The sequence below is a fragment of the Aptenodytes patagonicus genome, chromosome 2 (assembly GCF_965638725.1).
Source record: "Aptenodytes patagonicus chromosome 2, bAptPat1.pri.cur, whole genome shotgun sequence".
Classification (NCBI taxonomy): Eukaryota; Metazoa; Chordata; class Aves; order Sphenisciformes; family Spheniscidae; genus Aptenodytes; species Aptenodytes patagonicus.
Window position 1 is genome coordinate 20,003,585 of NC_134950.1, and position 72,089 is coordinate 20,075,673.

General features: G+C 42.3%; 1 protein-coding gene across 1 annotated transcript; it reads right to left on the reverse strand.

Moving 5' to 3' along the window:
* Positions 1-3,871: 3,871 nt before the first annotated feature.
* Positions 3,872-18,711, reverse strand: TRHR (thyrotropin releasing hormone receptor). Its single transcript, XM_076332152.1, has 2 exons — positions 17,917-18,711; positions 3,872-4,279 (listed from the first exon to the last, which is right to left on the reverse strand). The coding sequence occupies exons 1-2, from the start codon at positions 18,709-18,711 to the stop codon at positions 3,872-3,874; spliced, it is 1,203 nt and encodes a 400-aa protein (XP_076188267.1).
* Between the last annotated feature and the right edge of the window lie 53,378 nt (positions 18,712-72,089).

Below are 72,089 nucleotides of genomic sequence, written 5' to 3' on the forward strand. Positions count from 1 at the left end.
GAATACTTATCTCAGTTCTTAGCTCAGCCAGTTGTGCTCACAACAGTATAACCAGGTTTCTGTGGCATGCATTCTCATTGCCTCCCACTTGTCCTGGAGGTCTGCTCGCTTTTTATGTAAGAAAAAGACTTAGTTCTGGCACCTCTTTAGAAAGTCTGGGAGGTACGGGCTGGTCTGCAAGCACTCGATAGATGCCTAACTGATAACAGTATTTGTAGAGTGAAAGGATTTCCATGTGCCGGCCCCACCGGCAGCCGCCTCCGCACCCTCTCCCTCCGGTATCAACCCGGGGATCCGCTTTGATCAGCTGCGAGTGGTGCTGGCTGACTGCACATGAAGGCTTTGCTCAGTCAGGTACAGGAACTTGCTTTTATTCTGAATGTGTCTCTTGGCTAAGTACATATAAATGCCTGTGTAAGATTTCCCAGATAATTTCATTTTACTGTGACAGTTGCTTTGGAGGAAATGTTATAGAGGTTGTGGTACCTCTCCTTGACTTCTCCTTATGGTGGCAAGCTGTAGCTTTAAGCAAGTGTGAGCAGTAAAATGCCATAGAACTGTAATTTCACATCAAGCCCTACAAAGAAAAGGTTTGTTCAAAGTGTATGTGACTGCTATAGTATTGTATTTATGAGATACAATTGCTAGGTACTCCCTCCAGAGTAACATTAGTAGTATTCTCTTTTGACTCTTGAACCTTGGTCAGCTTTGCCCGCTTGGCTGCCATGCGACTTTGTCATTTTATTTTTTTCCTTATTATTTTAAAAGCAACAAACATCCCCCTTCCAGTTGTGTGGGCCCCAGCGCAGAGGATTTAGAAAACATTGCAAGACAGCCCGCACGGGTTCAGCTGCCGGCTCTGCTCCAGCCAAGGCTCTGCCAGCGCCTGCGGAGGAGAGGCTCCAGCATACAGCCTGCGTCTGGTATGGTGTTCTGCCTGGTTTTAAAACTGACTCCCCATAATGTGAGGTAAGAGTCTCAAGAAGCAGGATACCCCCATGGTCTCACTCCCTCTGCTTGCCAAAATGAAAAGGCAAGGGCTGATGGAAATAAAAGATAGAAAGGACTTTCTGGAGTAAGTTTGTCATGTCTGTACTGCTGGTTAAAAACCTCCTGCTGCTGGTCCCTTCCATGCCCTGCCATCACTCTGCCGAGCTAGAAAGTACCTGTGGAGCTCTGCAAGGTTAAAACAGACGTTAAAGCAAGGATGCAGACTGAGCAGGATAGAGGTGTTCCCTTCCTCCTTGCTATTCAGAGAACATCAAATGGAGCCTTTTGGATGCAGCAGACATGAGTTTGTATTGAAATTGAAATCTAAGAGCTATCGGGGTCTTTTCAGTTCTCTTTAAGTTTGCAGATATGGCTGAATGTAAGTGAAGTGGTTTGAATTGGGGAAGTGGCTGTATGTGCAAAGAAAAACTGGATAGGAAAGCCTTACAGTGTTAGTGAGGATACCTCTTTTATCCCACACTGGATAGGATTTTTACTAGAACAATTAGTTTTTTCACAGCTTTTTAAATGTCATGTACAAAAGCTGTGCAAAACTTTCATAACAAACAAGAACATGCAGGCACCTTCCTGAGTTTCTGTTACTGCTGCGCAGGAATGGGAAAATATAATTCTAGCAAGAACATGAGTTGGTCTACAGCAAAGCCAAAGTGATACACTGAGTTCAGACTGCAGCTGGGGATCGGGGAGATTGTGGCCCCAGGCTGCTTGTCACCGGCTGTGCAGGAAGAGCATGCAAGCAACTATGCTGGCAAATGGGAAGCCATGGTGACTTCTCGCAGGGAACAGGGATGAGCCTTGGAGATCGGTAATCTCAGCTGCAGCCAGAGCGGGCAGGGTGAGTACAGCCTAGAAACTGATCTTTTGTAACATAAATTTTTGTGTTTGGCTTCAGATTATCAAAACGAATGCTAAAGGTCATCATGTAAGGGGAACATTACAATGAACTAGAAAAATTAAGAAAATGTAGCAATGCTTTCACAGTATTTTCTCTTTCCAGCCAAATATACAGCCAATCAATCTTTCAAAACAGTTTTTTATGATGTCCTGAAGTATTCTAATGGATAACCTTTGAGACAAAAAATGAAAAAAAGTGGCATTTTTCACTAAATTTTCCTCTTTTCCCTAGATATTATCTATATTGAAGCTATAAACCCCTGTAGCGGTCTGAGACACAATTACTGTTAAACCAAGGCAAAATTAACTACTAAAAGCCTGTCCAGTACTCTTCAATACCTGTCAAGTGCAGACGGGATTCAGTATTAGCTGAGACTTACCTTTAAAGTGGTACATCTATAAACTAGCTTGCTGAAAAAAATAAGATTTTTTTTAAAGCTTCCTACTGACTTTTTAATTTGTTTATTCGCTGCTGTGAGTTCATTGAATGGTCTTCCTATTTCATGTTGTTCCAGGTAAAAAAAAAAAAAAGAAAAAAAAAAAGATTTCATGCTCTTTGCCATCAGATATCTGCTTGTTAAAGCGTGTTATGATGCCTGCAATTAGATTTGCACTGCTGTGGAATGAGGGAGTCAGTGGTGGATAATTACTGTAATTGGCAGCGGTTCTGGCTGCTGTTGGACGGGCCCTGCTGGTACTGCCCAGTGCAGTGTGAGCACTCCTGGGACACGCAGCAGCCATGCAGGAGGGCAGCTCCTCTCCTCACCTCTCACCTGCACTGGGAGCATCATCCGCTGCCCCGCTCTGTGTCCGTGGAGATGTCCTGGGCAGCCTTGCTCTTTCAGAGAGCACAGACCACTCTTTGGCCAATACATGAGATGAAGGATTTAGGTATTCCACTGAAGCCAACTCACCTGTTTAAAGTTATGTTGTGTTAAGTGCTTTGTTCAGTTAGACTCAGTAGTATATTCTTTTCACTCCCAAGAGGCTGCTTTTTCTTGTAGGATGCAGACAGGTGTGTAGAGATATATGGTAACTCCTGCAATTCTGTGAGCAGAAATGCCTTTACATTTCATACAGGTTGGTGGGAACAGAGCATCCAAATGTTTTATATGACTACATACTCAGAACGTGGGCTTCAGGCCTGAAAGTTAGGAGAGAAGAAGCAAACTGAGAAAGAAATATTTTTCATTTTCATATCATCTGCAAAAGGAAATGAAAAACTAAGTCTCTCTGTGGATCATCTATATTGTAAGAGCTAAGGTATACAGGATTATGACCAGCATTTAGGTAGTATTATGTAAAAAAGCATTGTGAAAACAGTAATATGCATCATCATGTAGAAGACAGCTGGGTTAGAAAGTTGTGCTACATACGGGGATGATGCAGGTAGCATGGAAATGGATGTGGCTTTCAGCACTCTCAGTACCAGAGTGCTGGTGTGTGGGAGTTCTGTGTCTTTTCGGTCCAGCTGTGTGGTGGCACTGGCCTAGCTAACCCCAAGTTGGAACCGGGGGTGAGGTACAAGAAAATGCCCCATTGCCCTCTCACAGGCAGCCAGAGCATAGTCCAGGAGGAATCACTGAGCTCAGACACCAGTGCCCACCCTCCTGCCAGACGCTTATGTGAGGCACCGTGCCCGAGCACCACTCTCTGATACTCCACCATTGCCCTCTACTCCTCAGGGAGTAAGGCTTAACCTACATGTTTCTCAGCATCATTCTACCATACTGCAGATCCTCCCGGTCACATCATGCTGGGCACAAGGCACTCTGAGAGCATCACTTTGCAGAGCTGGGCAGTTCTCCCTCCCCGCCATGCAGTGAACTTGCCCTTTTTGGTGGTGCATCATCTGTCACCACCAGCCTTCCCTGGTCCTTTGCTGCACCACCCCAGACGAAAACTATCCCATCACAGCCCCGTGCACGTGAACATGCTCTGCTTCATGAGGACTATACACCAAACATTAAAATGTATTAACTGTTACCTCAGATGACAAACATGGATCACCAAGGGACAATTTTACAGAGGACAGATAGCTATTGGTGACGGTAGTATCTTCTAGTTCAGTGCTGAAGTGATCCGACTCTTTGATGACGTTATAATTTAGGGCCATGCTGTAGTTGGCCGGTTTCTTGTCCTGTTTCTGCTGGCAGTTGCAGAGTTTCCTGAAGGCTGCTCTGAATTTCTGGGACATGAGATTGTAAATTACAGGATTGATGGCACTATTTAAATAAATACAGATTCTGCAAAATAGCAGGAACCAGTTTTCTTGGAAGGGACTGGAGAGAAAGGAATTGACCACCACCAGCGTGCGGTAGGGCATCCATAGAAATGCAAATAGGACTACCACCACGGCCAACATCTTGGTAACCTGGGGGAACACAGAGGTAGACAGAAGAGGGGTAGAAGGTTAGGACTCATCTTGGAAGGAACATGTGCATTCCTACGTCTCTAGGGCCAAAGCAAAACTACGGACAGATTCTTCAGCTGGGAATTTCTGATCAATATTTGATTCAGAAATGTTTTCTACAGTAAGAAGAACAAAAAAACCTGGCTCCAGATTCCTCCTAGTTTTTGTTAAATGACTCTTTCTAGGTGACATCCCAGTAAGCTAATTGTTACAGACCTGAGAATTTGCAGCTTCTCAAGCTGGAAGGAGGTGTTGATTCAAATGGAAAAGAAGGGGTCTAAAGCCATTTTTTCCAACCACATTAGATCTACTCCTTTAGACTAGTATAGTCTGTAGAGTAATTGAACGTGAAGCCTATTTAGATTATCTGCTTCAATAGGCACCCTAAAAGAATTTCCAAAAGCCAAAAGTAATGCAAAAAAAAAAAAAAAAAAAAAGAGATTTATTCCTATTCCTCAAATCCTCAATATTTAATTAGATCTTCATTATTTGAAGTTTACTCTGAAATGCCAATTAAAGTTTACAGAGCCGGGAAAAAAAGGATTATCAATAAAACTTCATTATTATAAGAACTTTCATCTATTGTGTAAATTTGTTTCAAGTAAAGAAAAAAAACAACCTTTGGGGATACTCAGAATAGCTGACATGAAATGAACAAAAAATAATTAAAAAATTAGGAAAAAAACCCACTGTAAAAGGAGTCTTTGTCTTGTAAATAATTTAATTCTAGTATATATAGTATGCCCTAGTCTCTACATTAAAAGAAGTTTGAAAGATGTTGATAAACAAGGTAGCAAGTACAGTGAGATGTGACAGTGGGATAGTATGGTGGCACGGCCTCACGTAGGTCAGGAGATGACTTGGTTAACTGGGTGTGCATGAACTGGAAAGCATTGGCACTGATTTTGGTGAGCTACAACTGCTTCTTTTGATTGTGGTTTTTTTTTACTATTTGCCTTTCTTCTTGACATAAAACTGTTGTTGCCTATTGACAGGTTAGTTTAAAGAACTTCTTTTTACCTTTGCTTTATTCCTTCTTTCTGGGTACCTGAAGTTATACTTCAATGAAACAGCAACTCCTGTAACCACAGGATACATTGTGGCTGTATGGGTTATAATTTCATTCTTTGCAGAAAGGATAGATGAAGATCGATGAGAGTTTCAATTGATTCCAGGGGGACAGACATATAAGTCCACTAAAATCACTCATTTATACATGCTAGTTTTAGGTGTGTTTTTTAGTTTGAAGTTATAAGAGAGTATATAATTCTCGTCTTCTGATCAGATAGCTCATTATATAGAAAGCCTGCAATCTCATTGCCTAAGGGATGTATTTTCTTCTAGCTATCTAGAAAGACACATACACATATAACCCAGTTTGTTGTTTTTGTTATAGATATTATGAAAAAGAATGGAATGAAGAGCAAAGTTACTCTACAAATGGATATATCTTTATTTATCTATCTATCTTTAAATGTACATATTCAAAGGCTACAATTTTATCTTATAATCCTCCTCCCTTCACCCTCACTTTTGTTTTCCCTACAGGTGTGTTCAGTAGAAGTAAAAAATGAGACTGAGAAATATTATCTCCTCTTTTGTCACTTGACTGATACATTTTCTTATGACTTCTAGACTGCTTTTCTTGTTTGCTGTGCACAAACAATCATCGTAATAGAGCAAAATGCAAATGTGAATGTCTCAGGTAGCTGAAAGGATGATTTTTCCTTATCTCTGAATCACTTCTAGAAGGACCAGTCCTGTGAACATGGCTGCAGGGAGTGAGGTGACCCAGTGCTGACCTGCTCTGGCTGAGGAAGACTCAGGACTCCTCACTTGCTGTGGCCTCCCTCCAGCTCAGCTCCAGCCTGCGCCTCCAAACTGAGCAAATCCATTCAACTGAGAATTATCATTCATCACGGAAAATAATTCACATTTAAAGGAAGAAAGTAACCGTTTGTGGAGCTTGGATTAAGAATGGGACTGGGCCCAACTAACAGATGTGTTGCATCAGCTCAAGTAATAGTCTACACAGGCATCAAAGTACTTTGCTACCAGAAGCTCAGTGGGGGACTCTGTTATCATACCTACTGATCATTGGCAATTTACATTTCTTCTGAGTATGTCTTTAAAGAACAATTGCTCAGAGAATCACTTACAATGGTGCAGCTGTCAGTCTGATTCCTGGATTGAACTAGAAATAAATTGATCTTACTGTCAGGAAGGGGATATTTTAGAGTCACACAACTAATACTTTACACCAATGAAAAAAAGGCTGTTACTCTTCAAGTGACTGGGTCCTATATGCCTCAAAGACATATATGTATGTAGTGTGCAAACTATTAGCTGAATTTATGTGTACTGGCAGCTTGATGTGCATTTTCCTTCTATCTAATACCACTAGCTTGTACTGCTGCCATGTTCAGCTTACTGAGGCTGTGATTTGACAATATATTAGAACTGGCTCTTAGCACCAGATAAAAATATCATGGTCACAGCACAAAGTGCCCTGAGCTGAGATCAATACAGTCTGCAGGTTTGAATGTGTTTAAAAATGCCAAGAGGTTAGCTTCGCACTGTCAGGCTTTATGCCAGGTAAGGCATTGTCTTGTCAGCAGCACTCAGACTCCCTCATTTTCTGGTCTTGACATAAACTGAAGCCCAAGTAACCTGTGATTGCAGCTAAAAAAGCAATCCTGTTTTCACTTCCCTCCTTGTGCTGGCCCCAGCAATGAGGGCATGGGTCAGGTCAGACTGCTGGTCCAACTGAAAACTAAGCACTTCTCTGTAGAGCTGGTTTTCGGTTTGCTCAGGGTAATGATCCAACTCATGTACCCATACACCACCACGGAGTCTACAATCAGTGCAAGAGAAGAGGCAGAAGCATGTGGCCATGGATGGCACCACTTTGGTGGCACCTTTTGGTGGTTCAGTCAGTGCAGGCTAATAAGAAGAAGTCACCATAATTTTAAACTGGCTGCAGTGCATGTCCTTCCAAAGCTGCCAAAAATCAGAAATCTGGCACAAGCTCTGTATTGCCAGGCAGAAATTCAGCTGCCTGATCCATCTGACTGGTAGTGGTTGTGTCTCTGAGACCAACTGCAAGGCCCTGAGTTCAGATAACTATTTGATCTTTGGTAAAACCTCCCTAAGCTGGCTCTGGAGGCAGTGAGTTTTCATGCCCATCCACTTCAGAGCATGACCTTTGTGCAAATGGCAGCAGCTCCTAGAAGGTGCTCTGGCACCTCTCACTTTGTTCCCAGTGTGGCCGTAGGGCTTGTCACCCCACTGCAGGCGGAGGCACCCCTCAGGGCTTCTGACCCAAAGGCGCTGCAAGCACGCCCTGGACTTTTTTCACACCTGAATTTGCCTTTACAGATGAACCCAGCTTCTAAACACATGATTTAGACCAAAGCTGCTTTCTTATCCACACCAAAAATCTTCAGTGGGATTGATGGGGCTGCACAGAAATAGCTTAGAGGAAAGTTTGGTCCACTTTGCTTAAGTAAACTGCCACATTCTTTTCAAATCACTTCATATGAAACATAACCAAACATCATTTGGGGGGGGCTAATTATTTGATGTCAGTGGAGTGCTAAGAGGACAAACTTTTTTAAAAAACTGCTTTTTATTACCTGTTACTGTACACCAAAGCTCCCTGAAAGCAGAGGCACTAGCATCCTCATTCATTACTCAGGTGAAGGCAAGCATACATTGATTGCTCTTTTCTTGTGGATGTGCACTGCGTATCCTATACTCAGAGTACAAATTATTGTTAGTTAAGGAGACTGAAAACATGATTAAAAGGCTTTGAGCAAATCCATTTTAGTCCAAATTTCAAGTGTACTTTGAGTGATAGCAAAGTGCTTGAGATTGAATATGTTCCTGGCTGCATGCAACCACTTTTCAAGCCCTATCTTTTGGTTTATGAGAATGTTCTGAAAAATATTTAAAATGTTTTCTACTAAATAGATTCCCAATATTTTAATTCTGAATTGGTATTCTCTTCCTTCCTGCTCCAAAACCTTGTCATTCTAAGAAAGTGCTTTTACGAGACACTTTCATTACCGTGGTACTAACAGCTTGGTAGTTGCTTCCTTCTCCTTTGAATATTAATCTTTCTTACATTGATAGGTAAAAGTCATAGCCATATTTACTAAGTTACTGTGCCATAGAGTCACTCTGGTGTTTTAAAGGCATGTAATAGTATCTCTCTTTCTTGTGCTTGGTGTTCATTGCAATGCACAGAGATTGTATATGCCAGTCGGTGATTTTATAATCCAAAAGAAGTTGTACAATGAGGAGGAGGATTAAATAAATAAAAGGATTAATGTCTTGATATAATAACACTGCAAGTGAAGCTAAGCAATATGATTGAGGATTTCACGTAAGCCATGCAAAACTTATCTTGCATTGCAAACTGGAATCTGTGCTTGCTCTGCTGTGAGAGAACAGAGGGATTTCTCTAGTGGGGGCAGGTGATCACATACTGCATCAATGTCTAAGAGAGGACTTTCTCTAGAGGGTAACCTACCTTTTTTAATTGACCATGGAGGGACCTTAGATGATTTGATTGGACTAAGCAACTAACTTTGTGAGATATGCATAATGTTAAGTGAGTTGGATCCCATCCCAAGTATAAACAAAACATGTTTGCTATCTAAGGATGTATTTATTTTTCACAGTCCCCTTGATAGCCAAGGAAACTAGGAATTCCTTTGGGGAAAGTATGAAATCTACCTGCAGATATGTAATTCAGTGTTCATATTAGGGATGGACAAGAAAAAAATCTGGGATCTGTTGGCTGAGCTAGGTGGGATAAAATGGAAGTGTGAGTGAGATCAGCACAGCCAGAACCAGGATGTGGGGGACCAGACAAATGAGGAAAAGGCATATGAGAAAGAGAAAAGGAAGCACACAGCTCAGGTTGTGATTCCATGAGCACATCAGCCAGCCAATGTGTGGGCTCTTAGCTGCTATAAAAGGGGACCAGGTTGCTTCCTTGTATTCCTATCTGCTTCCCCGGGGCCTCTTGCTCTCTTTTAAAAGGTAATAAGCTGCTTGCCAAGGTAGCTCACAGAACAAGTACTCTTAGAAAAGGATTTAATTTTCCCCACATTTTCAAAGTTTTCCTGTAAAGGCAAATCCCTTTTCTGTCCTTCAGTTTTAAGTTCTCTCACTCTCTTCTTCCTTCCCGCGATGCCTGGGTCTTCAGGACATTTTCTTGCTTCTGAGCAGAAAAAAATTATTCAAATTTTCAGAAGAAAAAGCATTAACATTTTAGAAATGCTGATAGATCCTAATACCTGTGCTACTAGAAAAAAAGAAGCACTGTTAGCAAAATTAAGCACCCACGGAAAAAAAAAGGGGCAGAAATAGCTTTTCTCCCTTGTACCGTATGCTGTAAAGAAACATTTAATGTTCGTTGTTGTAACTTGTTAGCGAACCTTTGTTTTATTATGAAATCTGCTCTGAATACTTTGAACAACACATTTTCTATTCATGAAATGAAACTGTTCTTTCCTTCTTGTCTTTTTAATAAAAGATTTGGGAATAGAATGCCTAAAATGGACAAGAGGGGAAAATGTGATCAACCTTCAACTTTTAGCATCACAGGTACACATCTGCTCTGAATTCATTGTCCTAAACAGCAACTATAAAATAAGTGGCTAAACCTTCCAAAGTTCAAATAGGAACAATTATTTCTTTTATTTCTGTAAGCAATGAAAGTTTAGAAGTAAGTGGAATTGTGGTGGTGCTGTATATGAAAAAGCAAAGAAAAAGAAGTTTTGAGATTTATTTTGATACTTATGGTACTTTATGGTGTAAAGATACAGAAAGGAAGACTATAAGTAAAGACTAAAGAATTATTAGCTTGAATTTCAGGCGTGTGTAAAGTTGAAACTGTAACGTGTGTGAATGTAAGTTGAATATGAACTGCTGCTTGATAGAGGCAATGAGCTGGTTATATTGAATTTGGTTTGTCTGCGATTTTTGGTAATGGACAATCTGGTCAAACCTTTGGTACAGGCACTTGTATGTTTTCCATATTGAATTTATGACACACGTTACTATTTATGTGCGATAAATGCCTGTAACAGCAGTTAATGTTTGCTCAATTGCTATGCATTTTGATTAGGATGTAGTCAGTGAATGTGTTTTCTGGAAGATTTAACAATGTGGATGGTTTGCGAGTACCAATAACAGGCCATTTTGAAATAGCAAAGACACAAATTGGTAAGCTAATGCAATCATCATATGCGTGCCTGAAAAATAAGAGATCTAACTGTTGCATCTGCCTTTGCAACTGCAATAAAGAAACTAAAACAAAGTGGCAGAAAAACAGCTACCTAGTAGACTAACAAACCAGATGTCTTCAGCCTACCACAGCACTGCTGAAAGCGGTACTACCACTGGGGTTGGACTGGATGATCTCCAGAGATGCCTGCCAGCCTCAGCGATTCTGTGAAATTATAACAAAGTATTGGAGGGAATTTTTTTTAATCTAAGGTCCTGAGGGATCTGGGACAAAGGCCCTTGTTGGCTCATGATCCTTTGGATCCATGGAACAGCCAATACTGGAACTGCTAATCAATTCCCACAAAAACATACAAATGTCCATACTGGGTCAGCCCAAAGGTCTGTCAAGCCCAGTATCAGCCCCTGTCTCAGTGTCCACATGGAGATGCCTAGACAGGAATGAAAGGAGGGCAAGCTTATGTGATACTTTTCTTAATAGTCTCACAACCTTTTTCGCCTTTCCCATGGCTTAGGAGAGAAAAAGTAACCAAGAAAGAGATGTCAGACATACTTTAACTATTCCAATCATGGTAAGCTGTAACTCAGACATATCTAGACCAGTTTTCTTCAAACTTGGAAAAAAAAAATCTTCAGGGGAGTGAGGGTTTCTATTGCTAAAGCACTTTTGGAATCATGCTCTTTTCTGAAGTAAAAAATGAAGTATTTGAAACCAGCTCCTGTCTACTCTTCCACCATCATGCACTTCTGATTGACCCTCTTGTCACAGTCTATTCACTGCACTTTAAAGCCTGTTAAATGAAAAACTACACCAAAACCATCTTCAGTCCCTTTGCTTTTTGAGAAATGCAATTTCACAAAGGCTAAGGGAAAAGTCTGTAAAAGCCCCTTATGAAGTGTATATCTAATGGGAAGTAGAGGTAGGAATGCTTCTTGCCTTGGCTGGTTTATGTTGAAATCTCAAACAATTTCAGAGACCATGAAACACCATAAAGAAGAATGCCACTAAAATATCGGCTGTGTTGAAATCAGCAGCCAATCTCTTACTGATGAAAGGAATCAGGATGTTATACTGCTACTTGCTTATATCTTAAAACATCCACTTTCAATATTCATTGCCACTACATGCAGTTTTCACCCATGTTTCAGCTACTGTGACCTGGGTTCAACTGGAGGGTGCTGGAAAATTTTGCTTTCTCACCTTCCCTTCTGTTCACCAGGACTACTTCATTCTGTTTTCTCAGGTTCAAATTGTGTAAATCACTCAGCAGAAATACGCGATAGTTCCTCTGTGATCAAAGAGGTCTAACCTTACTCTTAGTCACCTTTTCATTTTCTCCTAATCTTCTGTGGCAAAAAACATTATGTCACTGTTTCTTTGTCACTGAGACCCCCCTATAGGCAGTCAAACGCTTTCCCACAGTATTGGTCAACTGTACGGGAGCTTCAGTCTAGCAAGGTTATTTCCTTTGCAAAGCATAGCTGAAAGCCCATTCAACACAGTCATCACCAGCTCCATCAGACCTAATAGGTGTTTAAGATTTTTCTTTAAGTGACAAACTAAACACATGCTTGAAGGTTTACCTGCATGTTTCAATACTAAAACCAAGCTTAACACTAGTTGATTCCTCAGGGCCTAACACCACGTAGCCTTGAGCCCAAGCTGATTCCTCTGAAAATGGAGCATACCAATATCTCGCCTTCTTCTGGCAGAGGTCTTCCCTCAGGAGAGTCAGGTGTTGCCTACTGACTTGTAGTGGCTGATCAACAGCTCTGCAAGGCAATAAATGATTCTTATTGCTTTCCATTAAGAGTGGATCAGCTGTATTTAGCTTCTGACAAAGAGGCAGAATGAACTGGTTTCTGTTCCTTCTAGGACACTGGGAGCCTGATGGGAAAAACAAAGTGAATTGGAAATGGATTCCCATGTACGAAGGAGTGCCTGACTGTCAAATAAAACCAGTTTTGTTTTTGAAAACCTTTAAAATACATCTATCGAACCCTGCTACCCAGTACAGTTCTGGAAAACAGAATAAATATTGCACAAGTGGGATTGATTTAGCTCTTCAGAAGTGGATGTAAGAATGGAGTTTGACACATCCTATAGGTACGTATTGGTGCTCCTTTACTCAATAGAACTTTAGTTTGCAGTGTAAACAAATAACTCATAATTTCAGTAGTTGTCCAATATCAGCGGTAACAGATGTTGTTCAGTGAAACAAAAATGTGTTGGAAATGGAGATACTTTATGAGAAAAGAAAGCTTATTTTGTGCCTTTCCCTCTCTTTCAACATTTTAAAAAAAAGGACTGATTTTTTGTACCTGGTTTTTTTACTTGTCTTCCCTGTTCAGTTTTGTCTTGCAGTGCTTTGAATGAAAACTTCGGGGGACCCTGAAGAGTACTTTGAAGGCTTTGTCCATTGGTGGTTGTTGATATGGGGGTATTGATCCTTTAGTAAAGAGATTTTGTTCCTGTTAGCTTTCCAAACATTGAAACGAAATAAATGTTTCCTAGAACTAATTCAGTGACTTTTAAATCATGTGGATGGGAGGGTGAAGGCAGGGAACGGAACAAGTAAGCAGAGGACCACTTTCTAACTGGAAGAGCTGATTTTCATTCATTGGAGATGTATTATAGCTTCATTCTGAGCTCATCCCTAGGCATCTCACATGAAAAATATGTTAAAATAGGCTTGACTTACCATTCTAAAATATATTCCAGGCCTTCTTTATAAATCATAGAATGCTCTAAATTGTCATTCTGTTTTGAAAACAGAAGTCCTTTGACCACCTGGCCACTTTTCTTCCCCTTCAGTGCTGGTGTTTTATCTGTTTATGTTAGATACTGAAAATATCTGTTCTAATGAAACTGAACATGGTCCATCTATTCTCCTTCGGCAGTAGCCACCTCCCTCCCTCCTGTTTATCTCACTACTGAGCTTCTCACCCCCACCTTGCCTCAGCTCAGGTAGCTGTCCTCCACAGTTTTGAGGAAATGGTTATTTTACACTATATTTACTTCCCCCCTGAGCATAGAGCTATTCTAGATGCCACATCAGGGTTGTTCCTCTCTTGCCCTGCTCCCTGCATAAGTGCCAGGTGCAAGGAAGCATCCGAGGTGTTGAATCCAGTTGCTTTTGGATTGGGCGGGAGTGTTGATCTGCTCAAGGGTAGGAAGGCTCTGCAGAGGGACCTGGACAGGCTGGATCGATGGGCCAAGGCCAATTGTATGAGGTTCAACAAGGCCAAGTGCCGGGTCCTGCACTTGGGTCACAACAACCCCATGCAGCGCTACAGGCTTGGGGAAGAGTGGCTGGAAAGCTGCCTGTCAGAAAAGGACCTGGGGGTGTTGATTGACAGCTGGCTGAACATGAGCCGGCAGTGTTCCCAGGCGGCCAAGAAGGCCAATGGCATCCTGGCCTGTATCAGAAATAGTGTGGCCAGCAGGAGTAGGGAAGTGATCGTGCCCCTGTACTCGGCCCTGGTGAGGCTGCACCTCGAATACTGTGTTCAGTTTTGGGCCCCTCACTACAAGAAGGATGTTGAGGTGCTGGAGCGTGTCCAGAGAAGGGCAACGAAGCTGGTGAAGGGTCTGGACAACAAGTCTTCTGAGGAGCGGCTGAGGGAACTGGGGTTGTTTAGCCTGGAGAAAAGGAGGCTGAGGGGAGACCTCATCGCTCTCTACAACTCCCTGAAAGGAGGTTGTAGCGAGGTGGGTGTCGGTCTCTTCTCCCAAGTAACAAGCGATAGGACAAGAGGAAATGGCCTCAAGTTGCGGCAGGGGAGGTTTAGATTGGACGTGAGGAAAAAATTCTTTACTGAAAGAGTGGTTAAACATTGGAAGAGGCTGCCCAGGGAAGTGGTTGAGTCACCATCCCTGGAAGTATTTAAAAGACGTGTAGATGAGGCGCTTAGGGACATGGTTTAGTGGGCATGGTGGTGTTGGGTTGACGGTTGGACTCGATGATCTTAGAGGTCTTTTCCAACCTTAATGATTCTATGATTCTTCACATTTTCAGTCCATCAGCTTCTAATTCTGGGCTGACTCTCATATCAGAAACCTAAGTTATGTATAGCCATTTTTGAAGAAAACAATTGAAATTGCATAACTGTATGACTCCCAATAGAAAGTATTGACTGTATACAGAAGACTAATTCTTGGAAGCTGATATAGAAGCACAAAGCTGACAGTACAGATAGCTATATGTTAACACAATAATATAGGTTAAAAATAAAAAGTCTAAAAAACAATAAGACGATGGTATCTATTTCAGCCATGAGTTGGAAACAGCTTCAGATAGTGCTCTTCAACCAAAACACAGCCATTGTATGAAAAGGTAGGGGACAAAAAGCTTTCTTACTTAGGTAAAAAACAAGTTTTGACCATTTTTAACAATGGAAGACTTTCAAAATGTAGATGAGGTAATGGGAAGTCCCAAGAAAATTAAAGAAAATGGTATGACCTGGCAGTCTGCGTTAAGCTAAATCCAGATTAGTCAAGCAATCCAGGTCATACAAGTGGGTAAATCAATTCACATACTGCCATGTTGGATTAATCATCATCAAAAATGGTTATGAAATTCCTGAGTTAAACCTTCATGAAGCTTGAGGAAACCTATCTAACTTACTGTTTCATTCTGGTATATTATACAAATGTCAGCTCATAATAGCTTAATTATAATAATACTTAATCATAATCACTCAATGGAACTGTATTGAATGTCCATGTCCAGGTTTTGACAATGAGGAGGCTGCAGGGGTGGCCTCTCTGAGAAGAGGCCTGGGGCTGCCCCATGCTGGACACAGACAGTTCCATCCAGCTCCAACAGACCCACCACAGGACACAGCTGAGCCCGTTAGCCAAGCTGGTGGTGCCTCTGTGAAAACATATTTAAGAAATGGCAAAAAAACTGGAAAAAGAGAGAGAGAGAAGAGAAGGGAAGAAATGAGTGAGAAACAGCAGAGGGAACACCAAAGTCAGAGGAGGCACTCCTTAGCAAAGCAGGCACCCCATGAAGGGACTACAGCCCATGGAGGACCCACACTGAAAAAGAGGAAAAGAGTGAGAAGGAAGAAGTGGCAGTGAGAAACCTCTGCAACCCGACCACAACTCCTCCGCACTGCCGACTGCCTCATGGAAGGGACTGAGTGTAACTTATGGCTACAACAAGAGGCAACAAATTGTCAATAATTGAAACTAGTTTTCCCCAAGTCAAGTCTGCATTGCCTACAACAGTAACTGGTAAGTGATCTCCCTGTCTTTACGAGCTTTCTTATTCCTGTTCTTCCCATTTTTCTTCCCTATCCTGCTGTGGGGGGGAATGAGCAAGTAGCTGGGTGGGCGTTTGGCTGCCAGCCAGAGCCAACCCACCACAGGAACATGCACGAATTTCATTTTGTAGAAGTGTTCTTGGATAAATATGAGAACTGCCACAGAAGTAGGAACTGTACACCACATTTTCAGTCACTTTTTCTACAGATCACATGCTGGACATCATATGTAACTCCATCACTGTAGTGCAAGCACAATTCTGGGAAGGCATATAGACAGTTTTACATGACAGCAGAACTCATTATGAGGCCAAACTATACCACCAGCTATACATGCCTTTGCCAGCGCAGCAGGAAATTTTCACTTGTGTGTCTTACTAACTGCTAAGATTTTAGATTTTTTGAATATGGACTTGTGTTTTCCCATTTTACACCACTGGCTATATTTTGCTATATATTGTTTGCTATTCTATTAAAAATATTACTAATAATGCCACACTATCCTGGCTTTACTTCCTATGTTGTACTATATGCAAATGCTAGCTTTATTCATAATGATGCTACTTTAAACCGTCAGGTTACTTGGGCTTCTAGAAAAAGTTTTGCTGTCTATACAAGACATAAAAGACATCACATTATAATCCCACTTTTTGGTTTCATAATAAAGCAGCATCCACATTCAGCAATGCTCAATGTAAAAGATTTGTCAGTTTTTCAAATGATGCTAAGCACACATAATCAAGCATGTATGCTAAAGTGATCTTGAGAACTTGAAAAGCATATTATCTTCCTCTACTAATTAATGGACAAAGAAAAACAAAATTAAACACTTCTAATCTGACTATTTACTATAAATGGAGACACATAATTAAATATATCCTAGCCCACATGTTTCCACTGTGCATTTCAAAGCGTGGCTCTAGTGCTCTGTGAGCGCTCGGTGCTCTAGCAGGCAGCTCAGTTAACCTTTGAGGTCAGTGCCATCTCTATAATAAGGGAAAACGGTGCCTCTCATTAAACAGTAGCAATCTACATAAAATAAGAATATAAAGTTCAACCCATCACCCAAGAGGGGCACTCAGCTTGTTTGAAAAGGTGCACGGCTCGGTGTTGTTTCCTGAGGGAACTGTACAGTGCAGGGAGGTTGAAGCATCCTGCCTGGCAAAGCGACCCTCCGGGGTGCCTTGCAGAGGCTGCTGAGGGCTGTGAGCCAAGTCGCTCAGCATGGAGCATCGCTTCCCAACGCTCGCATCAAGCTGCCTGACCCAACCGGAGCCTGCTCCCGAGAGCCAGCTGTGAAGTGATGCACCCTGCATTTCTCAGCACTGCACCAGACTGTGCTACCTGCTGCATGCTGTGTGAGTATGAGGCAGTACGGTTTATTGCAAATAGCCATAAATTAATCTACTAACTATATTCTACTTGTATAATGACACATTGCAGCATACATGTTTAACAATATAAAAAGAAGCTAGTCAAAACTATGCCTCGTTTTTGGGCCATCAATACATAAAAATATTTTATGAGAGACAGAATAACAAAGATACTTAGTATTTACAAAGCACTTCTATATACAGACTTGCTTAAGCAGACTTTTCACAGGAGAATTAGAGACAGGAAAAGCAACAACTTGACTGCATTTGCAGAGTGACATAGTGCCTTAGTCAGGACAAAACCTCAAGTCTCCTAAACTCCCAGGCTACTTCATTCTCTTCAGATCTCAGAAATAACTCAAGGGTCACTTTGTATATTTGGCAGGATTACTAACAGGCTGTAGTATAAAGAAATTATAGTTAAAAATGTTTCATTCTTTATTGATACTTCCTATTTGCTTTTTGATATAGGAAATAAAAGACTATTTGTTTTCCAATCCTAGCACTAGGTAATAATGAATAAGCAAGAACAAAAAATACATGTTTATATGTATGTGTATACGTATCACAGAATTTCGGCTTGACTACTTAGCAAAAAGGGAGAATGTTTTACCCCCTTCCACAGGCTTAGACTAGTGACCTCTAAAACAAGCAGATTTTAGGTTTCAGAAAGCCATTTCAAACTGCTGTTCCTACCTGCCTTCGAGAAGCAATAGTGCTATTGAAACTCCTGTTAGTCATCTTGGAATTCACAGGCTTGCTTTGGTGAGCCACGTTATTCCTCCATGTCTTAGAGTTTTCTTTTGGGTCCGAAGGGATGGGGTTCAGGAACAGTATTCTAGCAATCAGGCCATAAAGGACAGTCGCCAATACCATTGGCACAACATAAAATATACCAAAGTCCATCATGTAGATAGGAGAGTAATAGCTCCTGGACACCTTGTAGCCACAGGACACAACAGTAGTGTCTTTGTAGACTACTGTGTTAAGGTCTAGCAAGAAAAACCAGAGCATACAGTATATGGAGGTGAAAGCCCAGACAAAAATTATGATCTTCTTGGCTCTTGAAAAAGTGCATAAGAACTGAGCTTTGATTGGATGGCAGATGGCTATGTATCTCTCAATAGTGAAGGCAGTGATGGAAAAAGAAGAAGCATTGATCCCTAGGTACTGGAGATAAGTGATGCAGAGACACCCCACGTAGCCATACACCCAGGATCTATACAGGCTTTCTGTGATATTAGGTAGTCCTGCAGCCACAAGCACCATGAGATCTGCCACGGCCAGACTCACCAGATAGCAGTTAGTGGGAGTTCTCATGTGTTTGGTTCTGAGGACCACCAAAACCACCATGATGTTGCCCATGATGCCCAGTCCACAGATCAGGAGGACCAAGACGATGGTAACCGCTTGGTATTCAGCTGTAACGATCTCCTGGCTTGATAGTGGCAGACCAGTTTGGTTCTGCTCATCCCCTGTGCCATTCTCCATCTTCACCAGCCCACTGCTGCTTCTGCCCAGCACTCGGTCTCAGCACATGTTCTCCATGGTCCTCTCCAAAAGGGTGAGTGGAGCAGAGCGTGGGTAAGCCATAGCCCCAGAGCACATTCTCCATGTAGTCACAGTCCCATTCCTGTACTGTCCTCCACTCACCCAAAAGCACATGCACTTTCAGTCTTTGTAAATGCAATTACCAGACAGGTTAATCCCTTTAAGATTCCAGCTCATTCACACAGGTTACAAAGCTGTTTTCTCATAGCCGGTTCGAGGCATTCATGAAAACACAGCATGTGGAGATGGGAGCTTTCCCCCCTGCAGAGGAGGACGAGGCAGCGGCAGGGAAAGCAGAGCCCTCCTGCACTGCCAGCTGGCTAAAGCACTGCACGGGACTGAGCTGATCTAGTCCAGGCAGACTTCAGCATCACCACTTTCCAGGAGGAGTCACAACGCACTGAGGGTGGAGACAGCAGCAGGAGGTGAAAGGAGAGTGATTTATAAAGCCCCACAGGTTTTCTGCCTCATGCTGCTTTCCCTCTCTGCTCTCAGACGGCTATCTCACGTATCGATCGTATTGATCCACCCTGGCAAACAAAGGGGAGATTGACTGGCAACAAAAAGACACCAATTTCTAAAATTCTGACTTTCCCCGAGTCCCTGTCCTTGTGAAAGTGATGGTAATTTACACTTGCCTCCTGCTTTGCAGGGAACTATAAGAGTCCCTTCAGAGCTGACAGAAAGAAAGGTACCCCAACTTTTGAAAACAGCAGGAAAAATTGGGTTTCTTCACTTTACAGACAATTCTCTTCAAAACCTCTATTGCTATTGCTGTCATCACTCCCGAGACCTTTCAGCTCTTTTCTGTAGCACAGCAACAATGAAACCATCAGAGCACAAATTGCTTCTTAATGAACTCAGTGACACACACGTGCACACACACACACACACACACACAGTGTGTTACTAATCCACCACCGTTTCCTCAATGAAGAGTCTCCTCTGGTTGAATAAACTCCTCCTTGTTCAGTCAGGTTGTGTAAAACCACAGACAAATCAAAGACTGGTGGAAATAACCACTTTGAGATGTGCTGATGAAAGACCTACAGATGCAATAGCAGTATGCACGAGCCCAACTGCATCTGGAGACGGATGCAGAGCTTCCCTGTCTCACGTGCTGCCAATCTTAATGCCTCAGTGAGAGAAACAATAATAAATCCTTCTTCAGGGGTCTGTGAAAGAGCCCTTGTCAGCTCCCCATCATGGTGTTTCAACCCATTGTTTCTCCTTATACTATTGTGTTAAAATGTTGAAGATTAAATCTGCCTTAAAATCCCTTTTTTTTCCTCCATTTAGAGCAATTGTTTCTGCTCTTTGCTCAGGAAGGGTTCAAAAAAATAAAATGTTGCACAACTGGGGAAAGGCAACTTGGATTTCAAAACAGATTTTAGTGTTAAGAGAGAAGGATTAGCATAGGCACATGGTGTAATGTTTACAAAACTAGGATTTTAAATAGCCTGAAACGACAGGTGGTGACAAAAAGAGAATACCACCTGAACCAGAGCTGGAAATCAGACTCAAACAATTTCAGAGGTTTGAAGCCACTCAATTAAGTCTTCCAGTCATTTTTTCCATTTGCCTGTTCACACTTCAATTGTGATCAGATGCTTTTAATCTGTAGACCCCAAAGTACTTAACGAGGTAAAGCAAATAGCATTATTCCTATTTAACAGATGAAGAAACAGGGGTGAAAAGAATCAGATTCACTGCCAGTGGCCTAGCAATCACCTGTGGGAAAATTCAGGTTACTGGTTACTTGAAAAATGGTATATCAACAGAATCGTACCATGGGTCTCACTGAGATTCTGCTCCATACGATCTGCAGATCCCATTATTCTGGACACAGCTGAAAGTGGAAGAAGGCCAGCGCTAGTGTGACACCTGGGTGTCAGAAAAAAGATTCCTTCCAGCCCCCTTCACACTCCACAACATTTTGTCCTTGCAAACTGGACAGATTCCCCATTAACAATCTATGCTTTTAAAGCTACGTGGCTAGATGTAGCCCCAGATGCTCAACCCCATAGCATAAAACGCAGCAGGAGGGAGCCCAGGAGTGAACTAGCACAGATTTGGTGGCAGTAATCAGGGACCCAGCAGGGATCAAACCCAGCAGGGCGTTGAACCGGAGTTCATACCAGGAAACTGAGTTAGCTGACAGCCTAGATAAACCCCTTAACCCTCAATGGCTTCAGCTGAGTCAGAAGTTTTTGGCACCTCCATAGACTGATTTCTCTTTGGGGGGTGACTGATGCCTTTCTGCCACACTGTCCCACCATGAAGTCTTGTTCCTCATGTTTCCATGTATTCTGCTTGCTTATGTAGGCGATGTGGATGGTCTGAGTTGGGGCTGAGGAACTAGTGTATCTGAGAGTACATAAGCGTTTGCAGTACCAGAAGTAATGGCTGAGGACATGGGATACAGAGAAACTGGAGTGTATTTAAAAGCCCACATGACTTTGAAGCGAATATGGGAAGTCTAGAAGATGTGTAAGAAATGTATTGTCTGATGCTTGCCTGGTTATTCTGTTGCATCTGCTACTAGTCTATATCAGAGATGGGATAGACCATCTTGTCTTGTCTCAGCCAGTCATTCACTTTTTATGGATTTTTGCCAAGTGTTGTATTCTGGTAAAGAAAAAAAGTATACAGTTATCACTGTGTGGCTATAGGGAAGTATATCTACAAGAGATGTTCAGAGGATTTTGACAGTATTGATCAATATCCTTTATGGAGCGCTTCCCTTTTCTTTCTATACAGTACTTCCCCAACCTGCAATATTTCTGTAAAATCTTCAGTAATTGCAGAAGGAATTTCAAGACAGTGTAAATATATGTTCTATGTAATTAAAGTATCTGGTGTCATGGGTTTGGCACAAACATCATGTGATGCACATTGCCTGATACATTTAAATTATCATTTTAACATGATCATCAGAGATCAGATACTGAACCTGGGAATCAGTAAAAGACCAGCTTTTTCTCCCAGTTAATGCTGTGTTAATGCAACCTTCAAAATACACTGGCTAGATTTAAAAACAGTTCAGCATTAATACATGCAAACCCAGCAGCTGTGCCAGAGAAATTTTGAGAGCAGATGGACCAGGGATCACTGTGAAACTTTTAATGCCTGTCTGTTACTCCACTTTATACACATACCTGTTGGTCCAGGCATCAACTGACATTACGTGAACAAATGAGTACAGGCCTTTGGGTAGGAGGGAGAGGGGGAGGCATCATGTTGATACACCCTGTGCTGTATACCGCTTAGCCAGCAATATTCTTGCCCAATTTTTTTCCTATTTGTCTCAATTAAAATGCATCTCTGCTACCTTGAGACACAACAAATCCATAACAAACTGTCTCATAACGTTACATGTGCTGAGATGTGCTGAGCTCAACGATTGTGATGATGGTACGGTTGAGTGTTTATGGGTAAGGATGAGGGGGAAGGCCAACGAGGCAGATATCCTGCTGGGAGTCTGTTATAGACCACCCAACCAGGATGAAGGGGCGGATGAAGCGTTCTACAAGCGGCTGGCAGAAGTCTCTCAATCACTAGCCCTTGTTCTCGTGGGGGACTTCAACTTCCCGGACATCTGCTGGAAATACAACACGGCAGAGAGGAAGCAGTGTAGGAGGTTCCTGGAGTGTGTGGAAGACAACTTCCTGACACAGCTGGTGAGTGAGCCTACCAGGGGAGGTGCCTCGCTCGACCTGCTGTTTACAAACAGAGAAGGACTGGTGGGAGATGTGGTGGTCGGAGGCCGTCTTGAGCTTAGCGACCATGAAATGGTAGAATTCTCCATTCTCGGTGAAGTAAGGAGGAGGGGCAGCAAAACCGCAACCATGGACTTCCGGAGAGCGGACTTTGGCCTGTTCAGGATGCTGGTTGAGAGAGTCCCTTGGGAGACAGTCCTGAAGGGCAAAGGGGTCCAGGAAGGCTGGACGATCTTCAAGAAGGAAGTCTTAAAGGCGCAGGAGCAGGCTGTCCCTGTATGCCGTAAGAAGAACGGGCGGGGAAGACGACCGGCCTGGCTGAACGGGGAGCTCTTGCTGGGACTCAGGAAAAAAAGGAGAGTTTACCGCTTGTGGAAGAAGGGGCAGGCGACTCAAGAAGAGTACAGGGATCTCGTTAGGTCGTGCAGAGAGGAAATGAGAAAGGCAAAAGCCCAGCTAGAACGCAATCTGGCCGCTGTCGTTAGAGACAACAAAAAATGTTTTTACAAATATATTAATGACAAGAAGAGAACCAAGGAGAATCTCCATCCTTTATTGGATGCAGGGGGGAACATTGTCACTGAGGATGAGGAAAAGGCTGAGGTACTCAATGCCTTCTTTGCCTCAGTCTTTAACAGGCAGACCAGTTATCCTCAGGGTACTCGGCCCCCCGAGCTGGAAGACGGGGACGGCGAGCAGGATGAACCCCCCATAATCCAAGAGGAAGCAGTCAACGACCTGCTACGCCACCTGGACGCTCACAAGTCTATGGGGCCGGATGGGATCCACCCGAGAGTGCTGAGGGAGCTGGCGGAGGAGCTCGCCAAGCCGCTCTCCATCATTTATCAGCAGTCCTGGTTAACGGGGGAGGTCCCGGATGACTGGAGGCTTGCCAATGTGACGCCCATCTACAAGAAGGGCCGGAAGGAGGATGCGGGGAACTACAGGCCCGTCAGCCTGACCTCGGTGCCGGGGAAGATTATGGAGCGGTTCATCTTGAGGGCGCTCACAAGGCATGAGCGGGACAACCAGGGGATCAGGCCCAGCCAGCACGGGTTCATGAGAGGCAGGTCCTGCTTGACCAACCTGATCTCCTTCTATGACCAGGTGACCCGCCTAGTGGATGAGGGAAAGGCTGTGGATGTGGTCTACCTGGACTTCAGCAAGGCCTTTGACACCGTCTCCCACAGCATTCTCCTCGAGAAGCTGGCGGCTCATGGCTTAGACAGGTGTACTCTGTGCTGGGTCAAAAACTGGCTGGACGGCCAGGCCCAGAGAGTTGTGGTGAATGGAGTTCAATCCAGTTGGTGGCCGGTCACGAGCGGTGTTCCCCAGGGCTCAGTTTTGGGGCTGGTCTTGTTCAATATCTTTATCAATGATCTGGATGAGGGGATTGAGTGCACCCTCAGTAAGTTTGCAGACGACACCAAGCTGGGCGGGAGTGTTGATCTGCTCGAGGGTAGGAAGGCTCTGCAGAGGGACCTGGACAGGCTGGATCGATGGGCCCAGGCCAATTGTATGAGGTTCAACAAGGCCAAGTGCCGGGTCCTGCACTTGGGCCACAACAACCCCATGCAATGCTACAGGCTTGGGGAAGAGTGGCTGGAAAGCTGCCTGGCGGAAAACGACCTGGGGGTGCTGGTCGACAGCCGGCTGAACATGAGCCGGCAGTGTGCCCAGGCGGCCAAGAAGGCCAATGGCATCCTGGCCTGTATCAGAACTAGTGTGGCCAGCAGGAGTAGGGAAGTGATCGTGCCCCTGTACTCGGCACTGGTGAGGCCGCACCTCGAATACTGTGTTCCGTTTTGGGCCCCTCACTACAAGAAGGACGTTGAGGTGCTGGAGCGTGTCCAGAGAAGGGCAACGAGGCTGGTGAGGGGTCTGGAGAACAAGTCTTGTGAGGAGCAGCTGAGGGAACTGGGGCTGTTTAGCCTGCAGAAAAGGAGGCTGAGGGGAGACCTCATTGCTCTCTACAACTACCGGAAAGGAGGTTGTAGCGAGGTGGGTGTCAGTCTCTTCTCCCAAGTAACAAGCGATAGGACGAGAGGAAATGGCCTCAAGTTGCGCCAGGGGAGGTTTAGATTGGATGTGAGGAAAAATGTCTTTACTGAAAGAGTGGTTGAACATTGGAACAGGCTGCCCAGGGAAGTGGCTGAGTCCCCATCCCTGGAGGTATTTAAAAGACAAGTAGATGAGGCACTTAGGGACATGGTTTAGTGGGCATGGTGGTGTTGGGTCGATGGTTGGACTCGATGATCTTAGAGGTCTTTTCCAACCTCAGTGATTCTATGATTCTATGATTCTATGAGATGGAACAATGAATCACTATAAACACTTTACCCCACTAGCTATAAATTTTTCTTAATTCTGTTTCTCTAACTCAGATCACTTCCCCAGCCGGCCTTCTCTCTTCTGAAAAACAGCTCCGCAAAAATGGAAGTTCATACTCTATTAGCTGTCTGTACTCAGGGTTCATAAAAAATCATAAGTAACTTGGTTTCTTCACTCTGTGTGCACCTCTGAGGGAGCACCAAGCACTTACTGCTGTACAAATGTCTCCAAGGCTGCAGTTTGTAGAGAACAAAAGTCACCATCAGTCACCATTAACTGTTGCTTAATGTAACAGTTACATCCAAAGGCTCACAAGAAGAACAATATCAAAATGATATTGTGATTCCCAATAATGAGTGCACTAGAAACATAAAGAAACTGTAATTTTATGACAGTGAAAAGGAAAAAAAAAAAAGAATACCTGCCCTGGGACATCAATTATATAAAGGACAATACCTTAAAATGTAACAGAAAATATTTCCTTTTGATATCTTTAATATACTGAGTACTATATAGATCAAAATTTTTCACCAGGAAAAAATTAAAGCTGATTGATTGATAATATTTCTATAAAATCCTTAGTTGTGCTTTGCATGGAAATAAACGCTGCAGGCTCCAACGGTCATTTAATACTATTTTACACTAAAGAAGATGCCTAGAATTTCACTAATATACTCACATTTGCCAGGTGCGCTTAAAAGAGCTATTAGCTATGTAGGCTCAGCATACTGAATGCTGGTAAAAAGGGTTCTGGCACTACTAAATGACGCCTGTACCTTTGGCTTTAGTATTCAGTTGACCTGAGCACTACAAAATAGTATTGACCACTAAAACGAAGGGATATTTCTGCAAGTAAGATACAATTCCAAGTGTTTTATGTACAGATGATCATTCTCTTTAATACTTTAATGCTGTATAAAGAGAGCATGAAAGTTGCTTATTAGTTTCGATTTTACTGGTTTTACATTGGAAGCATTGTCTAATACTACATTTCAACAAACGCTTTGCACAGCGGTCAGGACAAGCATCTTTATGCAAGAATAATATTTTCAGTCTGGAGCAATTTGTTGAAGGGATTAATTGGATGATAACGAGCCACACTAAGAACAAGGCATGAGTTACGATGTCTAAAATGTGCACATGTCAAATATTGTAGACAAAGCACTCTAACCGTGCAATTTCATGCTCTTTGGGGTCTCGTTTCTTTTATTACAAGTGTGATTTGGTTTGCAACCATCAATGAAATTTAAACTCAACGGAACATGTACTCAGAGCTCACTGTTATATAGATAAGCAGCTGCTCTTCTTATTTTAATAGTTCCTTCAGAAATCAGTAAACTGTATACACATGGTGTAGTTAGATTATCTTTTTAAGACCCAAGCAGGTATATCATAATGATTATGTTTTGAGTAATGCCTTATCTGCTTGTAAAATTAGGTTCCATTTTTCCTTCCTCTGTACTCACATGCACCTGATAATCAGGATACAAAGCAGGAAAACCGACAGTACCTGCCCCAATCTTACAAAGCGACAGTGAATAACTACAGGGTGGTTTTAAATTTTAACTCACACATTTCAAGAAAAGGGGGAGAAAAGACAAAATAGAAACTAAAGACACATGCATTTGACAACAAAAAGTCCCAGAAGAAAAAATAAAGAAGAAAACACTTGTCAGTTTTGAAGCAAACAGAGAAAAAAAAATTAAGTTTTTTTTTTTAATTTTGTGCTTTCAGCAGTGCCTCACAAAGACTTATGATAGAAGAAAAACACCAAAGGAGTTGAGGGACAAAACCAGTGATAAGATGGCGACAGAGAGAACATCACTGAAGAAAAGCAAGAGGCTGCAAATCTGAATTTAAAAAAAGAAAGACAGAGCAATTGGGAGAGAAACTGGAAGACTTGTGTTAGGCACACCAGAAAGGAGATTGAAAGAAACAACCAAGAATTAAATATCTATGTATTTATCTGTCTCTCCTCTCCCTCTGTGTGTTTGCCAGCAGAGCATTTTCAAGGCATTTCCAGGCATCACACCAAAGCTCCTTACTTGGAGGGAAGCTCAAAGGATTCTACCCCAGTTCACCATTTCTGTCTCCATGTTCTGCCTGAGCTCAAGATCCAGCGGCACTTCTCACAGCAGCGGTAAGGTGTAATGGTGTGGCAAATGCCTTATGGAGTATTTTATCTTCAGAAAGTTATGCAAGTGATATATGCTCATCCTTACACCTCCCCGGGGAGAGAAACAAGGAGATTAGGTGTCCATGCTCAGCCCACAGTAGAAGTCAGTGGGAACATCTAGGCTTAGGATGAAGGATTTACTGATCCCCAAACCACTGTGTTAACCAGGAGACAATACCAGTGATTCTTGGGATGATTTATTCCAAATGCACGTCACTGCAATAATTTCTTGGGTCAATACTAGCTGCTTGATGGGCATATAGCAAATACATAACTGGCCCAGGGATGCAAGCGATGTGGTATGGGTGGAAGCACCGAGTCAGAAATCATGGCTTGGCTGCAAGCTAATCATTGTTATACGTGATTAGGTAAACGTTTCAAGTCATTATGGCAAGTGCTGAAGGGAAAAGGATGAGTCACTTTACTAAAATTATACTTGAGCACAGAGAGAAGCTAGGCAATTGGGTTAGCAGTAACCAAAGTTAGTTGAGCATTGGAGATTCCTCATGAACAGCAAGTGAGTCCAGAATTTCTGGGTATGTCACCAACCCCTTTGTCCTAAACACAGATACCTAAAGATGGAGGCCCAGTACTTTTGACAGCTGAATCGGAAAGAACAGTCCAGTACATTTATGCCATTTGCAAACCACGTGTGAAAACTCTGGTCTATTTCATGATTTTTCTCTGTTTTCTTTATAAATCTTGCACATGGAAATGGTGCAAACAAATGGGAGCAGTACTTTATCCCTAAGCTCCCCTACATGGGGGTAGTGAGGACTGAGCTGAGTACTAACAAGCTCATAGATAGCAAGTGAAGGCAAAGTTATTTCCCTCTCCTTAGCACCCACGTGGCCATATGAGAAATACCATGTCCTGTTTTGAGCCTCCACTGCAAGAGAGGGGTTGATAAGCTGAAGGATGCCCAGCAGAAAATCTCTAAGACGGTTTGCAGACAGATGCACATGGGGTATGGGATGAGGCTGAAGGAACGCAGCTTGCTCAGCCTGGAGGAAAAAGGGCTGATGCAGGGGACCAGCTGGAGCCTTCGGTAACCCATCAGGGGAGGTGTTATGGAGAAGGCAGAGGCAGGCAGCTCTCAGGGATGCGCAGGCCAAGGACAGAAAGCAAAAGCCACAGCTTGCAGCAAGGGAAAGTCCAACTGAGCACAGGAAACTGGTGCTCACCCTGGGAGAGGCTGAGGGTGGGTACAGAGCCTGGAGAAAGGCTGGCATCTCCATCCTTGGAGAGCTGCAAAACTCAGCTGGGCCCCTGAGTGACTACATCTAATTTTGAAGGCAGACTGCTTTTCAGAAGGAGGTTGTATTGCGTGACCTCTAAAGTTTCCTTCCAACCTAAATTTTTCATAGCAGCATGGGGAGTTTCTGAAACTGCTTCCCACACAAAAGCTGCTGTTGAAAGAGCACTAACTACTGTGTCCTGTCCCAGACCGCGTGTCCTTAGGAAGAGGCCGGATTACAAGAAAGCTCCCATTGCACTTCAGTGAGCTTCGGATGAGGACCTCCCAACACTGATCTTCCGTCGAATACAACTTCATCATGTAAGAACCAAAAAGATGACATGAATTGAAAAGGCTGTAGATGATAGACAGCCGTGCCGAGCCACGCACACAGTTTGTGCTCCTTGTGACTAACTGAATGGAGTCATGCACCATTGTTTCTGTACCACAGCTGAATGACCTAACCTATGAATTTTAAAAGTTTAGTTATGCTGAATTACTCCAAGGTCAATCACTTTGATTACTAATGATGCAGATTTTTTTCTTGAAAGTCTTGCCCTATTGTATCCCTGGAAGCAAATGCCTTGTATACAGCATCTCATTATGTGTAGGTTTTTCTGCAACACTATTTATCAGTTCTTGCAGGTAGAAAGGTGAATAAGCTAACTGTTTTAGAAGGTACTATGTATGTAATAGAGAGAACTTTGGCTTTTGTTTCACCTTTTAAAAATAATCACTGTTTTTCCTTCCCTGAAGTGCTGATATTTTATAGTAGTGTTAATTCAATTCCCCCCTGAATATAGGCCACTTCACTTTTACGAGTAAAAAGGTTTGTAAAATTGTATTTAAAATTTTGTCCCATGTCTGAAATAAAAGCTACCTTGGGAAAATGCCAGAACCGTGGGGGGAAAGAACGGAAACATCTAGGATTGGAGTCAGCTGCTGGACATTCTCCTAAGGGAGCTGTCAGCATCACATAAAACAACAGAAGCCCCTACTTCTCTCGCGTAGGTTTTCTTGAGCTTTCATCCCAAAGTAACACTGCAGAAGCTTGGCATTCTGCTGGCTTATATTATGTCTTTTCATCCTTTAAAAAACATTTATCAATGTTATTTGATAATATATAATTTCAAAGAATAAAAAGTATATTATCAAAGTCTGCTTTATTTCACATATGTACTTTCGATTAAAATTGTTGCCCATATTTGAAAAACACAATGGAAAGCCTTTTGTGATTTTTGGGCAAAGAGTAGACCATACGCCCAAATTCTTAGTGAAAACCAAATTATTTTTAAATTATGCTGGAATCTCATTCTATAAGGTTTAGAGTCTATGAGCACAAATGTATGTTATAGGCATTAAAATTCATTGCCTATAAAAGAAATCCAATATTTGAAACAACAAAAAAATATAATAAGTGCCTGAAAGGTCAAAGCAGAAATCTCGTGGTTTTACTGCAAGGTCAGAACTTCCTAGTTTCTATGTAAAACCAATTTTCTGTCTATCTGCTTTGTGTATCTAGAGAACTTCAAGTCAGGAGAATAAATACTAATTCTACCATGACTCATGACTCATGAGTTTTGTCATAAAGAAATTGTAGTTGCTAGTCTATTATTGTAGAGGATAAAGCAATGAATGATGAGACAGACTTTCAGGACATTCATTTAACTTTGTCTGTAGTAGAATGACTTGTAATGCAGCATGCTACCAGCTCCTTATGCTCAGAAGAAATGCAACACAAGGATATTAAATCACTCATTAAGATACTATATTTTGATAATGTTTAATGCAAATTCTTCCTTGCTGTGAAAATTACTTATCTCACCTGAGTACCTTGATTACCAACAGGCAGTTTGGTACATCTGTAATGAGATGCTCAGTGGGTTCAAAATGCTAATCTAGTAGTTGGGAAGAAGGTTGACTCATTTGGTCCTGCAAAGCAATTGACAGCTAAGCACTTCATTGCTTGCTGAATAAACAGCTCGACAAAATCTTGGAAAAAGGCACTAGAAAAAGAGTGTCTGAGAGAGCAGCTCTCAGTTGGTGTGGCAGCAGGCTGGGTCCAGATGAAGCACAGTCCATCAGCTGCCCAAGTATGGAGGGAGAACATCAGATTGGTTTGAGGCTTATGAGGCCAGATCTCTAATTGATGTAAAGCTTGGTAACTTCTTCCTGACTAGCAGTGAAAAGCTGAGTTATACCAAAAAACATGTAAGCATCTGGTGTTTGACTAAACAGGTGTGCTCCGCTATTTGCTATTGATCGCTGTAAACACTGTAGAAGAGACGCACGTGAAAGATGGGAGTTTGTGATCCCAGTGGCATCTTTACTAAAGTATGGTAAAAAACCTGCTGAAAAGACTTCTGGTAGTCACCTGAGATGGTTGGTTGTGGGTGTCTGGTCGTTCCAGACATGTTCCACAACATGGAACCGACCAAAAGCCGTTAGCATAAGCGTATGAAAACAATATGCTTTTCTATGTCCTTGGCTTCGATGTTGGATGCTCTATTATGCAAAGGCAGTGGAAAATTGGTTTATACCATGACTTCTTGCACATGACACTGGTTAATGATGGGGCCATTGCTGGAAGGGCACAGAGCTACTGTTATAGCTGAGTGAAGGGATCTCTAAAAATGTTTTGTGTAGAAACAAATACAGCCAGGATGACTGAAACAACTTTCAAATTTGTGTCAGTCCTAGTAAAGTACTTATGTTGGGAAGAAAAAAATCAGCAGTTGTATTTTGTCATTTCAAAATGTTGAAGTATTTCTAGTAATTCAAAAGAAAGTCATGTTCCATTGTTGAAAATGTAAATCTATTTCTTCATAACTTCTGAGCTTCATAAAAGTTTTGAAAACAACTGTTTTGATTTCACTTCAGTTAATCTCTCTGAGCGTGTTTGCTCTTTAGTGCAAACAGTAAATGACAAAATCATTTACTCATCTATATTTAATAAGTAGAACAAACAGTAGATTTGGAGATGCAGTAGAGCAGAGCCAGAGAGTGGTTGTTGCTAGAATTAGGGTGAGTCCCTTGCAAAAGCAGCAAGAAATGACAGTATGATGCTTTATTTTGCCTTCTCTTGGGCGTCTACCAAATTAGACCAGTTCAGAATCTAGCCCACTGATTTTCATTCTGGTATGAGAAAGGAGTGAAGCTTGTGCCTCTTCATCTGTTTGCTTGTTCAACCTACATAATTCTTAGAAGCTTTAACGAACTTCAAATACATTTGACAGAAAGGTTAGCAGTCTCAAATATATTAAGACTGACAAATATTAAAACAAGTGGGTACATAAAGGACAGAAGGTAACAGATATGTCTGGAATGGAATAAGTTTTGAACAAGGGTATCAGAAAACCCATGCAGGAGAGAGCCATTATACATACCATAACATAGGGGAGAAACTTGGATCAGAATTTGTGCCTTGTTAGACACCAGAGAATTTAACTAAAAGATACATTTCTGCAAAGAACCAGCTACTTTATTTCTGCTGTTCCGAGAACTGCTCACTTGATTTCATAAGTGTAAAATTGATGAATACGAGACATGCAATCTTAAGGACAATGCAGTGACTTACCCATGTGAAACAGCTGATTAAAAAAACCCGCAGTGATAACAGACAATCAGAGGAACAAATCATTTATGGTATTAATTACAGATGAGCAAATAGGTCTGAATCAAATAAAATTTACTCAAGCGGTAATCCTGTGAGATAAAGCTGAACATGTGGTTTCCTTCCTGGAGATTTGATTTTGTTTTCTTTTACTCTTTTATTGCTTAGAATGCAGAGGTGCAAAACATGGTAAGTTTCCTCCTTGTGAGCTTCATTCATTTCTGTTATAATTGTATTGTGAGTGAGCAGTGAGTGTGTAGCTAACATCTGAAAATAGCTTTAATTCACTGTATAACACCACAGTTATATTAATATCCTTTAACTAAAGTAAATATCTTCATTAGGAGGTATGCAAGACCACATTTTTCAGATGTATTAGATGTATTTTTATGCATTATTATGGAATACATAATTAAGAGTTGACACATTATTTTACCAGACTGTAAAAACATGCTTTTGTTAATGGATAGCATGGTTTGAAAGACAATTTTCTAGCATACACAGCTCTTTCCCTCTGCTCCCCCCTCTCATCCTTCATCCTCTGTAAACCCCTCTGTGACTGTGTATGGTACAACACACACCTTTCCCTGTAGTTTTCCCCCTTGTCCTTAGCTCTAAAGGCCTGTTACATTTCGTGGACATTTTTCATAACCATCTTAACAGGGAGGATCATAGGCTTCATTGTCAAAGATGGGTCCACAGCTGTGTGCATCAAGCTGGAGACCCACTTCTTCTGCTCCAGCTGCTCTCAGCACGACAGGACGGAGTGGGGAAGGGAGACATCTGTCATGTTCCTCCCCTCGATGTGACATGGTTGAAGCTGTAACAGGCACATGGGGTTGTTACTCATTCAGTTGCAGAGCTTAAGACAGTGAAAACAGTGGGCAAAAAATACCTGCTGAGTTGACTTCAGCCTAGTATCACCCCCTGTGGAGGTTTAGCTGATTATAGTGCTCTACCTTTTTTTCCAAATTGATCAGTAGCACAGTGGGGTATTGGTGGCTCAGATGTAGCTTCCTCTTAACCTATCAACAGAGAAGATAAGTACAAGGCAATAAAACATTTTAAATTGGACAGAAAGTGAAGTAGGGCTGCATGAACCAGAGCTCAGTCACTGAAACGAATGAGCAGCACTGCAGTCCCCAGCAGCCATTCCAGTAATTTTATAGTATATGTAGATTTAAGAGTACAGTGGAGCTGCTCTTCATTTGTCTCTTGTTATCTTTTGGTTTTATCTTCCAGGTGAACTGACAGACTTTGTTGTCATGTGTTAGTGATGAGTTGTAACAAGAAAAATTTATGTTAGCACCACAGGCTAAAATCAACTCTCCATAAATACCAACAGAGCTGTAACAGGGAACCATAGACTCTGTCTCTCTGACACTGCTTCGTACTTGCACAGCGTGTATGTACTACGAACGAGGTCATGAGGGGATATAAACAGCAGTTTCTGTTATTTGCCAATAACATGGGAGAATAAATGGCTTTACTGAGAAAAAGCGACCATCAAGAACAGGTTCAGAATGTATGACAACACAGAAGGGATGCTTCACACTGCAGCTTCTTACTTCACACATGGAGTCTAAAAGGGTTAATACTATTCCTGAGGACAGGGAGAAAACTGGGAGCGGAATAAAACAAGGAAGCAGGAAACAAGAAACAGTGAGCAAGGACATGGGTATCACTGGGAAAGGCTGTTACAGTCTGAAAGAAATGTTAATCCTGTGCCTATAGACCTGGCTGAGCAGCAGCATCCCATACATCACTGGCGGAGCACCTGTACAGGCACGGCTGGCAGCGTGCAGCCCCAGAGGTGTGCCAGGCACAGTGCCCAGCTGTTCCAGAGGTGCAGCCCAGCAGCACCCACCCCTGTGATCTGGCTTACCCATGGACACTGTCAGTCTGACATCAGCAACTAAGGCAGCTTTAAGAGACAGTATGGCTGTACAGGGGGATCCTTGTTGCCTTCTGTGGAAGCCTTTGAACCAGCAGCAGAAGGGGATGATAAATAATTGCCAAGGAAACCTGAGAGGAAAAGATGTGGGGGACAAGCACCAAGGAAGGAAATATGGCCAATAGGCATAATTTAGAGAGCTGGGAGGATTAAGAAAACTGCACAAGCCAGAAAATAAAGAAACGAGAAAAAAAAAAAAAGGGTCAACTTGGGAGTGGGTCTTGACAGCAGCACTGAAAAGAGCACACCAGGTTGTGGGTGAACCAAAGAAGAGATCGTCTGCTCAACAGTTTGCTGTGCAGAACAAAGCCAGCAAGACCTCCCAGATCAGGTGCTGGGGGCTGTTTCTGTCCCCTCCACTCACCCCATGCACATGTGCAGGCCCAGTCCCACCACAGGTGGTCATGGAGAAAGCCATGGAAGGCTGCCCACCCTCAAGAAACACAACCCACTGCTGTGTGGTGGTCAGTCCTCAGCATGCACCTGTGGGATGCAGGGAAGGAAGGCCCAGATCCTGCTCCGCAAAAATCAATAGTGAGTCTGCGGTGCTGGATGAGGTTGTGCTTTTTAGTCACAGTAACACTGCGCTGCAGGTTTCAGGTTCAGAGGTGAGCAGAAAGCAAGGCGGACACAGCATTTTTTCTTTCCATCAACAGCCAATGGAACAGAAGACGAGTGGAGCAGCCACCCACACAGGCTTGGTGCTTGTCTGAAACAAAACACAGGATGTACCGGATGGGGTAATAGCTGTATGAAGAGCATCCTCACCCTCTTCATTCTAGGGACAGACGCTTTAAAAAAATAACAGACCAAGAAAGAGTGCTTTCCTATGTTCTCTTAAAAGCATTTCCAATGTGGCCTTTCTTCAGCGCTGCTTATGGGGCAGCGGTAGCCAAGCCAGGTGCAACTCTCACCAGATACTAGCTGAACCCCAGCTCTTTCTGGGGAAAGAGGATGATTATTTTCACTGCTTTGTTTGTTCTTCAGGTGGATTCTTTTTCACTTTAACAGTTGCTTCTTGCCTTGGTCATAGCTGACATTTTCCATCCTGTATGAACTTTCATAGTCAGTCCATAGACTTCTGCAACACTTCTGAAATATACAACTGTATGATATTTGACAAAGTCAAGGCTGGGCTTCCAGGACCAAATTCTCTGCCAGACTAAATTCATTGAATTAGATCTGTTGGCAGCAAATTTGGCACTCCTTGTAAGCAGGAGGCACCAAAACCAAACCTGTCCTCATTGCTTTTGAGAAGCCTCCCAAAAAAGCTTCCTCTTGAAGGCTTGGCTAGGTGAAATGAAACCCAGATCTTAATGGACACATTCCTTCAAAGAATCTTACTAAAATATCTGATGCTATTTGCCCGTTTCAGCATCCTGTCTAATGTGGCCATACCCACCACTGAAAATAGGTAGAGTTTGAGAGCCATGAGCAGCATATTAGAGGTTGTTATTGCCATAACAGTGCTTCACATAGTTCAGTCCTTTGTGTGTTTCTCTGTGTGTGTGTGTGTGGGGGGGGGGTGTATAAATATGAGTGGGTGTGTATCAAAGGCATGCAGAGCAGCCTGAGGAGCCAAAAGCTGGTTGGGCCTCTCTGCAACCAAAAGGATGGGTACAAGGGTTATTTACTTGAAGCTGGTTACGGTATGATTTACATTGCTTGTTTATGCTACTGTGGCAGGGACATAGCACAGGGAGGAACAGTACATGCAGCAGGTCTTCCAGGAGTGCTGCTCAACCCACAGCTCTAAGCAAACTTCCTGGAAGAAAATGTTACGGTTTCAAGCAAGTCAGACAAATCAAAGCATCATAAAACTTAGGTGTAGTTGTGCTGCTCACTGGTAAGTTTTGCTTTGAAGAAAAGGAGGAAAGAAACCGGAACAACTCCTGCTTTATGTTTCAGTCCATTGTTTTCAACTCTGCAATAAAGTAACACGAGAAACCACCTGAAATACCAAGAGTCACTATTTACTGTCTTTTGAGAGAGCAGTACTAGTAATTGATGACAAAAACACATTTCTACTACAATTGACCATATTAGACGGTCATGTACAGAGAGCGTTTACCTGAGCTGCAGTCACATGGGCATTCAGAGTAGCATTTCTGCATACCTTACCATAAGCTGGCATGGGTACACTTTGTCCTTGTGCTGCTCACACCCTCCCCAGCTGCAATTTACTACTCCCCACACCAATGTTCTGTAAAGCCATGAGCACCAGGGCTCAGATCCTGACCATCCTCCACAGGAATTCCACGTTTCCCTCCCCTAAATCTGATATTTCTGCACATAAATTTGTGCACCAGTTTTCTCATCCTGGCTCTATGCATTCCCCAGAGAGGAGGGAGGATATTGCCTCCTCCCTACAAAGGAGGCAATAAAAAAACCTACAAGCCCAAAAGGAAGCTTTTGTTTTGTGTTACTGATTGTGACTTCCCTTACACAGTCACACGTCTCTGAGAATTTGTTATATATAATCTTTTTCCTAATGCATTGTTACTTTGGAAACCTACAGTGGATTTCAGTTTAGTAAAACTTACATGAAAATGAAGCTAGGACTTTCCTATAAGCTACACAGTGGTTTCAGTGGAAAATATTTGCAAATGTATATCATGTCCTGCTAATTCTGTCCTTTAAATATGGTTTCCATAGGAGCTTTCTCTCCAGGGGACTAGGTTATTGTCTTCTGAATTTTAAAATTCTTATTAAGCTTTCATGGTGTCTGTGAAGGCAACTTGGTGAATGCTTTAGTACCAGTGCATGTACCATTCAGTGATTTCTTCCTTGTCCTTTGATAGCTTTTGTGGGGTGGAAACTGTATGTTGTGTGGTTATCCATGAAACAGCACTTATTTTCACAGTGTACCAGCCTGAAGATCTGCTGTTCCTCTGGGAGGACACTTGTAGACTTGTCATGACAAATGATTTCTCACTAGTCATTGAGCTAAGTGTGCAGAGCACACTCCTCTGGTCCAGCTCCCTTGTAAACTAAATCCTCAATTGACTCTACTTGTGTTCTTACTGTCTTCTCAAAAATATGCTTTAAAGATAGGAGATTTGGAGGCCACCTCACATTTTCATTTAGAGACATCCAACATGTCTGTAACTTTGGTGCATTGTTTGGACTGAAAAAGATCAAGCAACAGTGACAGAGCTGCTGTTATGGGTCATACATACACTCAGCAAGGTAGACAGGCATTAGGAGTCCACTTTCAGTTAATGTATTTTTAAAAAAACAAGAAAAAAGTCAAAAGCTGACCATAATGACATCAGCTGTTCTAATGTTTATATTTCATTTGCTCTGGCCAAGTAGCCAAGCTGGCAGAAGAGACAGGATGACATACCAAAACTGACCAAAATTGCAAATCCTACTGGTTAGACACAAAAGTCATGTGGCTCTGGGGCTTACTTGCACTGCAAATAAATCCAGCTGATGGCCCGTCCTCCTCTGTAAGCACTTTGAGATCTCAGGAGCCAGGTCTTCTCCTCCTGGAGCTGACACTTGCCGACATCATTGGGAGAAAAGCACTTGGGAGCCACTGCAGGAAAAGAAATAAAGAACCAAGTTAATATGCTGTCCCCAAGTACCTAACGGGAGAGTGCAGAAGCAACAGGCCAGGCTCCTCTCAGAGGTGCGCAGCAATAGGACAAGAGGCAACAGATACAAATCAGAACATGGGAAACTGATTGGATGACTGATTTGGAGACTCCATCCTTGGAGATTTTCAGAATTTGGCTGGGCAAGGCCCTGAGCAGCCTGATCCACCTGTGAATGTTTTGCACAGGAGGTTGGACTAGATGATGTCCAGAGGTGCCTTCCTACCTGCCTGCTTCCATGGCACTAAAGGGAGATATTGGAAAAGACTCTGGTGCATTCCTGCTCAGAGTACGGTCCCACAGACTGGAAGGCTGTACCAGGACCTACGGTTGGGTGCAGAGCAGATCTGAGCAGAGTCTAGTGAAGGATCACACCCCAGTGTATGTATGTTGTGAAGTCAGGAAACAGTAGAGCAGCACAAGCAAGAATATCAAGGTTAATTTTTCTTATATATCTTTGCCATGCGGATAAAATTCTGGGGTTTTGTCAGGCCCTTATTATTTTTCATGTAATTGCAGAGAAATAGTGAGTCACAGCTGGGTGACAAGGCTTGGCCATTTTTTAAAAACCACGTGCTACCTTAGCAAGTCAGTTAAGTGACAACCTTGTTCCCACACATGCAGAAGATAGAATCATAGAATCATTTAGGTTGGAAAAGACCCTTAAGATCATCGAGTCCAACTGTTAACCTAACAATACCAAGTCCACCACTAAACCATGTCATGAAAATAACATTCAACTCAGCAAAGAAAAGCAACCTTTACCTAACACAGACCATAAAATGTGAAATACAGTTCATACAAATGAGCAGTTCAGAACCCCAGGACTTAAACTAAACAAACACAAAAACATCATCTCGGAATAAGCACTGCTATGAGAAGGTGAGAGATTGTGGCTCCAGGCCCCAACAGCCGCTGCTTGCTCAGGCAGCACGTGAGATGAAACAGTAGCAAAAATGCAGACGTGGAGCATGAGTTGGGTGTATTTGTCTTCATTTAACACTCCAAGAAACAGAGCTATTTTAGCCAATTTCAAACAGCTCTTGTGAACCTTATTGTCACCTCACACTCACAAAGCTGGACAGCACAAAGGCACGAGCCCATAATGGACTAAAATAGCATTTTTTTTCAGTTGCTACGTGTTCAGTTTGTCAATCAGCCTGTTAGTTGCCATGGCCATTCGCAGCCATAGAAGTTGTTTGTCCAAGATGATCTTCCTTTGCATTTTACACCATTGCTAGGGCTATTAAGGAAAGATATATAGTCCTTTAATTCACTATAATCTTTTTTGATGAAATCAGCTCATAAAGGTGGTAGGAAGGCTTGGAAAAGCTCCACAAGACCTAGAACTGCACATGAGATTGAAGAGCTGGGGTACATACACCTTTTGTTAAAATGGTGGCCAGGGGAAGGGTCATACAGCTGTGTGGAGGGAACAGCACCAAAGCACATGGACCCCAACAATGTAAAATACAGAATGAGTGTAAAAGCAATATCAAATGAATAACTAATGTCCTGAAGCCCTATATATTTAAAGTTAAGTTTAAAAAACAGGCTGAATACATATATTCAACTGGATCAGTACTTTGATGCATGCTGCAATGAAGACATACCAAGTCAGACTTAACAACATACTAAAGCTTATGGTTCCTTAATTCAATGCCACGCAGATGCCTTTGTGTGTTGGGGAGGCGAGTCCTCATTTTTAAGCTGCTTATGAAGAACCAAAGAGACAGGAAGCCTCCATCCTTGCAAATATATCTGAAAAAGCTACAGTTACCCTAGCAACAGGCACTTTATGAACTGTTTCAATACAAATAAGCTATTTTTTTTATGATATATGTATCAGAAAATGTCTGGAAACATGATGAATTCAGAAAAGAAGGATGGGCATTCACAATATGCAGTGAACAGAGGGCTTCTTCGTGTCTGTTTGTGTGAGCACATGCTGGGTGTCATTTGGAAATCATTATTGTTTGATGCCTTATTAGGAATAGGTGTGCAAACTGTGCATAAAAGAAAAACATAACACATAATCAGATCAAATGGATCACATTTTACATCTATCCACTGCTTACATTTTCCTGGGACAATTACAGCAAGTCCAAGTCCTGTACAAAGGATTTTTAGTTGAAAATATTAGCACTGGAGATCATAACTGTAAAATATCCTAGGAAACCAACACTTAAAAATAAAGCCCTAATTTTTAAAAAGCTTTTCTGCTTTACTGGCTTGCCAAAAGAAGGGTGGCAAACTTATTCTGTAATTCACCCTGAATCTTGAACCCTGGGTATAGTCTGTGGATGGAAACTACCACCTGAAGATGACAGCTATCTCAGTGAGTGTTCCCAATGCAGCAAGCTGTATGGGTGCATTTCTTGTTGAGCATCCCAGCTCTGAAACCACACTTTTCAGTCATGATCTTTTGTAGGATGGCAATTTTAATGTGTACTGAGTAACTGGAGAAATGCATTTGAATTGCGTGTCATTTCAGACCTTCATTACACAGTTGAGATGACAAGAAGAGGACACGCAGCCACAGCCCTTTGTGTTCACAAGGGCCCATTAAGTCCAACTTCGTGATGTTTAGTCTTGATAAAGTAACAAAATAGTGACTTTTCTGAAAACTGAGACTTCTGGATGACATCCGTTGGTTGGAGAGCTCTAATATGGTTGTTAACTATTTCAGTTAGCTTTACATCATGCCAGGGGAATGTCTTTCTTTCAAAATGAATGCCTGCCTCTGATTTAAAGGCCATGGTTTGTGTCTCTATGCCTTGTTTGCCTGTTTCGCCTGCCTGCAATGGCTGTTTACAGTCCACAAGTTCTGTGGGAAGAGCAACCTGTATCTCAAAATCATTTTCACATTTTCTTATGCATCAGCTGAAGCAAGCAGTGGATAACCATGCCAGAACAGTGGTTGCTGCAGGGCAGAGCTGAGATACTTCCAGACTAGCTTTACCTGAGGGGGCTCACATCCCCCAGCCCTCTTGCTGTGGCAGTTCAAAACTTGGAGGGGGCCCATGTGTGCCGCAGGGACACGTGGGCAGGCATGGGCACACCCACACACCGTGTCTCTGCTGGAAGGTGCAAACTCCCACCAAGACCAGGGGAGGACACTGGGCTTCAGGGTGGCTTGCAGCAAGGCACAGCCCACCTTGCTTCTCCTCTCCCTGTTCTTGCCCCTCAGGGTCTCATAGTCTGTCAGTCTCTTGAAACAACACTGAAATAAATGAAATGCATTACAATTTCTATCACTGCTACATTTTTGGGTTTACTTCTAGAGTAAATGTTAAGTGGGCTTTTAAGATGTTTTACTCCAAATGAAGGATCATCACCATGAATGGGTTGAGAAGTGCCAATGTAATGGCTATATGAGACTAAAAAGACCAAAAAGACAGGGGAAAAAAAAGGACAAAACCCCCTGACAACAAGAGATAAATGATAATTTTTCACAGTGCAGCCATGTCATGGTTTAACCTCAGTCGGCAACTGAGCACCACACAGCCACTCGCTCACTCCCCCCCTCCCCCATGGTGGGATGGGGGAGAGAATTGGAAGAGTAGGAGTGAGAAAACTCATGGGTTGAGATAAAAAGTTTAATAATTGAAATAAAATAAAATAATAATAATAATAATAATAATAATAATAATAATATACAAAGCAAGTGAGGCACAGTGCAATTGCTCACCACCTGCCGACCGATGCCCAGCCAGTCCCCGAGCAGCGGCCCCTGCGGCCAGCTTTCCCCAGTTTATGTACTGAGCATGACGTCACATGGTATGGAATATCCCTTTGGCCAGTTTGGGTCAGCTGTCCTGGCTGTGCCCCCTCCCAGCTTCTTGTGCACCTCCAGCCTTCTCAGTCGGTAGAGCATGGGAAGCTGAAAAGTCCTTGACTAGTGTAAGCACTACTCAGCAACAACTAAAACATGGGTGTGTTATCAACATTGTTCTCATCCTAAATCCAAAACACAGCACTGCTCCAGCTACTAAGAAGGAAATTAACTCTATCCCTGCCAAAACCAGGACAGGCCATGATGATGCATCTTGTTTCATATGAACAGACCTCTACTATGAAGCACACAGTTGTAGTTAGCCAGCCTGTCAGTGTACAGGGATTCAGCCAATGGACCAGCATATTTAGAAACTGGGAACACTGACTGGGGCCAGGATTACCACACCTTTTTTTGACTTCTCTCCAAAATGATTCCAAGTATCCAAAATTACTCCAGTCAATGTTCCAATTTTTTCTGACAGTCCTTTCAAAAACCTGGCATAAAACCTCAAAATGGACAAGTTGTGCTCAGAGTGTGCACACAGCCTGTTGTTTTTACAGATTTTAAAGACATTCCTTTCTGGCTGGCTCTTTTTTATTTTTCTTTTTGGTCATGATCTTGTTTCTACACAGACTGGACCCAAAACGCAAAATAAAAGGGAGTTTTCCCCACTGATTCCAGCAGACATTGGATCAGACCCTGACTGTGCAAAGAGACACAAGAAACAGTTCCTATCCTTGTTATTCATAGGCATCAGAAATATTTTCTTTCTAGCTGGACTGCACTTACAACACATCATTCTCATAAACTGGCCTCTGCTATTGCCACCACAATAACACACAGTTACAATTTGCTTCCCTGTCTTTTGCTCCCTGACAGCCATAAATAACATAGAACATTTTGTCAGAGATGTTCTCTAGGAGTTCAGACTCCATCCAGTTTGAGCACTGGAAAACACACTGACTAGGATAACTGATTTTCATGAAGATAGAAACAAGGAATTAATGTATGCTGCTTTTTGTACAATATCAATGATTATGCGTGGGCGCTCTTTTAAAATGAATTGTTATCCTGAGCTTTTTGCTTTCCACACAGTGAAATCCCTCTGAGAAACGCCAGAAAATCTCCTTGACAACACAGCATTAACGGTCAGATAATTTTATCACAGCTGAAATTATCTTAAATAGTGAAATATAGTTAAGACTCATGGAGGCTGTGTGGATTTTCTAAGTACCTGTAACCCATTGAAACATGCATCCTCTGCAATTTGTACGGACATGAAGGCAGCAGGTTCCAGAAGCTTTAACCTTGTTTCACAAGACAGCTTCATAGATGCAGGCCCACCAAATCTGGGGGCTCTGAGGCAGCATGTTCAAGGCTGAGACAGAAATGGGTGTGAACAGAGATACAATGGTTTTAGGCATCACACCTCTCATCTTTCAAAAATAAAAGAGCAGGAGCTGTCTGTCAGACTTCCCCTCTCCCTGCTGATGGTGATGCAGATCAAGGACATCCCACTCACCCCTGCAGAGTTGGGAAGCTCTCCTCATTCACAATGAATGAGTCATTTTGGAAAAGGCGCTGTCTCTCTCAGGAAGTGTCAGTCAGTTTTCTGAGTCCCCAGACAAAAGAAACAGCCATTTTTCTTTACATCAAGATTTTATTGTGTTTGAAGTTATAGCAAAAACTGGTAGCATTCCTATTTATCTGGTGTTTGAACACCAGTCAAACAGCAGATAAAATCTATGGGAGCTACCAAAAGGATTCAAAAGCTCAGGATTAAAGTTCTTAAAATAAAGATGCAAACTATGTGTGGATGTGCAGCTGGGGACAGTGCTGCTGTGCCATGACTTTTTGAAAAGCTGCACAGAGCTGAAGCAGAGCCGGCAACCTTCACACATCTGAATTTCTGTGAATCTTTAGCTTTGCTGGGAGCCTGCAGTGATGGAGTAGCAAAGGGCTTGGGCCTTTTTTGTTGCAGGTACCTGTGATTCACTCAAAGCAAACAAGGAAAAGACAGAAATCAGGGTCAAGGCAAAGTAAAGGGTCTACAGCAGACATCCTCCACCGCTTTGCACTCAAGATTTTAGTCCAAAAATGCAGGAGAGGAAAGAGGCAGAGTTGTTGAACAGACAACAGTTCCCACGTCAAGGCAAAAACCCCCAAACAACCAAACAGAGTTTCAGGGTATTACAGAAAAAAAAGTTCTGAAAAGGAAGAAAGCCCTGGAGTGAAATTCAAGAGCTGTGCAATTACAGCAACAGAAACATTTTATCAGCCTCAAGTCAACGAAGATATTACTGTGCAGAATGAGTCACAGCTGAAGAGAAGCCCTTCCAAAACATCTCCTCTTTTACTGGAGAAGCACAGCCTGTCAGAAAAAATAAGAAACCTGTGAAAATGTAATCGGTAGCTATTATGACTTTTTTGCTATGTATTAAAGGTGTTTGGAAACACTTCAGTGATGCTTCCATCAGTCAAAAAATGGTTATTTCTTCTAAACAAAAAAATTATGTGAAAATGTACTAGAAGAGAGTGGTCAAGGGTCATGTTGGAGAGCTGGACTCAGCCTCTTCAGAGAGACTTGACTTTCCCCATATGCCCTCTCTTCAGGTGGGCTGCAGCAGTGTGTACCAAAAAAATAGCCCCAGGGAGACTGACCCACCAGCTTTCTGCTTACTGCCTCTTCTTAGCTCACTAATTTTAACACTAGATCCTGCCGTTTCCTTAAAATCCCAAGATTTTAGCCCCTGCTCTGCTTGACTTCGAGGAGAAGCGGGTCTCGCTGTCAGCGGTCTACTTATGTGGTGAAACAGAAGCAACCAGAGGAACTTCTAAATTTTTAACTGGAGATAAACAATATTTTTCATGCAGTTCTATCAAGTATTACCCCTTAACAAAGGGAAATAGCTTCTTCTTGCTCTGCTGGAAGCTGCCATTTCTATATCCAAACTTAATGGTATTCAGCTGTCACCAGCTATTGATGAAACACATTGATCCTGATCTCATAAGGATCAGGAGACATTTAAGTAGAGTCAGTGCTGACAGTTCTTAGTTTTTTATTTTCCTAAAACAGAATAAAGGCCTTTCTGGCTAAAAGCACAACAATATCAGACTTGTTGTTTGTGCGTCCATAAACCTCAGATAAATAAAATATCCCTCAAAGAAAAATGTGAATGACACAAAATCTTCAAAGGGGATTAAGGAATAATACGTGATTTTAAGCTACTGTAGATATTTTTCCACATGATGTGTCAGCTTGATGCGAGAACTGAAGCAATAACTTTCTCAGTCCCTTGTGGAAAACAAAATAGTTTTACACATGGGTTCTGTACTCTGATTTCCTCCAGGGAGGAAATGTCTTATGGAAAGTTTGAAATTTACTCAAATACTGTGAGTTAGATCTCTTTTGTTGTGTTTTTTAGAAAACGGAACTAAATTATTTCTTTTTAAATTGAACTGTATTAAAAAAAAAAATCACGAATAAGAGAGGTTCAAAAGAAAGGGAAAGAACGGTTCCCTTTGTAACAGTTCATGCAACAAGGGAAATCATTCATTCTATGTGAGCAGAAGTTAGCAAAGGGATCCAGCCTTTGTGGCTGTAAAGACATTGTTACTTTTGTAACTTCATATTTTCCTGGAAAAAATAGTACAGATCAATGTATTTCAGGAAAGTGAGAACTGTTTTTTTTTAAATCATTTTTTAAAGCAATCATTTGTTTGATTCCTCCTCTCTTCCTACCTACATCCTTTTCTCCAAGAATTATAAAACAGGCATAGAATAGAACAGTTTGGGTTGGAAGGCACCTCTAAAGGTCATCTAGTCCAACCCCCCTGCCGTGGGCAGGGACATCTTCAACTAGATCAGGTTGCTCAGAGCCCCGTCCAACCTGACCTTGAATGTCTCCAGGGATGGGGCATCCACCACCTCTCTGGTGGGCAACCTGTGCCAGTGTTTCACCACCCTCAGCGTAAAAAATTTCTTCCTTATATCTAGTCTAAATCTAACCCCCTTTAGTTTAAAGCCATTCCCCCTTGTCCTGTCGCAACAGGCCCTGCTAAAAAGGTTGCTGCCATCTTTTTTAGAAGCCCCCTTGAAGTACTGAAAGGCTGCAATAAGGTCTCCCCAAAGCCTTCTCCTCTCTAGGCTGAACAACCCCAGCTCTCTCAGCCTTTCTTCATAGGAGAGGTGTTCCATCCCCTTGATCATTTTCATGGCCCTCTTCTGGACCCGCTCCAACAGGTCCGTGTCTTTCTTATGCTGAGGGCTCCAGAGCTGGACGCAGTACTCCAGGTGGGGTGTCCTCAGAGCAGAGGGGCAGAATCCCCTCCCTCGACCTGCTGGCCACGCTTCTTTTGATGCAGCCCAGGATAAGGTTGGCCTTCTGGGCTGCGGGTGCACATTTCCAGGTCATGTCCAGTTTTTCATCCACAGCAATAGCCCATCTAAACATTTTTACCTTCTATTTCTTGCCTTTCTTCCCTCTGTGCCTCTACACATTTCTTCCCTTGTTTTTATGCAGTCAAGCTACTTCGATTTACAGCAGCTTTATCTTATTGGAAAATATTTCCTCCAAATACACTTTAAAACTTGAAATACGGGTTTGGATGTTTCATGTTGAATTAGGTTATAATATAATACAAGATCAATTTTACTAGGTCAGACCATCATGAGAAGAAATATGACCTCCTGTTTGTTTTGAATTTTCCAGCTGCTAGCTTCACCTGATCCTCTCTACTTCTCTTTGCAAGAAAGGCAATATTCCTTTTTCTCTTGCCTTCTGTTCACCATTTGATAGACTTTTATCATCCAACTTCAAATGCCTTTTTTCTTATTGAAATATATTAGTCTATTTAACTGTTCCTTGTACCTTATATCCTTCTTTCAGCTGTTCACTAGCCTTCTTTTGGTTTTACCGCCTCCTTTTTGAGATCAAAGCATCAGGATTGTGCATAGTCTTTAAAGTGTGTATGCACTATCAGTTTACATAGTGGCATAATGACAATTAACAGTTCCTAACCACTGAAATTAAACATAAAATGATCTATTACATAAAATGATCTCCCTCGTGAATATGAGTGGCCAGTTCAGAGCCCTCCATGATGTGTGCAGAGTTAGTATTGCTTTCACGCATGCATCACTTCACATTCATCAACTGAAGTAAACATTGACTTTCATCTGACTTTTTTTTGCAGTACTGTGTGTTCCTTATGCAACTCTTCTGAGTCAGCCTTTGTTTTTATCACACAAAGTAATTTAGAATTGTCAGCAAACTATGCCACCTTTTTGTACCCCTTTTCTAAATTTATTATCGATATATGAATCAGCACATACCCCTGGGGAATTCGGGTAGTGACTTCCCTGCTTAAACTGACCATTTATTCTTGTCTTTCAATTCATTGATGAGAAGACATTCCCTCCTACCCCAGGGCAGCTCCCTTGCATTCTGAAGGTCACCCTGCACAGAGCATGTAATTTGGGATTGGTAGTTCTGGGTACTATTTCCAGCTCTGGCACTAATTTGCCATGTGATCTTGGGCAATCTTTCACATAGTTTTACTTTTAAATATCCATTTATAAACTGAAATCTTTCCAATGATCCTACAAACCACTATGAGTATGCTTAACTTCATGCCCTTAGTTCATCCTATGTAGTCAGAGTAGTGTTTTTATGAAAAGAAAGAGAAACAAAATATGTAAGAGCCTTGGAGAATAAGTCCTTGGTACAAAAACATTTCAGCCTCAGTTGCTTTTGAAGTATTTGTTCTGAATGTGACTGCTGCCCATTGCTTTTTGTTTGTGACTTATCATCAAAGTCTCATGGCAAACTTTCTGCTCCCTGAGGAGGTGACAGAAATTGAGCAAACACAAGGACTAGAGTAAGAGGCATTGGAAATGACCGCTCATTTTCTCTGTGTAAGAACCTCTATACCGACAGATTTACATGAGTAATCATAAGATTTTTTTGCAGTCCATGAATATGTCATTGATCAAAGGAACGACATGCATGAATGTTTAAGGAAATCAAAGACAAAGCTCATGATGAATACTTTATGCAGATGAACAGTTTCTGGTTTTGTGGTGTTGGCTTTTTTTTGGGAGGGGGATTTTTCAGTTCCAAGCATGAGGGTAAATAACTGAGACTGAAGTCTGAACCACCCATTAAAATGAGAAGCAGAGGTGGAGATCTGAAAGAGTGTTTTCTTGTACGTAGCTTCAGAATCTCGGAGTCTCTGGAATTATTCAGGACTTAAGAGGAGAGTTTTTCAGTTGAACCCCAGGACTCAAGGGGTGTTCATTGTTTTGGGGGATTTTGTGAGGAAATGGCAAAGGAAGGCTATATTAAGGATGCTTTTGTTTGCAAGCACCCATTAGTTGAAAGGACTTCGAGTGAGCTGCAAATTTACTAAAGATGATTATTTGCATGAGTTCTCAGCAAAACATTATATCATTGTTGACATAGTAACAAAGGTGTCCAATTAGAAGAAAAGATTAACCCAAGTAACCTTTAACATACAAGTCTGTCTGAAAAAACACATTTTCAGCACACAAGCTGGTTTTGACCAGATGAAATTGGCATTACTGAACTGACAAGAAATTTTCCAATTTTCCAGGCAAGGTGGAGTCTACAGAGTTAAAACTGAAGTAACTTTAAAACAGTGAGCAGAGTAGCCACATTCAAATGGTAATCCTTACGGCTCTTAAAAAGAAAATAGTATCCCCATTGACTTTTAGAAACAGTAGATAATGACCATTTTATTACTCCAGTAAATATGTTTGACTTGCTAACAAAATTTCAACAGTAGGAATTTGCAAACTACTTCTGATTGTATGGGTGTACTCCACAGACCTCATTAAGCAATATTTTAACCTCTTTGCAGAAGTACTTAGGATTCTGTCTCTCTTCTGACTTAAGATCACTTATGATAGACCTTGACAATGTGTGAACAATATTGATTTTCTCATATTTGCCCACATCCAATTAGAAATGTAGGATTTCATCTTGTTAATCATTATAATATAAGGGATGTTAGATCCAGTATATATGTATAGAAAAAAAAGGGAATAATATAGTCTACAAAGGCAGTGACATGAATCCAACATATTAGAAGGCAGTGAACTGTATACCACCAAGCTTGGATTTCCTTCCTGCTAATTTGATAATTTTTTTCTTTCATATAACAAAACTACAATACTCAGTTATTTAATGATCTATGCATGAGAACAAGAAGTTCACGTCTGCACACACAGATGCATCATTTATTTAAATGTTACAAGATAAATGTAAGGACAGACCTGAATTTTTTTGCTCTCCTGGCTTACTGCTCAGATGCAAGAAGACCAGCTAATTTGCAGTTGCTCAGGTTTGTTCCAGCTCTTTTCAAAAATACAAAAATGCTTATAAAAGCCTAGGAGGATACACTTGCACTAGGGCACTAGATGGCTTCTAATTAGCTGAAACCTTCTATACATTACATTTTGAAAGTCTAGTAAAAGCAAACATCTACCATGGAAATAAAGAGAATATGCGACATTAAATAAGTTAGAACTCATTTAATGTATTTCACCTGCTCCTGGCTCCACTGTCAACGTCATGGTTTTATAGACATACTTTTTCTGCTTTGTTTGGGTTTTTTAACTTGTGAATATACAAGAGAGTCAGAAAAAGAACAAAAAGACATTTGACTCATTCCCAGTCCTCATCTCTTCTGAAGTGATTATACAAAGCACAGTGGAATGCACAAAATAATAGACCTCTGGCAATCAGGTTGCTTACATTTCAGCTACTTCGTCATTCACTCTGCTTTACACAGCACATGCTACACGGCTGTGACACGGGACTGAATTTTCCCTGAGGAGTAAATGATCGTTAAGAAATGGATTTTTTTTCCCCATCTGTTGCCTTCCTTAATACTCTTCCTAAGGTAAAAATATGATCAATATTGGTCTTCTGAGTTTAAATGTCTTTGCTTACACATGTCTTGCTGTTTTTTGGAGTACTGCTAGAGAAGACTTTGCATCACTAAAAGAAGTATGACACTGTGTTATTGTAGCTGCTCAGGAGATAGTGATGGCAAAAAGAGCAATTCCTTCCTGTTCAGTCAGAGGATAGACCTCTGCCACCTCCATGGCTCATGGTGGTGGAAAGGGCTGCCCTTGTGCCCTGCTGCTGTGTTGCCCGCTGCAGCCCCTTCCGTGTGCACAGCCTGGCCCAGCCTGGTCGCCCATTCAGACACTTGCCTGGTCTCTGAATAAGCTGTCCTGCTTCAAATTTTTTTTTAGTCCTGAATTAGTTTACTGCTGGTTGAGTGAGTCAAACTGTCTCATGCAGTGAAAGAAGGGCACATGTGTCACAAGAGAGGAGGCTGGAAGGGTGGGGGGCAGAGTGATGCTTTGGGCTCAGCTCTAGTAGCTAACTGCTCCTGAAGGAAGGTCAAACTTTGTCAAAGTGGTGACTGAAAAGAGACTAAAAAAACCCCAAACCCAGGAGAAAATTCTTACTTTTGCCTGATTCCTCTGTGCTCAGGTGAACAAGACTGTCTTTGTACTTTTTGTGCAGAGGCAGCATTATACCAAGGGGGAACTAGGCTCCAGAATTGGTTTCTTCCTCTAACAGAATAAATCTGCAGGATTCCAAATGCTAACTGGCCTCTTGGGTTAACAGGAAATTAAAAATTACTGTCTGCTGGGTTTCTTCTCCTTAAATAAAGTCGCAAGAGTACTCTAATTTGACTGTAAAAACTCCTGGAAAGGAGCTATCTTTTACTTCTGTTTCATAGAGCATAGCTTAAATAATTTGAATTTGACAGTTTCCAGGCTTTATAGCAATATGAATACATGACAGAAGAGGGTGGTTCAGAAGATGAATTATCAATATCTCAAGGACCATAGTTCTGGACTCCGGATTCTTTGATTCAGCAAATAGGAAGTAGGCCAAAAAAACCCACCCCCCAAAAAAAACCCCAACCCACAACAAATTGGATCTTGCTTCCTTTTTTTTGCAGCAGTATTTCATGTTTTTCTTGTTTAACTTCAGTCCAGATGCCTTGAGGTTACTTTAGTCCTTTGTAAAGGCTTAAATGATGCTTGGTTTGATGTTAAAGGTGGTGACTTATCCTAGAAGCTAAGTCAGCAGATTTACTGACTTAGAATATGTGCATGTTCTGGTGAGAAAATATTAATAGGTGGTTCCAAGTGCTCTTGAGATAGTTCAGTTTCACTTCAGAGACCATGAGCCTAGTGGTAGGTCTGTAACAAAATCCAGCACATTTCATGCATCTTAGTGGCAAAGGTTCATTTAAATTAGAATTCACTCACTCTACTTAAAAACTGTTATTCCAGATCCTGTAAAAAATGATCTGAATTTTGTGTCATTTGTCCAGGGAAACATTAATGGATCACACTTCTGTGTTCAGCAGGAGTCTTTCCCCTCATCTGTTTGCAACCAGAAAGAAAAGACCCCCTGTAACTTCACAAAAGAGTTAATGAAGCAATATCGCCCCTGTCTTTGTATGCATCCAAAGGATATATTTGGAATGCCAGAGTCTGTTTAGATGAATAATAAGATTTGTGGTTTTTTAGTCTGATTTATTTTGTCTTTTGTTGAGACTTGAAATTATTTTTCCTTTTCATTTCTTTAACGGCTGGTACTCTGCAAATAGACCCTGCCCAATCTGTTAAGGCGTGATATAAGCAGTACTTTCCCCAGCCCTGTCTGCTAGGCATGCTACAAAATCAACAGGAATTGAACAAGATGCAGAGAGGGGAAAATCGTCAGTGAAAGTGGGATGAAAAAAGACTTCAGAAGATAAGGGTATATCAAGACCATCCATGTCTCTGGGTCCCTGAAGAGATCTAACACAGCCGTGGCCCTTCTCACCTTGGAGCTTAGCTGACAGGGGCAGTGGACCCATTTCTCAGTGGAGAAGGGGCCCTTCAGCCCCAGGTGGGTCAGTCTGGTCCTCCCTCTGCGCATCTGAGCCAGGACAGCATGGCACAGCGGTTTGGTATGGGAGACACCGGTTACTCACTTACTCCCTTTCAAATACAGCACTTGAATGCAAAGCCTCGATACTCACTGACTATCTGGGTTGACTGTCAGCAGTGCTGAGTTTATGAAGTCTCCCCCACCTTCACTGATAGTTATCACATCCTCACATCTGTTATTTCCTTTCTTTATTCTAATTTCAGTAAAAAAATATTTCATCCAATGAAATTTCACCAAATGAGGACTATAACTCCTGCACTGGCCCTTCATTTTTATAATTCATCAAAAAAACACAGGCCTTGCTAAACTTCTCATCTTCCAGCCGGAAAAGTCAGAGGTCTCCTGTGTTGACAAATTTCAAGTCCCTCAGCTTGGTCACATGTATTTGTTTCAAGTATTGGTTCATCAACATTCAACTCAGTATTGCAAGAAGCACTGAAAAAGACATTAGAGAGGAGGAAAAAGTAGGAGAAAAAAATGGCAAAGAGAAAAAATAGTTTCTTAAATAAATTGTGCTTTCCTTCCTCTCTTACTGTGCTCTCTCACATGACTCAAAAGAGACTGTGAGCACTGGCTTTGAACCTTTAAATAGCTTTAGCTACTTTAATTTTCTTTTGCCTTGGTAAGACACTTCTGAAAATCCAGCAAAGTAATAGTTTCTTTTTTCTATAAAGCACTACTTTTTTATACATACTACAAATCCCTGTTTTATATACTACTGATTTTTCTCAGGAGGATAAGATAGACACATTCATTATAATTTTCTACTTTTTTTTCCAGAAAAGAATTGCTGTGGATGAAATACTTTTTCTTGCTTTAAGGGGAGAGGGGTGTTAATCACAAAAACAGTACTTATGATAATGTCTGAAAAAAGTATGACTGCCCAGGACTATATCTCATTATGCCATGCCAACAGAAAATACTGATCTAGTAATAATGTTGCTTCTGGTCCAAAACCTTATAATTTAATCTCGCTCATTCATCATACTAAATTATTATTCTAAAAAGAGCATTTATGGTAATTTGTACATAAAGCTAATGTATAAAGCACTGGACTAAGAGTTGAACTGGATCAAGAAATGTTTATCCATACCATCCACGACCTGAGCAAATGATTTAGCTGTTCTGTGCCTTGGTCCCCAGCTATAACTGAGGATTTTATCTCCTAGTTTTGGTCTCTGTTGTCTCTTTAGACCACTGTCACGCAGGGATTGACCCTTATTGTATGTTTGTATAGCATCAAGAACTAAGTGAGGTTGCTCTAAGAGTTAATCTAATGAATGGATAATGAAAGTGTGAGAAATTCAAGCCAGTTACTGAATTTTGCATTTGCTAATTAAACTAACTGTATGTTTTTGGGAGAGGGAAGGACCACATCTTTTTCTCCAGCTTAAAAAAGCAAAAACGTCAACTAAATCTACTCTACTTCCCTCTCTTGAAGGAGCAATCACTTTTTTCAGTCCCCAAGACCTGACATTTATTAATGTAAATAATTTGCATAGCAGCTATTGTGATACGGCCAGTCCTTTCTAATCCAGCTCAGTAAAGCTGTTGTCAGCTCTCGGCTTCATTTGCAATGAAAGGATTTTCATGAGGTCAAGGAGAGACCCACACCAGGATGTGTACCTTCTGCAGATGGGTACCTCCACTGTAGCTGTTGCGCTGCCAGTTTTGAATGCTTCAGTGAGTTTTCTCTCCTTTAAGCTACAGCTGTGTGCAACTGATAACAAAACCTTCTTCCAAAACAATTTTATGCTGCTGGCTTGTTTAGCAAGCAAATGAAAAAAAGAAAAAAAAAAAACTTGTGCATTGCAGATGGAGCAAATGCTTGTTTGTTGATTTGTCTGCAAAATTATTAGTGTCTTTGAGTCCCACCTTCATTCCAGTGGCCCCTTAGGGTGCAGCAAACCATACAGGTATGGTAGATACTGGGCACATGTCAGGCATAGCGAGCTGCAGGTTAAGCAGCCTGCTATTCCCACTGTCTGCAGAGAAGCTGGATGGGTAGTTTTGGAAGCTGCTTTCCCTACCATTCTTCTTTGCGGAGAAGGACACCTGTGATTACCACCCTGTGCCCCTCATCATACCTTTCCCTCTTGGGCTGGCACAGGCATGGCAAGCAAGTTGTTCAGGTGCTGTCCTGCTCTGCAGGTGCCTCCAAGTGCTGGATCCTCTCCACTGGAGAGGAGGCTCAGCAATGCAAGGTGGCCTCCACCTGCTGGTGTTCCTCCCTCCAGGCTGCCAGGGCAGGCAGAAGTCCACCCGCTCCTCCTCTGTGCCAGATTGCAAAAGACAAGGGAGCTTGGAAGCATGGGTGGCCTTCTCTTGGTGAAGACCATATTCAAGTTTATTCCAAACTTGCAGACATATTCGACAGGCTGCCCTGACCAGTGGGTCTTAATCTTCAGAAAGGCAGCTTCCATCCTCTTCAGCTTCTGTTTTCTTGGACGTGTTCCCACCTGCTGTTGTGGCCAGTAGAGGTGGGCAATTCAGCCCTCTTTTCCTACAGACTCTGGTCATTCTCTTGGAAGCAAATTCTTGCCACCACGGCATGGTGAAACAGCAGTCTCTTCCAGCTCCCAAATGGCCACTCAGTATCCCTGCAACTGAGACTGGGAGAGAGGATGGGACATCTCCTTTTTCCTGAGGTTAAGGAGCAAAAAGAAATGATGGAAAACTCCAACCACCAAGAGGAAAGGAATATTAAGATGTAGAAGTGGGAGATAATGAACTGCAAAGTACACAAATGCCCAAAAGTGACATGGCTGCTTCATAGCACCCTAGTCCTAGGTCTCTACAGCATGTGCTCAGTGGTTCTTGTGAAAGGTGAAACATCTTAGGATCTTTTTGGACTTCCCTGTGAAGAATCTGAAAGGTTATTTCACCTATGTACAGAAGGGAAAGAGACTGATTTTTCTACCATGCCTCCGTGCATTACTTAAGGAGTCAGTTCAGAGGGAGAAACTGCCCTCTGAGCTGTGCAATACTTATGTCTGTAACAGGTGCTCTCCTTCCACTGTAAGGAGCAAAGCAGAGTGGGAGGCAAAGATGAATGTGCAAGATGTGGGGAGCCAGGAATCCACATGAAGCAGGTACCTTTACAAATTGCTAGTATAGGCATGCATTATTCTCCTTGTCTCTCAGTTTTCCAACAGTGAAAGAAAAAAACATTAAAATCAAAATTTATTGAAATGTTAATAAGTTTCATTAGTGTATTCATTTTTAATAGGGGAAATACAGAAGAAAAACAAAATTTATTGAAATTATAATTTTCATTAATCCATTTATTTTTAAATACAGGTAAAATAGAGTAGAGAAGGCTTTTGGCTTTCCTGGATTACAGTGATCAGCTTCAGTTTTGTGTAAGGCCATCCTGGGTCCTCAGTTTATTTGGCATTGCTGTTGTCATTGCTTGCTTGACTCAGCTTTTATCTATTTGGAGAATTGGAGTGGAAATGTTTGGATATATAATTTAACTGAATTTGGTAGGCAAAGAAGGTCATCCTTTCTAGTGGATAGTGCAGAAGGTTTCAAGTGTACTTGGAAAACAAGGAAAGCTATTACAAAACTGTAACTGTTCTGTACAGGAGAGCAAAACACTGTGTCATTAATTCATAATTATTACGTTGATGGACTACACTTAAATCGACATATCTAGCCACAGGTAGCTGAAAGCATCATTTGACCTAGCACTCATATTTTCCCAGGAATACAAAACACTGTAAAATGTCCTCACACCCTGTGCACTGAGTATGATGTGTGGAGCCCTTGGAGGGAGGCAAAGGGCACAGAGAGTCAAGAGGATGATAAGCAGGGCAGCCTGCCCGAATCCTGGGCTGCCAGACTCCAGCTCCCATCACAGCTACAGTACAGAAGTAACCACTTACCCAAATAGCCAAGCAATTTAATGAGGCTCTTACTCATCATTCTCTCAAGTGTAGAGGCCAGAAAAGGTGTACACAGGTGCATCTTAGGTCAGAAGCATCTCATTATGGTTTCAAGTGCCCATGAAAAGCAGGACTGTTTGCCCTTACATTTCAGATTATTCTTTCAATAAACTCAGCTTCAGGCCATCAACACTGACGATTATACTTTGGAAAAAGTATAATGGAAAAATCGCTAATATGTTGGGCAGTTTTCTATCTGGAAGAAACTATATTGCTTCTTGGCTTCTAATACAGCCATGCAGTACCTAAAAGTATGACAGATTACTCTTAATTTATTAAATTTGTCTGTAAAGCTACTAGGCATTAAAATTGTTCTGCCCTCTTCAAAGTACACCTGTTATGTTTGAAGTAATGTTCTCCTCCACTGGTGAAGTTAGAGGTTAATTATGTGCAACATAAGGAGATGTTTCCTTTCCTTTCTCTAAATGTGCAGGTCATCAATTTCAACACGTTTTGGAGAGTGCAGGGGAGGCAAGTAGGAGGAGAGAAACAAATCCATCATTTGGGACACAAGAAAAACATTTAACAACAGCTTAGAGATTCAGGAAAATTCAATATTCTGTAACCTTGCTGCCTTGGTTCAGAAAATGAATGAAAACATTTCAGACAAAATGTGGCAATAACAGGTGTCTGTGCGGGCTGGAAGCATGCTCCCTCTGAGGGACGACACAGACACACGTTGCCTATAAGCATGCTGTACCATACTTATATGCTGGACATTGAGCTGCCCTGTAAAAAACATACACTTTCACATTTGCCTGCAAAATCAAGTCCTGAGCAAAGCCTTTGTCAAACAACAGTTAGAGAGCATTGCAAGGGGCAGCCAAGAGCAAAGAACACGAACGAATACAGCTTTTGATCATTTGACACGACATTTGATCTGACTAAGCAGTCTGGCCGGCCTGCTTACAGCCTGGGGACAAATGAAAGTCGTTGTTAAAGAGAATGACACATTTTATTTGCAGAACTTCAACATGATTAAGAAATTCCCTTTTCCCTTCCCCTATTTTGCTTTTTTAATCAGTAGATGATCAAAGCCTCCACCCCTTTTCAGTGTGCTCTGAGTGGGATGCTGCACAACTTGCCAAAACCCCTTTGTCTAATGCATACCCAGCTCGCCTAGGAGTTAGCTTGCAGGTGGTGGAGTTTGCTTGCTTCAAAGTGAGGAAAATCTGTTGAGACTGTAAACCCCCCAAATATTAATATTTCATTTTACCAAGTTCCAGGTTTGCCTGTAGCATAGAACTACAATCATTCATTTATTGCATGAAGATGGGATAAGGTGACATACTGGTTATTACAAAAAAACCTAAAGAAGGTATTTTTGGGAGCTACAATAAGTCAGTCACAGGTGACGATGGCTCAGTAAGGAATTGCCATGTGTTGTAGCCATCGTGTGTTGCTTCACATTCTCCTTCTTGCCATTTGGGACTTGAATGATCTGTAATTAAAAATAGGGCTGTTTTTAAATTAAAAAGAATAGATAAAATTCTAATAAATTAGAATACCAATCTAGTTTGTTTAGGATTTTTATTACAGAAATGCATGAGGCCATGATGATGTCATTGTTCATTTTGCTAGCGAAACGTGGGTGGGACAGGCAGACGTGCCGTCTGCAAAGTGTGCTTGTTGCAGGCAGCTCAGCACTCAGGTTTTCAATACCACTCTGCCATAGGTCATTCTTCCCTCCCACCTGCTGGTTGAGAAATCCACATGATGGTAACATACTCCACTCAGCTTGAGGGCACATCTGCACTAGCTGCTCTGCTGGGTGAGCCAGCAACACTCCCATTTGCCCCTGTTGTCCATGCTTTGGGAATGTTTTTTTGAGCACTGGGTCCTTTCTGCATGAAACTGATTTCATCTGGATGAAATTAAAGCACGAGACACGCTCCAGGAGTGTAGCTACGGCTCTCCAGCTGCCAGTGGGCGTTGAGTGCACAAGGTCCAGCTAGACACACACTGAGGCAAAAAATCCCAACAGTGTCCTGTAAAATTAGGATATCAGTAATATCCACAATACTAGACACTTAACAAAATATTAATAAATACATAAATGTCAGCACCCTATGAGTTCAGGTTTGCACACCGCAGGTATGGGTCCCCCAGAGCGCTGCTGTTCTGTCCCTCGCCAGCTGGGCACAGGCACCCCACAGCACCCCGTGGCACCCACAGGGATGATGCTCTGTCTGGCCTGGGCAGAGGTGGTGATGCTGGTGGGGCGACTCCTGGCAGCGTCAAACCCAGCCTGATTGCGGCTCTGTACTCTCTTTGCTTTCTCTGTCACAAATTTTCATATGCCTTTCATATCTCTTTTCTGGGTGACTCCTTTGTGTCAGAAGTCATGCATAATTCCCTGGTTGCTGCTTAATCCGGCTGATGGTCATCTCGCACTTCAACACCATCAGCTGGGGGCTGATGGCATCATCCTCTTTAATGTGATCAGTTTTGGGCAAATGCCTTCGAGGCAGTGTTGTGTATTTGTTGCACACACATACTGCATATGCTCACATTTGTACCCTAACATGTGCTGTTAACCAGGCCATGGCTGAGCAGGGGCTGCAGCACACCCCCACCCCCCAAGGCACAATACACAGGGGAACCAAACACATGGGAACACTTTAAAAGAAAATGTGCAGGTATAACACTGCAACAAGAGCAACAGAGAGCGACAAAACTGCTCACTATTTCACAACCATCTCCAGAGTTAGAAAATAAAATGTATTCTGCTGTGGGACACTGCAGTTCTGCTGTAGGACTTCATCTTCTCTTTTCCATTCCAAAATCTGAAAAGACAAGTTAAAGTAATCAAAGCATTTCACTGGAAAAAGGCAATGCAATGGAAATTACACCTGGAGGGGCAATCTCTGAACACCAGGTTAACTATAGCAGGTCTTCCAGGCATTCAGCTCGCTGACTGTCTGCAAAAGGGCTTCCCCCAAGCCAGGGCAGCTGGCAGACAGGTCCCAGCCTCCCTGCCATCGAGTTCAGGGCACTGACTGCAAAAGCTGCTGATAATATCCCAGGATTTCCACCAACAATTTCTCAGCCAGGAAAGCTGGTGGAAACACGGGAGTCCTCAGGTCTACCCTGGGAGCTGGTGGGTTTCCAATTAGGGTGAAATCCACTGATGCCCCACCTATGTTTCACCAGAAATTTGCTGAAACTGATATTTCCATGAACCATTTACCTTCCAACAAAATCCAGTGTTTCAAGTGCAGACCAGCTCCTGATAAAATTTAGTAATTTTTTTGACAGTCTTGTGTCTAAGATTAAAAGGCAACAGGAACAAAGTCAAGATTAATCCCGCTAACTTGACCTGTTCACTGGTTTTTTTGTTATTTTTAATGTTAAGTGACTCCTACAATATGTATCCTTCCTGGGAGGAAAAAACAAAACAGTAAGTGTTTTTAATTTGTTCATGAAACGCTTTGTCTAAAAGATAAACCTGCTCTAATCCGAGGTTCTCTTGTCTCCAGCATCCTGCGTATCTGGCTTATTTGAGTTGTCAACAGCTGCAGCGGTCCTTTGTTTATATGTTTTTCAGAGACGTGGGGTAACATGTATCCCTCAGGTTTCAGATTTCAAGAATGGTTTTTGCACTATTTATCTATGTGATAAGATCAAAGAGAGAAGAGATATCAGAGGTAAGTGTCCCATCTATTGGCCAGAAGAGGAAAATGATAACCAAATGCTTTCTGAATCTTGAGAATATTATATCTATCTACTATGAAAAATTATAAACAAAGAAAAATTACCAGGAATAAGGACTCATCTGAATGCTAATAATGCAGAAAATAAGTTGTTCTTTTAGAGAGGAAATAAAAGGAAAAGAATATATTGTTTGGGAGAACTAACAAGGGAAGAAAAAGTAATGAAAAAGTAGCTAAAATGCACTATGGGCCAAGAAAAAAAATGCAGAAACTTTTTTTTTTTTTTTTAAGTGCAATAGTTAGGTGACTGCCTACAAATCAGCAGGTCAGTTTTGAGTAAAGTCCCAGACCTGCGTTAAAGAGATTTTTCTCCTTGCTTTCAGAAGAGCAGTCTTTTTGCCCTTGAAGTACAACTGACCTGACAATTGTCTGTCATTTTTGCAGTAGGCAGTGAAGGGCCACTCTCGTATTATCCTTTACTTTACTCTTTCAACATACATGAAGAGGTCCAGATTCTGCCCTGCGACTGAGAGACCAAACACTTGAAGGCATACCTCAGGTTCAGGTAGTTAAAGGTTGCCTCAGGAAGAGGCAGTTGCAGGAGGGATCAACCATTTTTCAGCCTTGTAAGCTTTTAAATGCACCTGTGCCTTTCCTTCTGCACTCCCTGCCGCAGCCTGCTCCCTGCCCTGCTCTCCTGGTACCTGAAACCCTTTCCACAGAGACAGCTGGCTTTTAAGCATCACTAGTACAAAATCTGACCTCATCACTGCAAGGATTTAGGACCTCAGGAACTACTTAAAAGAAATACTTAATAGTAATAGTACATGAATCTCAAAATTATGTATTACTGTGTCCCATTTCTCTGTTACTCTAGAGGTGAGATTCATCTTTGGGTTGTAGACATTTATGTGTTTAAATAGAGGAGGTACATGTGAACCAGCCATCCAAGCCCCCGCTCTAGTCAATGGAGAGCAGCCAGCGTGTGGACGCCTAATGCCACTTGGGATCGCGTTGGGTACCCAACTGCTGTCCCAGAGGAGCATGGGGCTTCCTGCAGGTCCTGCACTGCCCTCCTACCTGCCCCATGCTGAAGTCTTCAGAGCATGTCAAATGGCATTAAACATCAATGCCTGGGGACTTGTAGCAGCCTCTAGCTCACAGGCAGACACTTACAACCAGAGATCTGGAGTTGGGAGTCTCCAGTCCAGAGCTGAACCCACCCTAGATGACCCCTAAGGAGTGAAGAGCAACTCTGTGGCACGGCTGAGTTGCCCCAGTCCCAGCTCAGTAGGTGTTAGAGGTGCAGAGTTTCTCTCTGGATTTTTTCACTCAAAATCCTGCATTGGCTCAACTCAAATCCAGAATTCCTCTGTCAGCTCTGTTAACATTAAATTTAGACTGCAGTATGTATTCACTGCCACGAGACAACACTATCTACAGTAACCTGGGATATAGTCTCCTGAAATGCAGATTTCTCTAACTGTGCACCAAGAGCTGTAGCAAGGGCAGGGTGAAAGGGACGCCTGTCTCAGGCAGCCTCCAAGGGTTTCAGGAGCTCCAAATAGGGGTCATACCTCTGCACCCCTCTGCCTGCTGCTGCTGCCATCACCCATGAGGAGGGGCTGTGGGTCAGCAGCAGTGACAGCCAAGCCTGGTGGGGATGGGGGTTAATGGGGGTCTTACCTGTACTGGTGTAGTGGATGAGGGTGGCCCCAGTGCCGAAGTGCATCACTTCATCTTGGTGTATAGCGGCTGGAATTTCATGTTTTAATAACAGCCGCAGTGCTGCTCAGCCCTGACGGTGCATGGCCTCTGAGAAATCACACTGAGCCTACGACTAACCCTGCTCCTCCAGTGCAGCACTGATTAGTAGGACCTTTCTCATCCTTTTTCAATTGAGAGAAACATTTATGTTGATTCAGGATATTAATTGCTGAGTCAGACATTTTTCAACATTGTACTTGCAGGTATTTGCAAGGTCAAAAAGCAAAACCAAAGCTAAACTACTAAGAAGGAGGGAATCTTTGTTGTCATTACTTTGATTATGCATGCAGTTGGGATTGTTTCTACAGGAAACACTCTTTCTATAGGAACAGCCACTTTTTAATAACTCTATTGTTCTCCTTGAGTTGTAATTCAGGAAATTTTATTCAAAGCAGAGCCATGGTCTGTTGTTTATGAGTTCTAGCACCATCTTAGCACTCTAATACTTGAGTGAGTTGTTTTCAATAGCTTTTTAAGTGACACAATCAAAATCTATCAATCCATAATATATTTTCTGAAGCTTACCTCAGAGAGAAATGTTTGTTTTCCATGTAAACGCTTTAATTTGGGAGTGCACAAAATTGTTTTGTTTGAGCAGGCTGCTGCTGGGTTTAGATTAGAGCAAGAATTCCCAGGGTGTTTTTTATTTTGTGTGTGTGTGTGCTGAACACCACCACCAGCAACACGGGTGACAGCAGCTTCCCAGAGGCCAAACCACACAGTGCTTGGAAACTGTTTCCTACCACTCGCTCTGTAAGGATGGTGTAGGACACTGCGCTTCGTGTTCCTGGCAAAGATTTTTTCTCTGTCTTGGACTGGCTCTCCAGAAAGTTCTCTGAGTAAGAACATAAGAGCAAACATACTGGATCAGTCCAAAGCCAGAAACAGATGTCTAGGCAAAAGCACAAGAATAGGACAAGCACACATATTGCATCTTAGGGGTCTTCTTCAGTCATTTGCAGCTTACGACCTTCATAAGTCTTGTGATATCTGTGCATTTAGGGAACCCCAATGGATTTATCTTCCATGAAGTTGTCAAATCATGAACCCACGTAAACTTTTAGCACCTGTAACAGTCTGTTGCAGCAGCTGCACATAAGCCTCTACTTCCAGGGTGCCATAAGAATAAAGTAAATTATCTTACCTTTCCTGGAACTTTCGGTATTTTTTTAAGTTAAGTGGATTCAAGTGGTTGGATATCTTGAAAGCACAAGACCTGTATTCTAGGCCAGCTTTGATATTCTATTAAAAAGCCAGAGTAAAGGAAAAGGTGCTTAATCTTGAGACAGTTGGGTTCTTTTTTCCTTCATGAAATGAGATTATACTAATGGAAGCAGTTTAGCACATAGTGGTTTGGACATAAAATTATTGTAGCACTATATAATACATATGTCCTGCTCTCCCTACAACCAGGTGAAAGCCCTGGGGGTGAACTGCAGTGCTCCAGTAAAGACAGTTCATTGCAATTATAAAGCTGTACTCTGACATCCCTTTCTTCACTTTTCTGGCCAAAAAACATTTGCAAAAGTGCAAATATGGAGCAAGTAAAACAAATAAAAATGGAGAAGGTTGTGTGTATTATGTGAGAGAATAGAACTAAGGGGAGAAAACCAAAGCCACTGAAGCTCCCTGCCCAGGCTGACTGGCAGACCAGCCCGCATTGGGAAGCAGTTACACCTGTGGAGGAGAGGGATAATAAGGTAAAAATTGTGGACAAGACCACTGCATAAATATCATGGAGTGCTGTAACCTGGCCACCTCTTACAGACCATGAACATGGCTCTGGTTTGCTGAGAGGAGTGCCCGTTTCAGGCATGGCCGAGAGGAGCACTTGCTGCAGGCGCTTGGTGCACTCCCACCAGCTGCAGAAGGCATCCAAAGTTCCTGTTTTACACAAGTGATCTGTATTGCCAGAGAGCCCAGATATATGATGTGGAGGAGAATTTTAAAAAAATGTTTGTTTGCTTCTACCTATGAGCACCAGAGCAGGAAAAGGCAAAGACTAAACTTACCTGAGCAGTAAACCTGGTCACAAAAATGCAGTTGTAACATTTTCTGTCTTACAAGTTTCTAATTCACAAAAATCTGGACATTTCATTGTGATGATGAAAAAACCCTCCAACCCCTAAAATAATTTCCTTTAGAAAAATTATAAAACAGGGCTAGCAGGAGCCTGTTTGGTACTGTTTAGTACAGTGGTGCTCAAAACAGGAGGTCCTGCATTATGGATCTCTGACATCTTCCTAAGCAGCAAGGAACAAAATGTTTTTAAAGGTAATGTAACAGAAATGTGTATGCAGAAGAATGCTTTTAAAGGATTTAAATATGTATGTAAACAGAGGGTTGACCTCTATTTTTCCATGAAAATTGCCACAGCTGTTTTCTCCAGAAGGCTTATTAAAATTGCATCTTTCTTGGAGAAAGATTATGTTTGCTCTTATCCTGATCATATGATATCAGGTGACGTAAATTGATACAAAATCCAATGCTTGGATCAATACTGTGATAATAATGCTAAGAGAACTGAAAAAATTGATAAAAGCATCACTCTCCACAGAAATGTTGATTCACTGACCATCTGTCTTACTTCAGCTAAGTGCTTCACCACTTTAGCTTGGCATTAGACAAGTCAGCCCATAAATTAAATAACTGAAGTCATACTATAATTCTTGGCTACCCTGGTCTATTTTTTTAAGCTGTCAACATCTAAAATGTCACATGTATTTCTTTTTGGGTAGATAGTGAGCATGTGCCAAGTCCTGCCTACTCATCTTAAGCATGAACACAGACAAGCAGCAATTACAATCTTGGTTTCTACTAGTCACTCAAACAAAAGAGCTCTTCAGAGTTTAAATATGTGCATTAAATAAATTTCTATTTAGTTGCTTAAACAATTCACTTGACACGTTAGAGGACTGTGCCTATATTCTGCACTCAGACAGCAACAGAAGCAAGAGAACCCATTAAGAACTTTAAAATATCACAATAAAAGGTTTGTTTTTACAGGCCATTAGGATTCCATTAGTCTCATCTATTCATTTCCAGGCTGCCCTCAGACTGAAAAGCGAGTATCTAATTGGATGCTTTCATTAGATTAAAAAAAAAAAAAAAGGCAATGTGATTTTAACAACGAGAACACAGTGGATGGCTGCCCACTCAACTGGAAGGCTGAGAAGCAGCTCAGGATGATGTTCATATGTGTTTTGGACAAATTTAAAGCATATACTACATAGAGTGACATTTGTGATAAACAAATATTGCAATGATGTGACCAAGGTTATATTGTTGATTTTAGAGTATAACAGTAGCTGTTGACATATTTTTCACCCTCATTGTCAGCATAAGGAAGCTATACCAAAACACAGGAGGGAAAAGTTTACGTTATTTTCCTAGATGACAATAATTTCCATGTTGATCACTTAAATAACACCAGAGAATGGCCTAGATCAGATGCCAAAATAAAAGATTAAAAGCTTGCTGCTGGAGACACCAAAGCCTGAGGCTCCAGTCCAGCAAAGAACATAAGCAGTTGATTAAGAAGAAGGTCAAGTTTAAGCCTTCTCATCTTCAGCAAGCCGCACAGGTCCGTGCCTGGTGGGATCTAAATGCACTCCTGCAGTTCAGCACATGCTTAAAGCCCTCATTTGGCAAAGCATGGGATGCGCCTCCCCAGAAGACTTGCGCAACCTGTGCAGAAGTCCCTTCTGTCAAGCCCTCTGTGCTATTCTTAGCTCACATGAGCCAGATTTTAACAAGCCATCCGAGCATGGGCTGTATCTTCACATGCTCTGCACCCGTACGAGTAGGCTTAAAGGTGAGCTTGTTAACAGACGGACAGAAGATTTTGTGTGTTATCCAAGCATGACTGTGCCAGGATCCCAGGGACCAAGAATGAGGCAAAATGCTAAAAGAAGTTGGTAGTACATATAGTCAACAGGAATACTTACAGCTGTATGAGTCGATGAAAAGATGTTCTGGAAGAATAGAAGAGATATCTTTTAGAACTTATTCAGTCTCCTGTGAGGTTAATGTAACATCTTTTGGGGAGAACAAGTTTCCCTCTCTAGAACAGCAGAGGGTACTACATCTCCTTTTGAGGCCTGAGGACCCTGCTGCAGGCAGGCAGGGACAGCTCTGATCAGGGGCTGAGTCATACATTCCTCAGCACCGGATAAATGCTGCGCTGGAAAAAACATGAATGGGCCCAGAGACTGAACACTGCTCTCGTTCTGCAGAAATGGTGCTTGTGGGAACAAGAGGTAGAGGCTTTTTTTTTAAAAATAATAGAACATGTCAATAGATGAGTAAGAAGTTGGGAGCAAATAAACTTTCAAAATCATATTGCAAGATAACAGGAAAAAAATCCAGAAACCAACTGAGCTTTTTGGAGAAAAAACAAGAATTATGATTCAGCATCAGGAGCAAAAAGCTTGGTGGCTTCCCAGTAAAAACATTTTAAATCTCACATTAACATGATACATTTTCTACATTTAACTGGTAAACAAATTTTTATTTCTACCTTTGGTAGCCACAATAATTCATACAGGGTTATTCCCATGTAAGGTGTTTCTGTATTTATGCTACAGCTCTGTCTAGAGAACAGTAGGTAGACAGAAAAGATTAGAAATAAAAAACCCTAGATATCCAGAGGAAAGAGAAAAAGGCATGTGTTATTTCAAGTTGTGGCAGTTGTTATGAAACCAGCACTTGCAGATTCTGACATCTCGTGGCATACCTGGGTAACTGCAAAACTCTTTGCTTTTGTCATTTTATTTTATGGGAGGTTTTTGGTTTGATTTGCTTTATTTTATTTTTGAGGAGTGATGGGAACCAACGTTGATGTAAAGACCAATATTTTTACCACAGGTTCTAAAGTGGGAAGCCTTAAAAACACAAGGAGGTCAAGAAGACAGCTGAACGTCAATCTGGGAAAGGAATATCAGGTAACTGCTCCCATGCTTATAGGTGCTGCACAAAATATCTTTAATTGCACTGCAAAATACCTTAATGTTAGCAATTTGTAAAATACCATGTATGTAGTTTTAATATTTCCTAAATCCACAGCTTTTGATCATAAAATCTACAGTCTGAGAGTAAGAGTCTATATGAACTTTTCTGTGTTGAGAGCATGGTATTTTAATTCTGTATACCTCCTGATTGCAAACACCATGTTGTATTTTGGGAGTTTGCAAACCATTTCCTATCCTTGTCCATAGCATCTATGTGGTTGCCAAACTTTTGGGGCAGACCCTGCCCATTGCCAGCCACACAACACAGTGTATTTGCCCACTGGCTTCCCATATGGCCCAGCATAGCAGCCATACATCACGCTTATTCATATTAGACCCTGCATTTGTTATCTATGGATATGTTATTGATGTGTTAGAAAGGGTTATTGATGTGTTAGGGTTATTGATGTGTTAAAAACCATGGAAGCACCTGAGAATGGTCACATAGGAATTAGGGCTTCTCCCCCCAAAAAGGTGGCGGGGTCAATAGCCCAACTGAAGCGCATCTACACCAATGCACGCAGCATGGGCAACAAACAGGAGGAGCTGGAAGCCATTGTGCAGCAGGAAAACTATGATAGAGTTGCCATCATGGAAACATGGTGGGATGACTCATGCAACTGGAGTGCTGCAATGGATGGCTATAAGCTCTTCAGAAGGGATAAGCAAGGAAGGAGAGGCGGTGGGGTAGCCCTGTATGTTAGGGAGTGTTTTGACTGTCTAGAGCTTAATGATGGTGACGATAGGGTCGAGTGTTTATGGGTAAGAATCAGGGGGAAGGCCAACAAGGCAGATATCATGGTGGGAATCTATTATAGACCACCCAACCAGGATGAAGAGGCAGACGAAATATTCTATAAGCAGCTGGCAGAAGTCTCACAATCGCTAGCCCTTGTTCTTGTGGGGGACGTCAACTTACCAGATGTCTGCTGGAAATACAATACAGCAGAGAGGAAACAGTCTAGGAGGTTCCTGGAGTGTGTGGAAGACAACTTCCTGACACAGCTGGTGAGGGAGCCAGCTAGGGAAGGCACCCCGCTGGACCTGTTGTTTGTGAACAGAGAAGGACTTGTGGGTGATGTGATGGTTGGAGGCCATCTTGGGCATAGCGGTCACGAAATGACAGTTTTCTATTCTTGGAGAAGTAAGGAAGGGGTTCAGCAGAACTGCCACCTTGGACTTCCAGAGGGCAGACATTGGCCTGTTTAGGAGCCTGGTTGAGAGAGTCCCTTGGGAGGCAGTCCTGAAGGGCAAAGGAGTCCAGGAAGGCTGGACATTCATCAAGTAGAAAATCTTAAAAGCACAGGAACAGGCTGTCCCCATGTGCCAAAAGATGAGCCAACGGGGAAGAAGATCAGCCTGGCTGAACAGAGCTTTGGCTGGAACTCAGGCGAAAAAAAAAAGTTTATGACCTTTGGAAGAAGGGGCAGGCAACTCAGGAGGACTACAAGGATGTCGTGAGGTTATACAGGGAGAAAATTAGAAGGGCCAAAGCCCAACTAGAACTTAATCTGGCTACTGCTGTAAAAGACAATAAAAAATGTTTCTATAAATACATTAGCAAGAAAAGGAGGGCTAAGGACAATCTCCATCCTTTATTGGATGCGGGGGGAAACATAGTGATGAAGGATGAGGAAAAAGCTGAGGTACTTAATGCCTTCTTTGCCTCAGTCCTTAATAGTAAGACCAGTTGTTCTCCGGGTACCCAGCCCCCTGAGCTGGAAGACAGGGACGGTGAGCAGGATGAACCCCCCATAATCCAAGGGGAAATGGTTAGCGATGTGCTGCACCACTTCGACGCACACAAGTCTATGGGGCTGGATGGGATCCACCCAAGAGTGCTGAGGGAGCTGGCAGAAGTCCTCACCAAGCCACTTTCAATCCTTTATCAGCAGTCCCAGCTAACCGGGGAGGTCCCAGTTGACTGGAAGTTAGTAAATGTGACACCCATCTACAAGAAGGGCCAGAAGGAGGATCTAGAGAACTACAGGCCTGTCAGTCTGACCTCAGTGCCGGGGAAGGTTATGGAGCAGATCATCTTGGGTGCCATCATGTGGCACATAGAGGACAACCAGGGGATCAGGCCCAGCCAGCACGGGTTCATGAGAGGCAGGTCCTGCTTGACCAACCTGATCTCCTTCTATGACCAGGTGACCCGCCTAGTGGATGAGGGAAAGGCTGTGGATGTGGTCTACCTGGACTTCAGTAAGGCCTTTGACACCGTCTCCCACAGCATTCTCCTACCTAGAGAAGCTGGCGGCTCACGGCTTAGACAGGTGGACTCTGCGCTGGGTCAAAAACTGGCTGGACGGTCGGGCCCAGAGAGTTGTGGTGAATGGAGTTACATCCAGTTGGCGGCCAGTCACGAGCGGTGTTCCCCAGGGCTCAGTTTTGGGGCTGGTCTTGTTCAATATCTTTATCAATGATCTGGATGAGGGGATCGAGTGCACCCTCAGTAAGTTTGCAGACAACACCAAGTTGGGCGGGAGTGTTGATCTGCTCGAGGGTAGGAAGGCTCTGCAGAGGGATCTGGACAGGCTGGATCGATGGGCCCAGGCCAACTGTATGAGGTTCAACAAGGCCAAGTGCCGGGTCCTGCACTTGGGCCACAACAACCCCATGCAGCGCTACAGGCTTGGGGAAGAGTGGCTGGAAAGCTGCCTGGCGGAAAAGGACCTGGGGGTGCTGGTCGACAGCCGGCTGAACATGAGCCGGCAGTGTGCCCAGGCGGCCAAGAAGGCCAATGGCATCCTGGCCTGTATCAGAACTAGTGTGGCCAGCAGGAGTAGGGAAGTGATCGTGCCCCTGTACTCGGCACTGGTGAGGCTGCACCTCGAATACTGTGTTCAGTTTTGGGCCCCTCACTACAAGAAGGATGTTGAGGTGCTGGAGCGTGTCCAAAGAAGAGCAACAAAGCTGGTGAAGGGTCCAGAGCACAAGTCTTCTGAGGAGCAGCTGAGGGAACTGGGGTTGTTTAGCCTGGAGAAGAGGAGGCTGAGGGGAGACCTCATCGCTCTCTACAACTACCTGAAAGGAGGTTGTAGCGAGGTGGGTGTCAGTCTCTTCTCCCAAGTAACAAGTGATAAGATGAGAGGAAATGGCCTCAAGTTGTGCCAGGGGAGGTTTAAATTGGGTTTTAGGAAAAATGTCTTCACCGAAAGGGTTGTCAAGCATTGGAACAGGCTGCCCAGGGAAGTGGTTGAGTCCCCATCCCTGGAGGTATTTGAAAGACATGTAGATGTGGCACTTAGGACGTGCTTTAGTGGTGGATTTGGCAGTGCTAGGTTAATGGTTGGACTTGATGATCTTAGAGGTCTTTTCCAACCTAAACCGTTCTATGACTCTATGATTCTGTGTTACTCTCCATGGATACCAAGCCATTCTTCTGCCTACTACTACCCAAATTTAAGCCAGTGCTCTGCTTTAAGCTTGTGCTTAAATACTGTAGAGAATTGGGACTTTGTATTTCCTGCTCTTGAAAATGTGAAAAGAACATAAGTAATTATTGCTCTCAGTACAGCATAAACATATTTGCTCATAATTCCTTTAATTTCTAAGAGATTTTCAGTTTTCATTATTATTCATTGTTTCATCAGTTTTGTCTTTATTAGGCATTCATAAAAAATACTTCATTATCATCCATAAAGCACAGTTCATTAGCATAGCTGCTCTATGAAGTCAATTGTTTCTTCATTAGCAACAGCTCCTCAGAAATTCAGGCCTTTGATGCTTGTTTGAATTACTTGTATCTTTTCATTTCCTTGGTTGTGTTTCTGAAAGATTTCTTTTTTTCTACAGCTATTTACATTTATGAATATCCTTGTAAGCTCTGCACTTCTAATTTGTGATGTATTTTGCTTTCAACTACATTAGCTGTTCATACAAATGCAATGGCATAGAGAGTTTATTCATAGGCTTCATCCTGCATTTGTGAGTGCTAACCTATTAACTCTCTCTATTCCTTTAGGCAGGAATGAAAACATTTGTTCTCTAGCATGCTCCTGTGAAGAAGGTATAATTTTGAAAGCCCTACGTTTTCACTCCCCTTAACTTGGATGCCTGGCAAAACTTATACTGAGAACTAAACACACATAGAGTGCATGAGACGCAGAGTTTACATTTTACAAATAACATCAAATGAATCAAATCAAATGACTGAAGAATGATTTTTAAAAATTATATATCTTTTCTTTGCTTGAGTGTTGCCTTTCACCTTGCTGGATGATGACTCACATGGCACTTTCCCTCCTTGACCATTGTCCTTTCCACCAGGCTGTGGTGCCCAGATGCTCCTCCTGCTTCATGGCCAGCTGGGAGTGGGAGAGGACCTCCAGCAAGGACCTCCAGTGTGGGTGAGGACCTGTAGTGTGGGTGAGGACCTCCAGTGCGCTCTGCTGCACCACTGAACAGAACTGGCCCCCAGCAGCTCTGACCTGCCTTATCCTTCTTCTCCAACTTGCCTGCCTTAACATACCATTTGGATACGAATGAAACGAATATTTTCCTGATTGTAAATCCCTGATCCGACACTGACTGAAAATAGATTTCTTTCAAGAGCTGCTGACCTCAGGAAAAAGGCCTAAGAAGTGTTTCTGAGTGTATCTTTTTAATCGCATCACTCTTTTGGTATTTTTAAAGGCTCATTTCTGGAATGAAGAACATTTCTTATGGGACAGATGGTTCAAAAATTTGAGAATTACATAAAACAGGGAGGACAGATTTGTTGAACCTTCCCTCTAGATGCATCTCACTCTTTTTATAAAGAACTTAAGCACAGTTACAGCTCCTCATACGCTTGGGTGCGAGATTGCTCCTCTTTTCTGGATACTACAGTGATACACAAACTTCAAATATATGCTTGAAGCCAAGGACAGCTAAGGCCGAAAGATGTTACTTATGTCCTCTGCTTATGATGAATATCTGCTATAAAGTAATATGCCTACGTTTGTAACAATGCACTCATCCTCCATGCAAACAGTTAAGAAGGTAATACAAGCCTTCTACTTCCACCACAAACTCAGGCCAAGGTAAAAAACCAAAGCCAGATGGCCAGCTTTCAAGAAGAGCTCACTTGCTGGATGGAAAGAGAGGAACTTTGTTGACATGGAAACCTATAATTTCAATATATATCTATAATTAACAGATAAAATAACAAGATGAGAAAGATCTCAAAAAGCTGTGATCAATTATAGTTGTGAGAGAACTTTAACAGCCACATATTAGGGGTGAAAGAGTAAAAACAGTGACAAAGAAAGTGTTAAAACAAATTGTTGTACCCGGCTGGTGTTAGAGAGCTCAATGGGAATGTGAGAAATGAAACAACAGTAATCTGATGCTGGAGCGTGTTTCTGTGTCAGTGCTCTGTTGCTGCTATAAAAAGGAGCTTCATGTGGATTTCATCTGTGCACATGCAAATGAGAGCTGCTGCCCTGAAGATTTCCAATCAGAATAGATGGCAAAGAGGGAAAAATGAGTAAAATATTTAGAGAGGTGCAGAGAGACAAAAGATGCAGCCACAACACAAATGCAGAGATTGCATAACCACACTCATATCTGATGACACAGGAGGACACTAAATAGCTCCAATTTGGGAACAATCCTTGGGACAAGGAGGTGGTAACAACCCTTTAGTTATCAGACAAATCCACACCAGAGATGACCTGGACCAAGCAGAGGGAATGAGACTTTCTGGACATTGCTGTACACGGTAGGAAGAATTCTTCCGCTATGGCTTTTCTCTCTTTCTGGGGCATTTCATGGCTACCAAAGACCAAGTAATTGTACAGGACGTTTCTACACATTGTGTGCGTTATCAGTTCAGGTTTTGATAACACCTCAGCAGTAAACCTTATTTCCTTGGAGAGAAACCTCTAAATAAGTATGTGGCCCATCAGTCAAAAAATAGAAGGGCACAAATCTCTAGAGCAAGCTAACATTTTCACGTTCAGAAGTGACAGGCTCAGTCCCTCTAAAGAGAAAATGAGGGTTGTTGTTACACTATTATCTTTGCTTGTTATTTACTGTTAAAATAATTTCTGTTCGTGAATTCAGGTGTTTCACTAAAAGTTCTGGGCATGTAACATCCTTCAGAGATATAGGCAAGCACTGTTACAGGGAAGAGGGCACAGATCTAACTAACTTTTCCGTGTCCCACCTGAACTGAGAAGGTGGAGTTCACAGCAGGCGTCGTTTATGGTAACAAATATTATCTGTAATGCAAAGTCATTTGTATTTCTCCACTCGCCAAGTCTGGGCAGAGCTGGCAATGCAAAAAAAAAAAAAAAAGAATCCATTCATTTGTATGTAAATAAAGTAAACATAACAAAGACTAGCTGGAGTTGCCATCTGCTGCACAGCTTTTTCACATAGATAGTAACTGCATGGGGGTAATGTAACTCATCTCTTGGTGTTTGACGGTTATTGGTCTACTCACTTTTCCAAAAGTCATTGCAAATTTGAGGCACTTTGAAACTTGCAGTAATAATTTTTTTTTTCTCTTCATTATGTGGTAGTATACTAGAGAGATCCAAGGAAGAAGAGCAAGAT

What these genes read in the sequence shown, in the direction of transcription:
- TRHR (XM_076332152.1), bottom strand. Translation starts at nt 18,711, where the DNA reads ATGGAGAATGGCACAGGGGATGAGCAGAACCAAACTGGTCTGCCACTA. An exon ending in CTATTGCTTCTCGAAGGCAG is followed by an intron (nt 4,280 to 17,916) that starts GTAGGAACAGCA and finishes GTGTTCCCCCAG; the next exon opens with GTTACCAAGATGTTGGCCGT.